At 43.2% G+C, this 72,089-nt stretch overlaps 1 protein-coding gene across 1 annotated transcript; it reads left to right on the plus strand.

Annotated features, from left to right (window-relative positions):
- Positions 1-1,059: 1,059 nt before the first annotated feature.
- Positions 1,060-43,366, plus strand: HSD11B1L (hydroxysteroid 11-beta dehydrogenase 1 like). The gene is made up of 7 exons (XM_075825433.1): positions 1,060-1,457; positions 13,720-13,850; positions 27,304-27,415; positions 37,822-37,913; positions 39,030-39,123; positions 40,967-41,132; positions 42,945-43,366. The coding sequence occupies exons 1-7, from the start codon at positions 1,376-1,378 to the stop codon at positions 43,117-43,119; spliced, it is 852 nt and encodes a 283-aa protein (XP_075681548.1). The 5' UTR covers positions 1,060-1,375; the 3' UTR covers positions 43,120-43,366.
- The last annotated feature ends 28,723 nt before the right edge of the window (positions 43,367-72,089 follow it).

The raw sequence follows: 72,089 nt of genomic DNA on the forward strand, positions 1-72,089 counted from the left end.
GGGGCATTATACTGTATGGGGGCATTATACTGTATGGGACAGCTATGGGGCATTATACTGTATGGGGGGCATTATACTGTATGGGACAGCCATGGGGGCATTATACTGTATGGGGGCATTATACTGTATGTGGCAGCTATGGGGGCTTTTTACTGTATGGGGGCATTATACTGTATGGGTCATTATAGTGTATGGGGCAGCTATGGGGGGCATTATACTGTATGGTGCAGCTATGGGGGGCATTATACTGTATGGGGCAGCTATGGGGGGCATTATACTGTATGGTGCAGCTATGGGGGGCATTATACTGTATGGGGCAGCTATGGATGGCAATATACTGTGGGGCAGCTATGGGGGGCATTATACTGTGTGAGCAGCTATGGGGGGCATTATACTGTGGGGGCAGCTATGGGGGTCATTATACTGTGTGGGCAGATATGGGTGGCATTATACTGTGTGGGCAGGCAGCTATGGGTTGCATTATACTGTGTGGGCAGGCAGCTATGGCTGGCATTATACTGTGTGTGGGCAGATATGGGTGGCATTATACTGTGTGTGGGCAGCATTATACTGTGGAGGCATTTATGGGGTCTGTTGGGCAAGGCGGCTGGGCATAGGCGTGCGCAGGGGTCTGGTGCTGTTGGGGAGGGGTAGGGGGGCCCAAGCTGAATTCTTGCACCAGGGCCCATGAGCCTTTAGCTACGCCCCTGTACAGGGCTATTGGGGCCGAATTTGCTAAATATTATCTGTGCTACTAGGTAGAATGAGATAAATCAGAGCTATGCCAAGGCTACGCAGGGACCTTTGACCAAACATACAATACCAATAAGAAATGATTGACATGCCAGCAGAAGCTGTGGGTAGTACCTTACATATGCCTTGCAGCAGGCATGTAATAGTACATCATATATCAATATGTCAAGCCACTGAGAACTCTTTTTCATGTTCTTCACTAGGATTCCTGAAGGAATTACTGCTGCTCTTTGTAATTCTTTGTAAGCTTTTGGCTCAGAAAGCCTGACAGCACTCAAGTCCATTCTTACATAAAACTTCCAATAATGTTATTTCATGGCTTAGTGTTTATCTAAAGTGTACGTTGTTCTCAATTTCAGGCTATTTTCATGCTACATGGACCTGTGGGAAGGATATTTAAAATGCATGTGCCCGCATAGTCTGTGTTATATAAAGTCTCTGCTAAAACGCTGGCAGGGCCAGGGTTAAAACATTGAGCTGCAGTTTATGGAATGGTAATTTCTACCATGTGATCTTTAAGTACTATATTGCATTGGACAGCTTCCGGCTTATTAGAAGACGCGTCCGCACAGAAAGTACTCAGAAACTGTGATTCCATACTGAAGTATCTCAAGTTACAAACATGGGCTACAAAATAAAGGGATCGTGCTTGGTCGTATTTGTGGCAGCGATGGCATATCTGTACAGAGACACTTTTGATCCAGGTAAATTAAATGAATGGATGACTTTTTTTTCTCTTACAAGGCAAAGCAGAGTGTGTGTAAAATCTAGCATTGCAAGCATGAAGATGTTCCCCATAACTGGAAGTTGGAACACTCGGCAACCGGAGGACCCCAGAAGCCTCTTCAGCATGGGAACTTTGCAAGAGAGGCTTCCGGCACCGTACGGTTGTCCTGGCAATGGTACTTGTCGGCAACGTCTCCTGCGTGGTGCTTTTCTGTTTTCAATCATACTTCTTACTGCTGTTGCGCGAATCACGCGCGTCCCGCGGAAGTGCTTCCGTGTGCTGTGCGTGATTTTCACGCACCCATTGACTTCAATGGGTGCCTGAAGCGCGAACAGCGCACAAATATAGGACATGTCGTGCGTTTCACGCAGCGGACACACGCTGCGTGAAAATCACGGACGGTCTGCACAGCCCCTTAGACTAACATAGGTCCGTGCGACGTGCTTGAAAATCACGCGCGTTGCACGGACGTGTTACACGTTCGTGTAAATCCGCCCTTAGGGTATGTGCACACGTAGTGTTTCCAACGGGCAGTTTTTTTACACCTCATTTTCATTTTTTTTTAGCCGTTTTTCATTGGCTCTATAGAAAAACGGACGAAAAAAACGCAGCGAAAAACGCGAGTTTGATTAAAAAACGGTTGAAAATCAGGAGCTGTTTTCCCTTGTAAACAGCTCCGTATTTTCAGATGCTTTGGATTTTCTGTGTGCACACACCCTTAACAAAAAACGTCTGAAAATACGGAGCTGTTTTCAAGGGAAAACAGCCTCTGATTTTTAAGCCGTTTTTTAATCAACTTGAGTTTTTACCAAAATTATTTACGGCCGTTTTTCATCGAAAAATGGCTCTAAAAACAGCTCAAGATGTGATATGCACTTATTTTTACGGGGAATGAAATGCAGTTTTTCCCATTGAAATCAATGAGCAGATGTTTGGAGGCGTTCACCCCCCCCCCCCCTGTATTTTTAGCCATCTTTCGGGGCGTTTACGGCTGAAAATAGGTTGTGTGAACATACCCTTATGCCTCATGCACACGACCGTGTGTGCCGTCCGATTCACCCGCTCAAGTGAATGGGTCCGTGAAGACTATCGGATGCCATTCGGATGCCGTCAAAAACAGCCCGAGTGGCACAACGGTCGTGTGCAGGAGACCTTACAGTGTCTAGAGGTGATCCTTTGCGTGGCATAAAGCCAAGATCACACATGTACTTTTGGTGCAGTTTTTTGAGCCAAACACAGGAGTGGACAGAAAAGAAAGGAGATGCATCAGTCCAATCTTTAACCAGTTCAGGACCGGGCTATTTTGAGCTTTCAGGACCAGACACTGTTTAGCCATTTTTAGTGTTAGTTAAACGGCTATAACTTTTTTATTTGTTGGGCTAGCGTCGTGATTTTTTTTTTTTTTTTCCGTAGACAACGCAGGTTTCTTCTTTTTAGCATTTTTATACACATACTTTTTGCTATTTTAGAATTTCTAGGCTTAAAGTTTGAAAATGATAGTAAAAAAATATGCTTTTTTTACGTTTTAGCTATTTTTTTCTGGTAATAATATACTTTTACCCTAAAATAGACCTTTTATTTGTGATCATCATTGTCTACCGTCAATTTTGATGTATTGCATGTCTATTTTAGGGTAATTGGCTCAGGGCTAGCGTTACGACAATGATTGGCAGGAGGGAACGTTTTTTTTGGATGGGTGTTTTATGTGTATTATTATTAATTATTTTTGTACTTTATTTAACTTTTATTTTTTTATTATTATGGTCAAAGGTCGGAAAAGACCTTTGGGGGACTTTATTTATTTATTTTTTCTTTTAAACCAGGACTTTCCACTGTAACTGGGGCTGAACAGTAGTACACGGGAAATCAGCCGTCTTATAGTGACTATTGTCACTAATAGGGCTGTGATGGGTCTAGTAAGACCCAGTAGCAGCTTGCCACTAACGGCATCCCGGCGATCATGTGACCTGTCACGTGATCACCGGGACCAATAGAGGCAGCGGCGCTGCCACTACCTCTATTCATATACAAAGGGCTCATTGAGCGCTGTGTATAAGAGATCGGAGAAGACAGAAGCAGATAAAGCTGCTTCTATCTTCTCCTCAGGGTCCCCGGGAGTCACTGACTGCCGGAGACCCGACATTCAGCTGCCAGGCAGCAAGCTAAAACCGCCGTATATACACTATGGCGCGTGTTTTAAGGACCCCGACCGCCGGACATATATACACAGCCAGCGGTCGGTGACCGGTTAAACCTTCCCTTCCTTTCGGATCCACTTCTGGTTTTGACTCAAAAGAAAATGGCACCAATAACTGCACCAAAACTGTGTATGTGTGATTCTGGCCTAACACAGTCAGTTCTGCACTTTATTTTCCCAGCAGGGCTTGAGCTGTGTGTGGTATCAATGAGCGTTCTGACATAACGGTAATTTCTTTGAAGTCAAGTTTTATAACATTTGCTCTGTTGGCTATCTTGAGTTTGGGCATCAGTGTTTGTGACGTTTCAGTAAGTAGGAAACGAATACCAGAAAAATATCATAAAATAATAAAAAAGTATAGAATAAAGCACACGACCGTAGTTTTTATCCGTAATTGCTTATAAAATACTGACACATTAATTTCTATCAGCCACGGACACCTTCCCGTATATTTACAGGTGTGTGCCGGGGCCGCAGAAATGAGCCGCAAAAAATAGGACAACATATTTTTGTGAGCACGGTCCGCATATGCGGGTGACACTCCTCGACCCGTCCGTGCAGTATTTATTGACCATAAATACTGCACGGTTGTGTGCATGGGGCATAAGTGAAATCTGCAATTTGGGCCAATCACTGTCTTTGTAAAATAGAACAAAAAAGGATAAGTAGGGACATTAATAAAGTGCAAGGTCACAAAATAGCTAAAGGCAAGCACACACCAGGAGCAAATCCAGTAAACTGAATATAGTGACCATATATTAGCTGTAGGTACTATATTTATAACTTAATAAAAGCCATAGTGCCTACATAATACTGACTATGCATCCCAAGTAATACGAGACATAGTGCCCAAAGCTATAGTACGCATATACCTGCACACTGCCATAGTGCTGTCATACCAGGCATAGCACCTATGTTATACCAAAATAATGGGGGGAATTTAATATGCACTCTACGCTAGACTGGTGTCGAAAATTTGCTGTTTGAGCAAACACTTAGTTTTTGTGCATAAATATTGTGACCTTTGCATTTTTAAACCACCTCTGTCACTTTTCAGAAAAGTGGGTTGGTCTTAGGCCTTATTCACACGAAACGAACGTGTTATACGTCCGTGCTACGCGCGTAATTTTCACGTGCGTCGCACGGACCTATGTTAGTGAATGGGGCTGTTCAGACTGTCAGTGAATTTCACGCAGCGTATGTGCGCTGTGTAAAACTCACGACATGTCCTATATTTGGCCTATATACTTCCGTGTGCCGCGCGTGATGCGTGCTACAGTAGTAAAATAAATGAATGAAAACAGAAAAGCACCATGCTTGTAAACATAAAACCAGAGTGTCACAATGATGCTGGCTGCGCGAAAATCACGCAGCCACGCACCATATGCTGATGCCACACGGACCATTTGCGCGCGCAAAACGCAGCATTTTTTGCGCGTGCAAAACTGACACGTCTGTGTGAATAAGGCCTTAGCGGGAGGAAGTGTGGCCACCCGCAGCCTGACAAATTCACTATAGCTTATGCCACTGGCAAACTTTAATAGAAACTATAGTACCTAGTGATAAAGCCCACAGAGAAATAATGTCTGCCATAGTGCCCCATAACAACAGCCATAATAACCAAGGCCATGGTACCCACAGCTATAGTACCAACAATACATACATTGTGCCCCTAACCAAGGCCCATATAAAATGGTGCCCGTAATTTTATTACCTGCTTCATACTCCTGCACTGCACTTTTGTATACAACCAATGAACACCTTTCCCTGACTTTAAAGAGGCTCTGTCACCAGATTACAAGTGCCCTATCTCCTATATAATCTGATCAGCGCTGTAATGTAGATAACAACAGTGGTTTTTATTTGGAAAACTCAATTTTGAGCAAGTTAAAAACAATTTTAGATTTATGCTAATTACTTTCTTAATAGACAACTGGGCGTTTTTTACTTTTTTACCAACTGGACGTTGTAAAGAAAAGTGTACGACGCTGACCAATCAGTGACCAATCAGTGACCAATCAGCATCATACACTTCTCTCCATTCATTTTTAGCTGTGCTCGCAGCACAGCGTGATCTCACGAGATCACGCTGTGCTCTCACATGCTCCCACATTAATGTGGGTGTATGTGAGAGCACAGCGTGATCTCGCGAGATCACGCTGTGCTGCGAGCACAGCTAACAATGAATAGAGAGAAGTGTATGATGCTTTTATTCAACTTTAATAATAATGAAAACTTTAATAGAATAAAAAGTGATTAAAAAAATCGCACGTGCCCCAAAACGGTACCAATGAAAACTACAGAGTGTCCCGCAACAAATAAGCCCTCACATAGCTCCTGTGGAGAAAAAATAACAAGGTTATGGCTCTCAGAATATGGCGACGCAAAATGTGCAGAGTGTTCCAAAAGCGGATAAGATTGGGCACCATTTATCAGTGCGACACCAGCCACACATCTGCGGATTATTATTTATTTACAGCATTATTATACCCTCTTATTATGCTATAATGTACTCTGCACAGCATACATATACCCTGATGTACTCCGCACAGCTTACATATGCCCCCACATCATAAACTGAAATATCAGTAAAACCCCAAACAGAACAACTGCCAAGCTAAATCTGCGCTCCAAAAGCCAAATGGTGCTCCCTCCCTTCTGAGCCCTACAGTGTGCCCAAAAAGCAGTTTGCGTCCACATATATGGCATCGCCATACCCGGGAGAACCCGCTTAACAGTTTATGTGGTGTCTGTCTTCGGTGGCACAAACTGGGAACAACATATTGTGCACTAAAATTGCATATCAGCGGAAAATTGCAATTTTCACTTTGCACCATCCGCTGCTCATTAATTACTAATGAAAAATCACCTGTGGGGGCAAAATGCTCACTACACCCCTTAAAATGCCTTAAGGGGTGTAGTTTCCAAAATAAGGGTCACTACTTGGGGGTTTGTTTTACTATTTAACCTCAGAGCCCTGCAATTGTGGGCCAATGCTGCAAAAATCACCAAAATAGACCTCAAATGCTCATGTTGCTCTTCACTTCTGAGCCCTGTCATATGTCCAGGCAAATGATAAATGCCTTGAGGGGTGTAGTTTCCAAAATGGGGTCACTTCTTGACTTCTTGGGAGTTTCCACTGTACTCTAGTAACTTAGGGTTTTGCAAATGCCGACATGGCGCCCAAAAACCAATACAGCAAAATCTGCATGCCAAATAGAGCTCCTACCGTTCTGAGCCCTGCCGTGTGTCCAAACAGTAGTTTATGATCACATGTGGGGTATTGCCGTACTCGGGAGAAATTGCTTTACAAATTTTGGTGTGCTTTTTCTCCTTTATTCCTTGTTAAAATGAAAAAATGCAACTTTTTAGTGGAAAAAATGTTGATATTCATTTTTACGGCCTGATTCCAATAAATTCTCCAAAAGTCCAGTGGGGTCTAAATGCTGACTATACCCCTAGATAGATTCCTTAAGGGGTGTAGTTTCCCAAATGGGGTAACTTTTGGGGGGTTCCTACTGTTTTGGCCCCGCAGGCGCTTTGCAAGTGTGACATGGCACCCGAAAACCATTTCAGCTAAATTTGAGATCCAAATGGAGCTCCTTCCCTTCTGAGCCCTGCAGTGTGTCCAAACAGCAGTTTATTTCCACATATGGGGTATTGGCGTAATCGGGAGAAATTGATTTTCAAATGTTGGGATGCTTTTTCTCCTTTATTCCTTCTAAAAATGTCCACGTTTTAGCTTTTAAATTTCATGGCCTAATTCCACTAAATTGAGCAAAAAACCTGTGGGGTCAAAATGTTCACTATACCCTCAATAAATTCCTTCAGGGGTTTAGTTTCCAAAATGGGGTCACTTTTGAGGGGTTTCCACTGATTTGGTCCTGCAGGAGTTCTGCAAATTTGACATGGCGCCGCAAACCATTCCAGCAAAATTTGAACTCCAAAAGCCAAATGGTGCTCCTTCCCTCCTTAGCCCTGCCGTGGGTCCAAGCAGCAGTTTATTGCCACATATGGGGTATTGATGTGCTCAGAAGAGTTTGCTTTACAAATGTTGGGGTGCTTTTTCTCCTTTATTTATGCTGCCGATCGTTTTACTTTCTTGCACTGTTACTTTTTGTTGGCCTGCGTGCCGATGTTTGTGCTTTCTCATGTTTGCACTTTATTCTTGTATACTTAATATTCAAATTGCAAATAAAAGAATTTATTTTAAAAAAAAAGGAGTTCCAAAAATCCACTAGATGCTACTTTGCTTTTGAGGCCTGCGTTTCAGTCCATTAGCACACTAGGGCCACATGTGGGATATTTCTAAAAACTGCAGAATCCGGGTAATAAATATTGAGTTGCGTTTCTCTGGTAAAACCTTCTGTGTTATAGAAAAAAAACTGGATTAAAAATGAATTTCTTCAAAAAAAATGACATTTGTAAACTTCACCCACACTATTTTAATTCTTGTGAAACGCCTAAAGAGTTAATAAACTTTCTAAATGCTGGTTTGAATACTTTGAGGAGTGCAGTTTTTAAAATGGGGGTGATTTATGGGGGTTTGTATTGTATGATACCCTCAAAACCACTTCACAACAGAACTGGTCCCTGTAAAAATAGCCTTTTGAATTTTTTCTTGAAAATGTGAGAAATTTCTGCTAAAGTTCTAAGCCTTGTAACGTCCTAGAAAAATAAAAGGATGTACAAAAAACAATGCCAATCTGAAGTAGACATATAGGAAATGTTAATTAGCAACTATTTTGTGTGGTATAACTGCCTGTCTTACAAGCAGATACATTTAAATTTAGAAAAAAGCTAATCTTTGCCATTTTTCCCAAAATTTGGGTGTTTTTCACAATTAAATACTGAATGTATCATCCACATTTTACCAGTAACATAAATTCCAATGTGTTACGAGAAAACAATCTCAGTATCGCTTGGATATGTAAAAGCATTCCAAAGTTATTGCAACATAAAAGTGACACATGTTAGATTTGAAAAATGGGGCTGCGTCCTGAACGTGACAACTAGTCCACGTCCTTAAGGGGTTAAATTGAAGATATAATATTTAGAATTGGTAAAGGCAGTCCATGGATTTAGATTTTAATCCAAAAAACGGCCGAAATTGCCTGCAATTGATTTTAATGGGAGGTGGAGGCGTTTTTTTCCCACGAGCGGAAAAAAACGCTCGCGGGAGAAAGAAGCGACCTGCCCTATCTTGAGGCATTTTCCACCTCAAAAACCCCATTGCCATTATGCCATAGCCATCATGGCAAAAAACGCTAGCGTTTTTTTCCTTTGCCTGTTGAAGAGAGAAGTAAATAAAGCCTCAAAAAACGCAACAAAAATTGCAGCAAAAAATGCATCAAAAAAACTAGGCAAAAAATGTTCTGCCTGCAAAAAACACTCAGTGTGAACAGGGTCTTACAGTATGAATATACACAACCAATCACACAGTTAGTGGGAATACATCCTTTGGACTTTGTTAGCACAATCCTCGTGTCTGAATATATAATTAATGCAGCACTCTCCCTGTGTTATGTTAAAGACCTAGCTTAACCTCTTAACGCCGAAGGACGGATATATCCGTCCTCTGCAGCTGCTAGTTCGCGCAGGAGGACGGATATATCCGTCCTGTGATGGCGCGGGTACTGAGACTGTACCCACGCGATCAGCGGCAGGAGCACGTCTGAGACGCTCGTAAATCTTGAGCTGTGTTTCATTGAGTTCAATGAAGAACAGCTCAAATTACGAGGCAGTAAATTACAGGTCGTCTGCACAATACGTCGGCAAACCCATTCAAATGAATGGGCAGATGTTTGCCGACGTATTGTAGCCCTATTTTCAGGCGTAAAACGAGGCATAATACGCCTCGTTTACGCCTGAAAATAGGTCTTGTGAACCCAGCCTAATAGCCACCTGCATTTCTGCCCCTGCATTGTGGAGAAGAAAACTGCAGGTAAAAAAAGTTTTTTTTTTTGTATGCCATTGTAATCCGTCTGTGATTTTCTTTATTAAAGGGTTACCATAATTTACATTTATTTTTCCCATTTCACCTCTACCCATACATTTAAATGGTAGGTTATATATTTAATAATTTAGTCAATTAACAAGTTCTGTCTTGTTACCCACTTTATTCCTCCCTGTTTGTCCTGATGCCATGTGGCCTTCCACTGGTAAACAAATACTCTACTATCCATTGCCAAGAGGAAAACCGTCTATCTAAGCGCTTTGCAGTGAATACGCATTTCATCCAGTCCTTCGCAGCATGCGTGCTCCCGCGGATCTTCCGAAGTACTCTCTGATCTTGCAGACACTACTTCTGCAATTTCCGTCAGTTCTCGTCTCTGCGATGACATCATCTGGTGTGCCAGAGGCTCAGTGCTGGGACATGTTCTGTGCGCGCTCCCGATTCGGACACTTTGGATTATGGGCCGTTAGGGCAAGGGCGTCAGTGCTGCACGTACTGGCAACTGCAGAACAAGGTTGATCATTGTGTAAATAGATAATGGCCCGTGGGGAGGTTGAATTAATCAGAAAACCGTGTAAAAACGTAAAAGAACCGCACAGCATTCCTTTAACCCCTTTAGGACACAGCCTGTTTTGGCCTTGTGGACACAGCAGATTTTGATTAAATTTGACATGTGCTACTTTATGTGGTAATAACTTTGGAATGCTTTTACCTATCCAAGCAATTCTGAGATTGTTTTCTCGTGACATATTGTACTTTATGTTAGTGAAAAAATTTGGTCGATAAATTCAATATTTATTTGGGAAAAAAACCTAAATTTTGAGAAAATTTTAAAAAATGTGCATTTTTCTAAATTTAAATGTATCTACTTGTAAAACAGATAGTAATACCACACAAAATAGTTACTAGTTCCCATTTCCCATATGTGTACTTTATGTTTGCATCGTTTTTCAGGGTTCAGTTCTGAAGTGGCTTTGAGGGCCTTATATATTAGAAAGTCCCCATAAATCACCACATTTTAAAATCTGCACCCCTAAAAGTATTCAAAACAGCATTCAGAAAGTGTCTTAACCCTTTAGGCGTTTCACAGGAATTAAAGCAAAGTAGAGGTGAAATTTACCAATTTCATATTTTTTTTTTGCCAAAATTCATATGTAATAAATTTTTTCTTTAACACAGAAGGTTTTACCAGAGAAACACAACGGAATATTTATTGCCCAGATTCTGCAGTTTTTAGAAATATCCCACATGTGGCCCTAGTGTGCTAATGGACTGAAACACAGGCCTCAGAAGCACCTAGTGGATTTTGGGGCCTCCTTTATTGCAGTATATATTTTAGGCACCATGTCAGGTTTGAAGAGGTCTTGTGGTGCCAAAACAGTGGAAATCCCCCAATTGTGACCCAATTTTGGCAACTTCACCCCTCAAGGAACTTATCTAGTGGTATAGTTAGCATTTTGGCCCCACAGTTTTTTGGCTAAATTTATTATCCAGCAGCAATGCCCTGCTTTCGCCAATTTGTAGGGATTGGCTGATGAGGGTCTTCTGTTTTTTTCGCACCATCCCACACGCCACTGTTTTTTGTCCAGAAGACATTTGAACACCGGTACACTTGTGTACCAGTTGTCCAAGTACAAGTTGTACCCCTGATCAAACAGTGGGTGCAGGAGGTCCCACACTATCTTCCCAGTTGTGTTCAGGACAGGGGGACAGTTTGGGGGCTGCATTGTCCTAAATTCGGAAAGCGTGTGTGTATCCGGTCTCCAATTCACACAGCTTGTAGACGGTGATCCCGTATCTGACGCGCTTATTTGGCAAATATTGGCGAAACATCAGCTTGCCCTTGAAGTGCACCAGAAATTCGTCAATTGAAATTTATTTTTCGGGGGTGTAGAATTCTGAAAAAATTTGTGTAAAAATATTAACGAGGGGCCTAATATTAAAAATCCTGGGGGGGCATTGGGTGTTGTCATTAAAGTGTAGAAATTTATGAAGGTCCTCAAAGCGGGGTCTGGTTATTGTATTTCGGTACAACCGACAATGATATAAAATGTCCGTGGACCAGTAGGATCCCACTTCTGGCTTTTTAGTGAGACCCATTTTGAGGACTAACCCCCAATAAGTCTGCATTTCTGTAAAGTTGGTCGGTTGCCACAGATTGGGCTGGGCATGATTGGAGTTGGGATGTTCTGAAATAAATTGGTGGGCATAAAGGTTTGTTTGGTCCACCATAAGCTGGATCAAATTGTCTGTAAAGAATAATTTGAAAAAAATGATTACAGGCAGCCCTTCCATCTTCACGTTAATTCCTGCCGCAGCAGTAGATTCTGGGATTTGGGGGGTGTAATTGGTTGCGGGTGACCAATCAATGCTGGCAGTACCGGGGGCAGGCAGAACGGCAGTTTCAGGTTCAGGCAGAACCTGGGCACTAACCCTCCTGCAACTTCGAGGAGGTTCCTCACTGTCACTGGAGGAGGATGACGGAAAGAACTCTAGTTCGGCACCACTCGCTGAATCTGTATCAGTTGCGATCATGGCATACGCCTCTTCAGTGGTGTAAAGTCTCGCTGTGTGTGTGTGTATATATATATATATATCTACAGTACATACACACACGTAGCTCAGTGAACTGTAACAAACAGTTGTCTAACAAATAATTTTTTTGTATTTTTCACATAAAACACAAAAAACTCTAACTAACGCTTGCTAACGCTAACACTGACACACTACATTTTTTCACGAAAACGGCTGAAAAATCGGAAGCAGAAAGCCTCCAAACATATGCCCATTTCAATGGGAAAAACGGCATTCTGTTCCAACGGGGCATTTTTTACGCGGCCGTTTTTCAAAACAGGCGCGTAAAAAAACGGCCTCGAAATAGAAGTGCACGTCACTTCAGCCATTTTTGGAGCCGTTTTTCATAGACTATATAGAAAAACAGCTCCATAAACGGCCGTTAAAAACGCTGTGAAAAACGCGACTAATTAAAAATCATCTGAAAATCAGGAGCTGTTTTCCCTTGAAAACAGTTCAGTTTTTTAAGACGTTTTTGATTTTGGGTGTGCACATATCCTAACACTGACAAACACAAATTTGTTGTTATTTTTCTTTATAACACTTAGTAACACTTACTAACTGACACTTACTGACGCTGACTGACAAGTGACACAACTGACAGTGACGGATTGACGCTGACTAACTGACAAGTGACGCCACTGACATTGACGGATTGACGCTGACTAACTGACAAGTGACACAACCGACAGTGACGGATTGACGTAGACGAGCTAGACAACTACCTAACAACTACATCTAATTATTTTTCAGTAAATTATGATGAAAAAAAAAATGTGAAAAAAATCTGGTGGGGTCACACTCTGGGAACAGTGGAACTGAAAATGAGGGTGTATTCTGTTTTGTTTTTTTTACTCTGAGGGGCACACAACTCGATACAGGCTCTGATCTCTCCAACTTCTCTTCACCAACAAAGATCAGAGCCTGGGTCCGGTATTTTTTCTGGGTGCAATCACCGGCAATAAAACGCTGCTATTGGTTCATTGCCGTTCCATGGGGCGGAGAGGGGGCATAGTAACCTTTCCTGCACTTAACTACAAGTCCCGGGAGCAGTTTTTGAAACTTTTAATGCAGATCCATCGATCAGTCGGTCTTCATTGGACTGCTATTCTGGGTCCATTGCTGGTGACTCGGGAGTGTTCGCTGTCGAGCAATCTGTTTTGAAGGAGCTTCCTGTTCATTCCTTACCTGCTCGTACTGTGAATCGCTTACACACTTGTAGCGGCAGTTCACAGTATTTCAGCCTTCTTTCATTCAAAACAGCTGATCGGCGGGGGTGCCAGGAGTCAGATCCTGCGCATAGGCCACCAATTTCTTATGACTGGAAAACCCCTTTAACTTTACTCTACAGGTCTCTACAATTACGCAATACCAAATTTTTTATATATATATTTTTTAATAAATCGTTTATCTAACTTTTTTTGCTCTTTTTAACACAATTTAAGCAATTTAAAAAGACATAAACTTCTGTAAACCAATGTATTTCTCTGTGGGCCTCTTTCTCTTTCACAGCAAGCCTTGCGGATGCTAGGGTTCTGGTTACTGGCGCCAGCACTGGTATTGGAGCAGAGATAGCATATCACTATGCCAGGGCCGGAGCACAACTTGTGCTGACTGCAAGGAGGGAAAATGTTCTGATGCAGGTATTGTATCCATTATATATTATATAACCTGATATCTAAAGTATATGTAATGAAACCTAAAATTATGCTTGCATACATTTGGCTTGAAATGGGTGAAAAACTGGCTATGTTCAGTGGCCTCCTTTAGTTTTTTCGAATATGGATTGCGTTTTATACCCCTTCCCGCTTTGGCCACTTTTGACCTTCCTGTTTCACTTTATGTGGTAATAACTTTGGAATGCTTTTACCTATCCAAGCAATTCTGAGACTGTTTTCTCGTAACACATTGGACTTTATAATACTATTAAAATTTGCTCGGTACATTCAGTATTTAATTGTAAAAATTTAGTGAAAAATTGCAAAAATGTTCTCAATTTAAATGTATCTGCTTGTAAGTCAGGCAGTCATACCACACAAACTTGTTGCTAATTAACATCCTCATATGTCTACTTTAGATTGACATCGTTTTTTGAACATCCTTTTATTTTTCTAGGACGTTACAAGGCTTAGAACTTTAGCAACAATTTCTCACATTTTCAAGAAAATGTCAAAAGGCTATTTTTTCAGGGACCAGTTCAGTTGTGAAGTGGCTTTTAGGGCCTTATATATTAGAAAGCTCCAATAAGTCACCCCATTTTAAAAACTTTACCCCTCGAAGTATTCAAAACAGCATTTAGAAAGCTTCTTGACTCTTTAGACGTTTCACAAGAATTTAAACCAAAGTAGAGGTGAAATTTACAAGTTTCATTTTTTTTATTTGCAGAAATTCATTTTTAATCCAGTTTTTTGTAACACAAAGTTTTACCAGAGAAACGCAACTCAATATTTAATGCCCAGGTTCTGCAGTTTTAGGAAATATCCCACACGTGGCCCTAGTGTGCTACTGGACTGAAGCACAGGCCTCAGAAGCAAAGGAGTACCTAGTGGATTTTGGGCCTCCTTTTTATTAGAATATATTTTAGGCACCATGTCAGGTTTGAAGGGCTCTTGCTGTGCCAAAACAGTGGAAATCCCCTAAAAGTGACCCCATCTGGGAAACTACACCCCTCAAGGTAATTATCTAGGGGTATAGTGAGCATTGTCACCCTACAGATTCATTGCAGAAATTATTGGAAGTAGGCCGTGAAAATGAAAATCTACATTCTTTCAGAGAAAATGTAGGTTTAGCAAATTTTTTCTCATTTCCACAAGCACTTAGGGTATGTTCACACGGCCAAATTTCAGACGTATACGAGGCGTATTATGCCTCGTTTTACGTCTGAAAATAGGGCTACAATACGTCGGCAAACATCTGCCCATTCATTTGAATGGGTTTGCCGACGTACTGTGCAGACGACCTGTTATTTACGCGTCGTCGTTTGACAGCTGTCAAACGACGACGCGTAAAAATACAGCCTCGTCAAAAGAAGTGCAGGACACTTCTTTGGACATTTTTGGAGCTGTTTTCTCATAGACTCCAATGAAAACAGCTCCAAAAACGGACGTAAAAAACGCCGCGAAAACGGCGCGAAAAATGCGAGTTGGTAAAAAAACGTCTGAAAAGCAGGGTCTGTTTTCCCTTGAAAACAGCTCTGGATTTTCAGACGTTTTTGTTGACTACGTGTGAACATACCCTAAAGGAGAAAAAGCACCACAACATTTGTAAACCAATTTCTTCCGAGTAAAACAGTACCCCACATGTGGTCATAAATGGCTGTTTGGACACACGGCAGGGCTTAGGAGGGAAAGAGCTCCATTTGGCTTTTGGAGCTCAAATTTAGCAGGAATGGTTTGCGGAGGCCATGTCGCATTTGCAAAGCCGCTGAGGGGACAAAACAGTGGAAACCCCCCACAAGTGGAGCCATTTTGGAAAATACACCCCTTGAGGAAATTATCTAGGGGTATAGTGAGCAATTGACACCACAGGGTTTATGCAGAAATTATTGGAATAGGCCGTGAAAATGAAAATCGACATTCTTTCAAAGAAAATGTAGATTTAGCTAATTTTTTCTTATTTCCACAGCAGGGCTTAGGAGGGAAAGAGCGCCATTTGGCTTTTGGAGCTCAAATTTAGCAGGAATGGTTTTGTAGAGGCCATGTCGCATTTGCAAAGCCCCTGAGGGACCCAAACAGTGACAACGCCCAAAACGTGGCTCCATTTAGGAAACTACACCCCTTGAAGAATTAATCTAGGGGTGTAGTGAGCATTTTGACCCCACAGGTGTTTCATAGATTTGATTAGAATTGGGCAGTGAAAATAAAGACAATCCTTTCAGCTTTAGCTCCAAATGTTTCATTTTCTCAAGAAATAAAGCAAAAAAAGAACCCCAACATTTGTAAAGCAACTTCTCTGAAGTACGGAAATACCCCATATGTGGTCATAAGCTGCTGTTTGGGCACACAGCAAGGATCAGAAGAGAAGGAGCGCCATTTGGCTTTTGGAGCACAGATTTTGCTGGATTGGTTTCTTGACAACATGTCGCTTTTGCAAAGCCCCTAAGGTACCAGTACAGTAGAAACTACCCAAAAGGTGCTCCATATGGAATACTACACCCCTTGAGGAATTAATCTAGTAGTGTAGTGAGCATTTTGATCCCACAGGGGTTTCATAGATTTTATTTTAATTGGGCAGTATAAATTTAAAAAAAAAGTTTTTTCCAATAAGACATTGTTTTAGCTCAATATTTTTCATTTTCTCAAAAAATAAAGAAGAAAAGCAACCCATCATTTGTACAGCAATTTCTCCCGAGTACGGTAATACACCATATGTGGTCATAAACTGCTATTTGGGCACACATTAGGTCTCAGAAGGGAAGAAGCACCATTTGACTTTTGGAGTGCAGATTTTGCTGGATTGGTTTCTGGGCGCTATGTCGCATTTGCAAGGCCCCTGTGGGACCAAAACAGTGGAAATCCCCTAGAAGTGACCCAATTTTGGAAACTACAACTCACAAGGTATTCACCTAGGTGTGTAGTGAGCATGTTAACCCCGCAGGTGTTTCGCAGAAAATTAGTGAGCACTCGATGTTGCAGAGTGAAAATGTGATTTTTTTTTTCCATAGATATGCCGATATGTGGTGCCCAGCTTGTGCCACCATAACAAGTCAGCTCTCTAATTATTATGCTGTGTTTCCCGGTTTTAGAATCACCCTACATGGGGCACTAATCTTTTGCCTGGACATTCGACATGGCTCAGGAATGAAAGAGTACCATGTTAAATTGACGCCTAATTTGGCGACTTACAAAGTATTAGTTCACAATTGCAGGGCTCTGATGTAAAATAATAAAAGAAACCCATAAGAAGTGACCCCATTTTGGAAACTACAGCCCTCAAGGCATTTATTAAGGGGTGTAGTGAGAATTTTCACCCCACAGGTCTTTTCCATAAATGATTGCGCTGCGGATGGTGCAAAGTAAAAATATGTTTTTTTCCCCAGATATGCCATTTCAGTGGCAAATATGTCATGCCCAGTTTATGCCACTGGAGACACACACCTCAAAAATTATTAAAAGGGTTCTCCCGGGTATGGCGGTGCCATATATGTGGAAGTAAACTACTGTTTGGGCACGCTGTAGGGCTCTTAAGGGAGGGAGCACCATTTGGCTTTTGAAGTGTAGATTTTGCTTGGTAGTAGTTTTGCTTGGAGTTTTATTGGTATTTCAGTTTATAATGTGGGGGTACATGTAAGCTGGGCAGAGTACATCAGGGGCATAGTCAGGTGGTATAATAATGGGGTAAAAAAAACAATAAAATAATCCATAGATGTGTGTTACGCTGTGAAGCAATCCTTTCTGCACAGGCCAGTGTCGCATTGATAAATGGTGTCCTTTCTTATCCCCCTTTTGGTACACACTCGGCACCTTTGCAGTTTGGGGAATTTTGCTGGGAAGTGTTGTCCTGGTTTAATACGGGCACCCTCGCTTCTAGCAGATATGCTTGGGCCCTCCCCTTCCTGGTTCCCTAATTTTAGGGCCTCGATAAATCGCCTCTTACAACAGAAGAAATGTTCCCTTCGGGCCTGCACAACCGCATATTTTTATTTCCTGACTTATTGGAGCCTTAACTAATTAATTTTTTTTATAGACGTAGTGGTATGAGGGCTGTTTTTTTGCGGGATGAGCTGTAGTTATTATTGGTACCATTTTGGGGTACATGCGACTTTTTGATCACTTTTTATCCTATTTTTTCCGTAATGTTAGAGCAGGAAGCCATTGATAGGTCTCCTGTTGCCATAGTATCAGTCGGCAGCCCTGCGATTGCAGGGCAGAGCTGCCGATCTGCTAACAAACACAAAGATGCAGCAATCGCTTTCCATAACTGCATCTAAGGGGTTAATGGCAGGGATCGGAGCTAGCTTCTGTTCCTGCCTTTACAGGTGGATGTCAGCTGTAACATACAGCTGACATCCACCGCTGATGATGCCAGCTCATCTCCTGAGCCGGCGCCATCTTGCCGGCAGCTACGTAAGCCTTTTAGGCCCTGCCTCCGGGCAGGGGCTGGAAGTTTTCTGTACTAGGCAGACCGGCAGAACACTATTAGGCCTCTGGTTGCCATTGCAGCCACCGACCCCCGGCAATTTCATTGCTGGGGTGTCGATGAGCTGCAAACATCTTAAATGCAGCGATCGCTTTTGACCGCTGCATTTAAGGGGTTAATGGCGGGGATCAAAGCTAACTTCAGTCCCTGCCATTACAGCAGGGTGTCAGCTGTAAGATATAGCTGACATCCGGGGATGATGGCACCAACTCAGCTTCTGAGCCGGTGCCATTCATTTGTCATAAGTATACAACATTTTGCGGGAAGCACTGGCTTTCCATGACGTATACTTATGACATATGTCGGGAAGGGGTTAATCTTTTTACATATCAGAATTATTGGAAGTCAATATGCACATATAATATTGTTACTATGCATTTGCAGTAAAATAACACAAATATTACCCATGCAGAGAAGCACCGCATTATAACCCCTTTCACCAATGTTACTTTGTCTAGCTGATAACATTTTGTAGATTTTTGAAAGGAAGGGTGAAGATTAGAAAGATAAACTGTTATATAAGTGTTATAATATGTAAACTACAACAGAAACAATCAATATATTTTCATATTTGCTCTTTAGCTTATCTTATGATCTAACATTTTTCTCCTATTTGAAATATAATGCAGGGCTCATTGTAAATCACACAATATGAAATAGCTTTGTGCCAATCTATGGATGAAGATCTATGTCATGTCTACTGCTGATTTTCACATGATGTATACTGCTGGCTTCTCTCGTTGTGGTAAAAATTCTGTTTTTGCTGCAGAGCACTGCAAAACTGCGCCTTTTTTACCACGACGGCAGAATCCAGCTCTAGGCTAGTTTCACATGAGCATAATATGGGCACATCTCTGCTCCGTATTACAGCCATAAATCCTGGCCCAACGCAGAAATGCGGCTGTATTAAACTTGTGTGAAACTTGCCTTATGCAGGTTTTAAACTTAGAGACTTTTTCTAGGATACATCTGAAAATACAAATCCCTTCGAGTTAATTTTCATTTCATGGTGAACCTTACAGACTACCTAAAGACTTTTTTTGTTCGTATGTAGATAGTATGTAGGCCATTATACATCTGTCCATAAATAGAAAAGTGTATATTTTTGCTAGCAACTGCTAATTTTTTTTTTAACTCAATAAGTATTATATACATATATATATATATATATATATATATATATATATATATATATATATATATATATATATATAGGTCAAAAGTTTTAGAGCACCTAGATTTTTCCAGTTATTTGTAACATTAACTCAGTTATAGTACAGCAAATAACGTGAAATGCTTCAAAGGTTCAAAAGTAAGTTATAAGAATAAAAATAATGAATATGAATTTTTAACCTCAAACGCAACAATAGTCTGAATTTATGATTTTAACCAAACGGCTTTTTTCAGGGAAGACATCAAGGATTTGAAGATTTTGTTCTGTGAAGCACCGATCACGCAAACTGTTGACTCTCAAAAACTTGTCATCTGATTTTGTAGTGGCCTTTAGTCTGCCAGACCTCTTCCTTTAAGTTTCCACCAGTTTCCAAGTGCCTTTTGATGGTATAGGAAACTGTACTGATTGCCACCTTGGCTTTCTTGGCAATTTCTCTGTCGGACAGAACTACACTTCTAACTGTTAGAATTTGCTGTCTGTCTTCTTTAGTTAATTGTCTTTTTCTTGCCGTTATGATAGCAATGTGCTCTGTCCTGAAGAGAAAATCTGTCCAAATCCTGCCCTACAGGGTGTTGCAAGGCAGTTTGTTCCAATACTGGTTATATAAAATCAAAGGGTTTGAAATTAATCTCCAAACTTTGAGACACCTGTAGGAATAGTTTGCATCCATTTTCAAAACGTAATTTGCTTTCTGTGCTGCAGAGCAGCTGTCTTCCCTGAAAAAAGCCCTTTGGTCAAAATCAGAAATTTAGCCTATTGTTGCGTTTGAGGTTAAAAATTCATATTATTTTTACGTTTTTAACTTCCTTTTGAACCTTTGAACCATTTCACGTTATTTGCTGTACTTGAGGTGTTCTAAAGCATTTGACCAGTAGAAATTTGCAGGGTTGAGACATCTATTTTTTCTTGAATTCAGTCCACACTGAGTTGGAAAGCAAAAGACAAGGCTATGGCATAAGAAACTACCAATGATTCCTCAACAATATTTTTTTTAGATTAAAGTGTACCTCCAGGTAACAATAGAAACTTGAAAGCACTCTTGGATTATTATGTGTAGTAACTGCGTGTAGTCTTCATCTTTTAAGCTCAGCTGTTTCTGCTTCAGTTTTCTCATGCCTTCTGCTTCTGGTACAGGAAGTAGATCTCTGACAGATACTTCCTGTTATCCATTATAACTCTCATGGGCCTTATTTCTCTCTAACCTAGTCACCCAGTGAGTCAAATTTCCTTTTTCAGCTTTCCCTGGTAGACAAACCTACCACTCTAAATTCCTCTTACTGTACAAAGTTGAAAAACAAGAAATGCAGGTTAGTGTAGTTCAGGGGTGAAATAAATTATGAAAACTAGTTTACCCTACTTCTTGAGTTTGAATGGAAATTAACAACGTGGGACTAAAGTGGTAACTAAGGGCCCTTTTACACTGGCCAAAATGGGCTGTAAAAACAAACGCGGATCATTGAGGTAACTTGTTTTTTTTTATAATATAATTTTTTATTGTTGACTTATATAACAAAATATTCCATACTAAACAACAAAAAAACCTAAGAAAATGTTCAGAGTTAACATTATATTAAACAAAATATTATTAGGCAAGAAGTCTCACAGGATATGTAAATATCAAGGTGGGAGACAAGTCTCAACCACCCACTCAAGTTTATTAGAGATAAGGACTCTAACAATAGATATTATAAACTAGAGAACAAAAGAGTCCATATATATCAAATGTGAAAAAATTTACAATCTTTATTAATAACATCAAAAACAAAAAACAAAAACAGAGAATCTAAAATAAGTCCTTGTCTGGGTCACCAATATATACATTAATCAAGGTATATACATACATTTTGTATATAGTATAAAAACATTTATTAGATTAATGTAACTCTAACATAGGATGCATCAATGTTAGTGGGCTGAAATAGGGATAGTACAAAAGCAGAGTGTAGGAAGCTCAATGTAAAAGCTTGTGTTTGCTTTAAAATGACTAGTGCATTTAGGTATGTGACATAAATCCTATTCAGCCCTAACCGATGCACTTACCCATGTTTAGGAGACTGTCGGTGTGACCCAGGGTGTGAAAGAGCGCCCCGACGCGCGTTTCGCCTGTAGCTTTATCAAGGGGTCAAAAAGCTGATAAAGCTACAGGCGAAACGCGCGTCGGGGCGGTCATTTTAAAGCAAACACAAGCTTTTACATTGAGCTTCCTACACTCTGCTTTTGTACTATCCCTATTTCAGCCCACTAACATTGATGCATCCTATGTTAGAGTTACATTAATCTAATAAATGTTTTTATACTATTGTAATGACAGGGATAGGGAAACAGACAAGTGAGCCCTAATCTACCCGCCACTCAGTCCCTGCCTACTTGCAACGACCCGCCCTAGGCGACGGGGTACAACTGGGCGACGGTCCCTACACTCAGTAAGTGCACGACAACAACCAGACAAGGAAACAAAGAACAAAGGGAAACGGGGCAGTTGCCCACGGCAACACCGTGAGCAACAAGAGTAGTAAACGAGCCGAGTCAAACCAGGAGAGTACAAGGTGCCAAACGCAGAGCAGGAGAGTAGTGAACAAGCCGAGTCAAACCAGGAGTGTACGAGGTACCAAACGCAGAGCAGAAGAGTAGTCAGTAAGCCAGGGTCAATACGAAGCAGGGACAAGTAGTTCAAGAAGCTGCAGCAGGGCCAGGAAACCAACAGAGAAGAATCACAAACAAGGAGGAACAGGAAAGGCAGGTATAAATAGACAGAGGGCAGGAGCTAGCTCCGTCTTGCCAGGCTGTGATAGGCTCTCCTACTCCTAAGCCTGCCATCCTGAGTGGTGGAAGATGGAGTCACTCTCACAGACATAGAAGCAGGTGCAGACTGATTACCTATGGGCGTGGATACAGAAGCTGTACCTGGCAGATCCTTAACAACTATATACAAAATGTATGTATATACCTTGATTAATGTATGCATTGGTGACCCAGACAAGGACTTATTTTAGATTCTCTGTTTTTGTTTTTTGTTTTTGATGTTATTAATAAAGATTGTCAATTTTTTCACATTTGATATATATGGACTGTTTTGTTCTCTAGTTTATAAAAACAAAATATTATATAGTACATACACTATCCCAAAAATCAATGCTGGAATATCAACAATTACCCCCTAAAACTCTGGAAAATATTGCATGGGGAGTGTAGAGAGAGAAAGAAATAAAAGAGAAAAAAAAAACATTAAAAAAAACCCCAAAAAGAAACATTACTTCTCAAACAGCTACTAACACATTTTAAATCAGCCCTAAGGTATTTTTCTGTTCGGGGGATAATTCCACTATCCATCTGTTCCAGATCTTATAAAAAAAAATCCCCTCCCTCTTTACTTGGCGTCAAGTAATATGATCTTTCTAAAAGCATCACTCTATTCACCTTATGGTGCCATTCTGCCTCCCGTGGGAAATCTATTTATATCCATTTATAAATGATAACCAATCTTGCCAGAAACAAAATCTTTCTAATTAGTTTGCTACAACCACCATTGAGGCAGCTTGTTGATCAGCGCTCATCTGCTCCTTTCACAAGGAGCTATGATTAGTAATGTTTGGGTCGAGCAATTGTTACTGCAATCTCTCGTCCCCATACATTTCGATCATGTTGGCAGCACATCTCTCTGTTTACACATATAAACGCCCACTCATTGGTCTGTGTAAAAGGGCCTTAAAGGCTATGTTAACCTACGAAAGGGATTTATTTTTTAAAAAAAATAAAAAGGTCAATCAGTGTGTTTAGTGAAACTTTATAATTAGTTTTTATTAAAAATAATTTTTACTTTTTGAGATATAGCTGCTCTGTATTCTGGATACAGAGCAGCTGTATCATTGACTAAGACCTGAATCAGTCAGCCCCGCCGGGCTGACGTGTTCAGTGTCAGCAGGTCTTGCGTGTCTCTGACACGCAGGATCCACCTGTAATCTATCACATCTAAGTTATGCAGGACCCGATTTCACTGAATCCGTCAGTCCCGCGGAACTCACGGGAACAGGATTTAGCGAACGATACAGCTTCTCTGTATTAGAGAATTTAGAGCAGCTGTATATCAAAAAGTAAAAATCATTTTTAATAAAAACTAATTATAAAGTTAATCACGCTGATTAAACTTTTGATTAAAAATATAATCCCTTTCAAAGGTTTACATAGCTTTTAAGACTATATAAATTGACTACTTCAGAAGGTGGTGTACATTTTTTTGTTGGTGATAATTGTCTGATCACTGGGGGGCCCCACCGATGGGACTCCCAACAATTGCGAGGACGTGGCACTTGAACCCCCAGGTACTCCTCACTACACCCCGGAGTATGGAGCAACTTGAATGTAGCTGGGGTACTCAGCTGTTTCTGTCATTCCCATAGACTTTAAATAGAGCAGCAGGTCACATGCCTTATTCAATGTCCTCCCCACTGTGGTCGAGCAGTGAGCAGGAATAGGGGGTTCAGCACCCCCATTCTCATGATTAGGGGGGTCCCAGCGGATCACCTATCCTGTAGATAATCCCTTTGAAGAGAAGCTGTCACTTCGAACATGCAGTAGGATCTGCAGGCAGCATGTTATAGAGCAGGAGGCGCTAAACAGATCGATTGATTGATTAATAGATTGATTGCCTTCCCTGTTTGAGTTATTCTGAATCTTTTACCACAAGAATATACAGTGTATATATATATATATATATATATATATATATATATATATATATAAACAAACAAATAATAGGAGCAGCACTGTGCAAAAAAACAAATACAGCTGGTGCTAGGCTTCAGATAACAGGGAGTGACGTTCTCCCAGTGTGGTATATGGAAAAAATCGAGCAAAGAAGCAGCACTCAATAGCAAAAAATGAAGTTTATTCACCCAACACAGCAACGTTTCACTTCCTCCATGGAAGTGAAACGTTGCTGTGTTGGGTGAATAAACTTCATTTTTTGCTATTGAGTGCTGCTTCTTTGCTCGATTTTTTCTATATATATATCAGCCTGCTCAGCTCTTCCTTCTCTATAAGATGCTGCCCACAGATCAGACGGCATATATTTAATATGACAGGTTATCTTTAAATGTACACTGTATTCACTATATTAAATTGTAATCTGTATTAACAAGTACAGTATATTTTGTTATTTTTATTTTAAACTGACATTTAATATGTATGGCATTTGTTATATTAACAGATACAAGAAATACATGGTTATTCAAAATTTCAGCATGATTTATTCCTTTGTGCCTAATGACTGTGCTGTATTCTGGAAGATTAAATCAGTCAATCATCTCAGTGGAAATACAGAGTTTTCCATGGGTGCTTCTACTACCTTACTTCATATTCTTCCTCGTCATTTTATCAGTATATTTTCACAGTTGCTTTGGAAACACTTTTTCTTAAAACAGCTTGTTTTCATTTTTCAGTGAACTCATACTGCAGTTAGGTCTGTTGTCTCAATAAGACAAGCCCTTTCCATATTCCCTAATGGGGCATATTGACCTCATGGAGTTTATTGAGTGGCCACCGCAGAGGAAGTATATGGCAAGCTGCAATTTTGAAAAATTAAAGCTTAAGGCCCCATGCACACGACCGTAGATTTCATCCATCCCTTTGGCCCCATGCACACGACCGTAAAACCGCCCATTCGGTTCTATTGGCCGTGGATACCTTTCCGTAGCGCTACGGATGGGTGTCCATGCCGTAGAACCGTGCTGGGAATTATGGAGCATGTCCGATTTTTTGTATTTTACAGGCCATGCTCCAAAACTTTGCAATCATGGGCTGTGATTACGGGCACAGCCGTGTGCATGGGGCCTAAATACTGTCCATAAATACGGATCTGTAGTCATTTATAGTCATCTGTAAATCATTCGCATATACGGAACGGTGTCCGTAAATATGGTCCGTAGTGCATCCGTATTTACAGATCCGCAAAAAAAATAATTGAGGAATCTTTGGGGAATCCCCCAGCGTCGCATAGCAACGCTTCCGTAATTACGGACAGATACGGATGCACATCAGTTGCCGTCCGTAATTACGGAAGCGCCTATAGACTTCTATGGGAAGTTTGTGCCGTAATTACGGGCATAAAAAAGGACGTGTTCAATCATTTCTACGGCACGGATATCCATCCGTAAAAATACGGAAAGTTGTCCATAGCCCATAGAAATCAATGGGTCTGTAATAATGGTTTACACATAGATGAGATCAAACTGTCTGGAAGGTGAGGTGTGAATAGAAAGGGAGACAGAGATTGAGGTTGCCTGAAAAAGATTGAATCAGTATCTGCATTGACACCATATTGAGCTCATAAATTACATTGGAGCTAAAAGGGAGGTACGTGGTTGGATTAAAGTATTACTCCAGAGTGTCTCTTACACGTATTCGAGCCTTTCTGCTCAAAAATGGTATCCCTATCTCCATCACAAATGTGAGATGGGAAAGAGGAACGGGTACATGACGTGTGAATAGAGGGCAGCGACAAGAGTTTCAGATATGACCTACCCTTCCACCCTTGAATAATTTTGTCACACCCTCTAAACTACACTCGGCCATACCCTCCTGAAAATACTCATAGTAGTACGTGTAATGCAAGCCTCACATTAGTCTGCATAGTGCCAGTCTCATGATAGTGCCTACAGAACCAGAATTACTATAGTGCCCTGAAAAGCCAACATCAAAGTAAGCAATGTTCATACCACGTTTGGCTCGCCATTCAAAATAATTTGTTTTTTGTTGCTTATGAAGAGAAAAAAACGAATGTACTTGAAAAAAGATACAAACAGATAGGCATCCATTTTCAATGAGTCTGTAAGTAACTTCAACTGTACAGAAAATAAAACATTTAGGATACAGGGTTCAATACAAATGGTTATTTTATCTATAATACGACTAACAACACACCCAGAAACGCACACACTAAGGCCTCATGTACACAACCACAAATTTGATCCAAAGTACGGATCCATTCATTTCTATTGCCCACGGCACCTTCCCGTATATTTACATATCCTATTTTTTAGTTTACGGACCGTGCTCCTAAACTTTATAAATGTTACAGTTATTTTACCACAAGACCTTGTATCAAAGGTGTCTCCGAAACAAAGTAGCAACCATCTTTCTACTGGATAATGAAGTATACAGTCTTATTAATTACTAAGTAATTGCTGGAAGTGACCTCGGCCGTGCGCTATAATTGTGGCGCAACAACTGCGGCCGTCTGCCATTCATTCCCATCTATCGGACATAAAATAAAAAAATTATACTCACCTTATGGCCCCTCTTTGCTTCTCCCTTCCAGTTCCCATCTGCATGCTGCAGCTCATACAAGGTCCAGATGCCGAGCAGCGTCAGGGCCTTATTTGCGATGCAGCACTCAATATCAAAAGGAGGGGGAAGATACTGTGTGAAATCTAAACAGCTAGAAGCTGGCATCGATTTCCACTATAATTCATGACCGCTTTCTGCTGTAAACTATAATAAATTTGTTAGGCTGCGATGGCCCCAACCCTTTTGTGAAGCCACGCCCTTCCCACAAAAGTGCCATAGAAACGCCTTTTGCGACATTCCTATGACAGAAAACTGGCATAGAAGAGTTGATAAATTCCCCCTAAGTGAACCAGGTTTAACTCTGCATTGTAGTTATTTTTATTAGCAGAATAGTATAAAATTCTTTTACAACACAAAAAATATGCCTGCCATAAGTGTTTCTTAGCAGCTCATGAGTAATGACCTAAACATATCTGACAGCAACCTCTGCTTGATTATAGGTGAGAAGTAAGTGCCTGGAGCTTGGGGCAAAGAGTGTTTCTCTGGTTGTCGCTGACATGGGATCATCAGAGGCTCGGGAGAGAGTTGTGGAAAAAGCTATCTCTGATATGGGTAAGATAAAAGAGTGAGCTAAAAGTAAAAACAGTCCATCACAAGCTAAATGCAATTTGTTCCATGTTAGGGTAATTACGCCTCGAATTACGCCTGAAAAAATGGCTCCATTACGCCTACAAACATCTGCCCATTGCTTTCAATGGGTTTTACGATGTTCTGTTCCCACGAGGTGTAATTTTACGTGTCGCTGTCAAAAGACGGCGCGTAAAAAGACGCCCGCGTCAAAGAAGTGCATGTCACTTCTTGGTACGTTTTTGGAGGCGTTTTCCATTGACTCCATTGAAAAACAGCTACAATAACGTCCTTAAAATACTCAGTGAAAAACGCGAGTAGTTACAAAAACGTCTTAAAATCAGGAGCTGTTTTCAGGAGAAAACAGCTCCGTAAAATCAGACGTATTTTGCTACTGCGTGAACATACCTAAGGGTATGTTCACACTGCCTATTTTCGGCCGTTTTTCGGGAGTTTACAGACCGAAAAAATCGGAAGCAGAACAGCGTCGTTTTGAAAAATTGCCGCGTAAAAAAACAGCCGCGAAAAAGAAGTGCAGTTCACTTCTTGGGACGTTTTTGGAGCTGTTTTTCATAGACTCTATAGAAAACAGCTCCAAAAACGTCTGTAAAAAACGCAGCGAAAAATGCAGCGAAAATCGCAAGTGGCTCAAGAAACGTCTTTGACGTGCAGGACGTTTTGAAAAACTGCCGCGTAAAAAAACAGCCACGAAAAAGAAGTGCAGGACACTTCTTGGGCCGTTTTTGGAGGCATTTTTAATTGACTCCATAGAAAAACAGCTCCAAAAACGGCCGTTAAAAACGCGAGTTGTTAAAAAAACTTCTGAAAATCAGGAGCTGTTTTCGTCTGAAAACAGCTCCGTATTTTTAGACGTTTTTGCTCACTGCATGTGAACATACCCTAATAAGAACAAATCCACGTCTGGAAAACAGCTCCTGAGTTTCAGATGTTTTTTAAGCCACTCGCGATTTTCGCTGCGTTTTTCATGGCGTTTTTTTACAGCCGTTTTTGGAGCTGTTTTCAATAAAGTCAATGAAAAACGGCTCCAAAAAGTCCCAAGAAGTGACATGCACTTCTTTGACGCGGGCGTCTTTTTACGCGCCGTCTTTTGACAGCGACGCATAAAATTACACCTCGTTCTAGAGATAGGTGCAGGTCCCAGAGGTGTGACCCACATCTATCTGACATTTATGGCAAGACCCTTTTAAATGGCGCGGTCGCTATTGACCGCGGCATTTAACTAGTTAAACGGCTAGGAACAGCACCATCGCTGTTCCTGGCCGTTAGAGCAGCGTGTCAGCTGTAAAATACAGCTGACATCTGCAGTGTATGGAGCGAGCTCAGCGCGTGAGCCCGCTCCAAACATCATCCCCTCCCCGCTCCATAATGTGCCGGCACATCATGGGTCAGGAAGGGGTTAAGTAAGAAGCGGTCTCTTGACTGCCGACTATAAGACTCAGGGACCTTTTAGCAAGATTTATTCTTGCTAAAAACTGCGTTTTATAGTCCGAAAAATACGGTAGTTACCTTTGGTCTGAGGTATACGTCGGTATACGCAATATGACTCAGGCTTTAGATAGAGGGCCCCAGCAGACAGTATTCTTATACTTAACCTCTTTGCTCCTGAGATCGAACCTGGGAATACTGGCAAAACACACGTCTGGTGTCTAGTATCTCCAAATCAAAGGTCTAATCTGAATACTCAAAATAAAGTTATAAAAAAGCGTAACATAAACTCAGTCACTGGTCTCGGCTCCACTCACTCTCTGCTCCGCCCCGCTCAATTAGAGCTGAGCGAGGCGGCACTTCACGCTCTAAAGCCAGACAGCCGGAAGTTTTCATCTCCTCACTTCCGGCACACACATCCGCGGCCAGAATCGGCATCAATGCCCCGCTGCTGAACTCCACTTTCTACTTCTTGGCCTCATGCACACGACCGTAAGGGTTTTTACTGTCCGCAAATACAGATCTGACGCCTAATGTCCTTCCTCTCATGGAGCATTTATTACCATACTCCCTGACAATTCTAGTATTTAAAAATGTTTCTAATGCGGCAGTCCCTATCGAGCATACACTATAGCTCCTGGTGGAATACTTGGCAGTGGCAGATATAGTACTCTGCATAAAAAAGAAGCACTATCAGGGCAGGGCAGTTTGGCCTCAATACAGCAAACTGCTTATTTCTGTCTTTATCCTGCCCATATCTCCAATTTTGTCCAGCCAGAGGGTGTTTAATTAGAGGTCATTCGCATTCGCAATCTGTTTGACTCTGGTACTATAGGAGAATTTTTAATTGTATGTTGCATGCTTAATTGATGAAATAAAAGTTACTTTTTATTTTTCTAATTGTTACTTTACATGACCACACACTTTGGTCCTTCTTTCCCTTACCCTATTCTTCTCAGCTGTTTTAGAAGGCTAAACCATCTACAAGTGTTATGGAAAATTGTATTACAGTACCACATTGTAAAAAAACAAAAAGCCTTAAAGTGTAGCTAAATGTTCGACAAACTTCTGACATGTCATAGTGACATGTCAGAAGTTTTGATTGGTGGGGGTCCAAGCACGGAGACCCCCACCAATCGCTAGAACGAAGCAGCTGAAGGGCTCGTGTGAGCGCTCAGCTGCTTCGTTTCTGTTCGGCTTTTTCCGGAAAGCCGATGTATCAGAGTACGGGCTCATAGACTTTCTATTGAGTCCATACGCTGATACATTTATTTCCGGAAAAAGCCGAACAGACAAGAAGCAGCTGAGCACTCACACGAGCACTTCAGCTGCTTCGTTCTAGCGATTGATGGGGGTCTCCGTGCTCGGACCCCCACCAATACAAACTTCTGACATGTCACTATGACATGACAGAAGTTTGTCGAACGTTTAGCTACACTTTAAGGATCAGAGTGTTATGGTCCTAAATGACAGGACAATTTTTTAACAATTTTGTGCATGTGCATTTTGTGCAGGTTTAATAGATCTAACTTTTTTATTTGCTTTGCTATCAAAATTACTTTTGCCTCTTTTTTTTTTTTTTTGGTATATACAGCATTTTGTGTATATATAATTAGAAATGTAATAATAATTAGAACTAAATTGTGCAAAAAGTTAAAATACAAAAAGTTTTTATTTATATTTCTTTGTTATTTTTGTCAATTCACGCTAGTAAAAACTGTTTAAATGGGTTCATTCTAAATAATATTTTTTACTATATTTGTATATATATATCTTTAATTTCTTTATATTCACTTTATAATCACATTCAGACTTTATACTTAATTTTTACAGTACAGGTTTCCACTGTAACTGGAACATCCATAAGAACCCTTTTTAAATAGAGGAAAGGCACCTGTGATAGCAGAGCTCATCTGGGCCTGCTGAGAGCCAGCAGCTCTGCCGGCTCTGCTGATGCCCCTATTTTCTACACAGCGCTCATGAGGGCTGGGTATTTTGTAAAAGAGAAGACAAATGTCAGGATGTCCAGCTGTCTCTTACATCTGGGTACCCGACCTGCTCCTGCTGGATTGCAGAAGCGTGGGCTTCAAACTTGTGCTGCAGATTTTTGATGGTGCAGGTTTAGATCAGGACTGTGCGCTGTAGTCCTTAACAAGTTAGTTTTTAATGTGCAATTTTTCCACATTGAAAATGCTGCAAAACAGCGGTTTTCAGCTGCAGTGTGTGAATGGAATTTCATAAAATCCTATTGGCAACAGTAACACCTGGCTGCTTAAGTGAAAAGAGACCTGTGCAAAGGCTTCTTATTGTCCCTCTACGAATGAAGCTGTAGGAGCAGCTCCTGTTCTGGCGGACTCTAGCCATTTATGTATTACATGGGCGTCCATTCATCTGAATGGCAATCATGTAATACTGCATTTCCCATGCAGCAGCCCCATATCTGCCAAGGGTGCTGGTCTCTAATGACAAAACCCCTTTAATACTGGCCGATTTGAGCATGTTTGTTTATTGAGTTGAGCAGGAAAGGTGTTGACCAGCTAAACTTTCAGTTGACAGTTATATATATATATATATATATATATATATATATATATATATATATATATATATATATATATATAGCCAGCTGTAGGACAAAATTTGCCGTTATATTCACAGAAAGGAAAAACTAGATAGAGCTTGTAAATGTTTTATATCTGTCTTTAGTATCAGATTTATGTGTCATGAACCATGCTACGCCTTAATAAATATTTATGTACCTTTTCACTGACTGCACCGTCCAAGGTCCTACACATGCAATGTTTACATGTTTGAGATGCATGTTATCTCAGTAATAAACCCCATATTAGTCATTTATTTAGGTTCAAAGTGGTTCAATAAAAGCTGTAGCTGATACATTTTAGCTTCAGAGTTTATGATTTAATGACAGATTATTTCCCATCATTCACACTATTATTCAATGTTTACACTTGTTTCTTCTGAGGAAGCAATTACTTCATATAGCAATCCCTTTCCATTTGGTAGAAAAGTTATCATTCAAGGGGTTTTCCCACCATAGTAATTAATAACATATCTGTGGGGGTTCGACTATTGGGACCCCAATAGATCCTTAGAATCCTTCACAGTGTTTTTCTGCACAGCGTGTGACCAGGAGTGACGATGTGCAGGAGAAAAGCTGGATGGACCGCAGTTCCTCTATTTTTGGGATTAGCGAGGGTTCCAGAGTTGCTGTTCCATTTAAATATCTGGTTCTATTCTATTAAGCATATGAAAAGGAAGAAACCATCAATTCAAAATGTTGCCTCAAGACAACCACTTTCCATATTCCCTATTGGGTTTAGATGAGATCGCCATGGGTTTTAGTAGCCTGACTCACAGTGTTCATCTGATCAGTTTAATTTTAGAAGGGGATTGTCCTGTTCAGAAAACCACTTTATTTTTATTTTTTTGCAACATAATTGTCTTCACAAATGTATAATAAATGCAAATATTTAAATCTTTAAAGCGTTGTCCCAGAATTAATTAACAAAAGATCAGACATAATTTAGTGCATGGCAATCTTACTAACCAAGCTAGAACCAGGCCTGTATCTTGTATAGATCCAGGGATCTCTCTATTCATTGCTCCTATTGCTCTGCTAGATTTTCTTCAGGCTGCCAGCTCAGGGGGCGTGTCCTTTCTGCTGCAGCTCCTCCCCCTCCCTGTCATAGCTTGCTTAGGCAGATCCTTCTGTTTCACTGCCTCTACCTCCTTTCTAGGAAAATAAATGCCCCATTACATGTCTTCTTAGAGGGAGAGCCCAGTCCTATATAACTGAAGAAGAGGGGGAGCCTGTAGCTTGCACACAGTCAGAGGATGAGCAGGAGAGGGGAGAGCTTGACACTGTATGTAAGTAGTGCTGCATGCAGGCTCTCTCTTCATCTAAGCAAACTGCTAGCTCCTCTGTGTGTTTCTTACTGTGTGAGTCCCCATCCACACCACAAGTTGTGTTTCTGAATAAAAGATGCTTCTCTACTTCTTTACTAACAAGCAGAGAAGGAATTTTCTATTGGCTGGTGGCAGTTGGAGAGTGGAACTGATCGTGCGCATCCTCCCTTAGTAGATGGACCGTAATTACGGACCCATTCATTTCTATTGGCCATGGACACCTTTCCGTATTTTCACGGATGGGTGTCCGTGCTGAAAAAATGTAAGAACCTCTCCTATTCTTGCCCGTAATTACGGGACGGACCCTCCCTTAGAAGCCTATGGGCGCTTCCGTAAAAACGGACGGCTACGGATGTGCATCTGTAAACCGTTGCTATGCAACATCTTTGTGACATAATTTCCCTTTTTTTTATAAGTCCGTATATATGTATCAAATACGGATGCATTACGGGCCGTATTTGCAGATACTGTTCCTTATATACAGATAACTTACAGTTGACTACGGATCCTTATTTATGGACAGTATTTACGGATAGATGAAAATACGGTCGTGTGCATGGGGCCTAAACATAAGGGGGTGTCATTATAATGAAGTAAGTAAGACTATCTCACATGTAAAACCCCCTCAAAAGACAAGGGGGCACTCCCTCCATCTGGAGAAAAAAAGCTTCAATCTCCATAGGCAGCAAGACTTCTTGAGGCCGGATTCACACGAGCGTGTGCGTTTTGCGCGCGCAAAAAACGCGCCTTTTTGTACGCGCAAAAGGCACTTGACAGCTCCGTGTGTCAGCCCAGTATGATGCGCGGCTGCGTGCTTTTCGCGCAGCCGCCATCATTATGACACTCCGTTTGGATGTTTGTAAACAGAAAAGCACGTGGTGCTTTTCTGTTTTTATTCATCCTTTTGACAGCTGTTGCGCGAATCACGCGCGTCCCACGGAAGTGCTTCCGTGTGGCATGCGTGATGGGACCACGGTGCTAGCGACAGCCACCCTCTCTTGCAGTAATTGTACCTGCGTCAATAGCACGCAGGTACAAATACATGCATTAGCACTGAATGGCAGGGCACGTTCCGTGCCCGAACATTCAGCGCTTTACAATGACGCTGATTTGCGGGGCAAAATGACTTTCTCTGTCAATCAGCTCCTTTCAACTACGCTAGCGGGCGATGTCATAGCGCGGCTTCCATGCTTGAAAGGAGCTGATTGACGGGGCAAGTCATTCTCCCCTGCAAATCAGTGCCTTTCAACAACGCACCGCTTGCGTCGTTCAGTTCCAGCAGACCTGCTCAGAAGAGAGCAGATCTGCATTGCCCACGGACGGCATGGAAACGGTCTCAGGGTGAGTATGTAAAGTTTTGTTTTTTTTCTACTAAAACTGTGAGTGGCATTATCTACAATGGGGGCCTCTATCTACAGAGGGCTATATGTGGGGCACTATCTACAGGGGCTTCTATGTAGGACACTATCTACAGAGGCTCTATGGGGTCACTATCTACAGGGGGCTATGGGGCACTATCTACAGGGGGCATGATGTGTGTGTGGGACACAGTGTAAGGTACTATTATAATCAGGGACACAGTGTATGGTGCTATTATAGTTAGAGGTGCAGTGTATGGCGCTATTATATTTAGAGGTTTTGAGAATTTTATCTTCGTTTATATGTGCAGAAATGTTTTAAAAGTGAGAAGCTGAAGACATCTGAACGAAAAACTGCAGAAATGGGTCGTAGAGGTCTGGCCGGGAGGGAGAAGAAAAGAGAAAAAGAACTAGAGTCGTCACCGATGATTCACTTAATGTAAATGTTTATTCTGCCTCTAATCAGTACTTTAGCCACTGTATGATCTGCAGCGAGATGATGGGTGGTATTTTTTTTTTTTTGTGAAACAGCATCTCCCAGCATATCCTTACCATTGTTCAGGCCATGCTGGGAGCTGTAGTTTTATGCCGTACAAACCAATACGGCAGGGGTTGCACTAAATTGAGCTGTATTTGTTCTGGTGTTGTATATATTTACTGAGCTTGGTTCTGGGGCTGTATATATATGTACTGATCTTGGTTCTGATGCTTTATTTAAGTACTGAGCTTTGTTCTGGTCCTGTATATATGTATGATATTGGTTCTGGTTGTAACGGCAGGGGGTAGGGAGACGGACAAGTGAGCCCTAATCTACCCGCCACTCTGTCCCTGCCTACTTGCAACGACCCGCCCTAGGCGACGGGGTACAACTGGGCGGCGGTCCCTGCGCTCAGTAAGTGCACGACAAACACGACAAACATACAAGGAACACAAGCAAGGAAAAGGGGCCGTTGCCCACGGCAACACCGTGAGCAACCAGAGTGGTGAACGAGCCGAGTCAAGCCAGGAGTGTGCGAGGTACAAAACGAAAAGCAGAAGAGTAGTCGGTAAGCCAGGGTCGGTATGGAGCAGGATCAAAAATAGCAGGAGCTGTAGCTGGGCCAGGAACCACAAGGAAGGAAACAAAAGCAATAACAAGCACCGAGGGACAGGAAGTGCAGGCTTAAATAGACCGAGGGCGGGAGCTAGCTGAGTCTGGCCAGGTTACGATAGGCTCTCCCACTCCTAAGCCTGCCAGCCTGAATGGTGGAAGCAGGAGTCAGTCTCAGGGATGTATTCTCAGGTGCTGACTGATTAGTTCTGGGAGTTAACCCCGCAGTGCCTGGCAGATCCTTTACACTGGTACTGTATTTATATACTGAGCTTGATCTGGGGATGTATATATGTATTGAGCTTTGTTCTGGTACTGTATGTACACAACTTCCCTAGGTACTGAAGGTCAGCCAGAGGGTCACAGGCCCACAGAGCACAAGGTCCTGAGGCTGACCAACATCAGGACCTTGTCTGCACTGCTGTCCTGAGGTAGAGAGAAGCCAGGTATACCCTTACAGCTGCCTATGCATTTTATATGCAGAAGTAATGCATTGAAATACGAAGGTATTCAAATGCATTATAAGGAAAAAATTGTTTTTAAAAGTAAATGTGTCCCCTTATATATGGTTTATTAATATAGTTTGTAAAAATACAGTGCACGATATTTATTAAAAACAGTTTTTATTAAATAAAAGTTTTCAAACATAAAAAATACATAAACTATAGATTTCCTTAAGGCTGCCTTCACATGTGCGTTAGGGCTCCATTCAGGCGTTCTGTCTGAGCTTACCGTCAGGGGAACCCATGAACGCAACCCTGACTGAAACAAACGGAAACCATAGGTTTCCGTTTGCATCACTATTGATTCCAATGGTAACGGAACGGGTGCAAATGGTTTCCGTTTGCCTCCGTTGCTTAAGGGTTCAGTCATTTTGAAAGAAGAAATAGCGTAGAAGACTTGCACAACGGAGACAAACGGAAACCATTTGAAATCAATGGTGATGCAAACGGAAACCTATGGTTTCCATTTGTTTCAGTCAGGGTTCCCCTGACGGAAAGCCTTGATGCAGATGTGAACGCAGCCTAATCATTACAACCCATACAATAAATGTTAAACATAATTTAAGATGTTTGTAAAATGACGATAAAATAAACCATAAAAATCAATGGCAGAGATTAATTTTTTGCAAAGTGAGTTTAAGAATTAATTTATATAAACGAAATGCACATTTTTATGTAACAAATAATTATACATAAAAAATACACCCATATATCCCCCCCCCCAAAAAAAACAAGACTTCACACAGCAATTTTTTTTAAAAAAAAAAAAAAAGAAAAAGCTATGCCTCTCAGGAATGCAGTGAGGAAAAACTGAAAAAATTATCTGTGTCCTGTAGGCCAAAACAGCACGTATCCTTAAGTGCTTAAAGAGGCTCTGTCACCACATTATAAGTGCCCTATCTCTTACATAAGGAGATCGGCGCTATAATGTAGGTGACAGCAGTGCTTTTTATTTTAAAAAAAACTATCTGTTTTCACCACTTTATTAGCGATTTTAGATTTATGCTAATGAGTTGCTTAATGCCCAAGTGGGCGTATTTTTACTTTAGACCAAGTGGGCGTTGTACAGAGGAGTGTATGACGCTGACCAATCAGCGTCATGCACTCCTCTCCATTCATTTCCTCAGCACATAGGGATCCTGCTAGATCCCTATGTGCTGTCTTATACTTACACATTAACGATACTGAAGTGTTTAGACAGTGAATAGACATTCCACGGGATGTCTATTTACAATCTCTGCACTTTGTTACTGTTTCTGTGGTAGTTACAGCAGAGGAAGCGTAATCTCGTTGTAACTTGTCATCTACAGCGTAATCTCACGAGATTACGCTTCCTCTGCTGTAACTATCACAGAAACAGTAACGAAGTGCAGAGATTGTGAATAGACATCCTGTGGAATGTCTATTCACTGTCTAAACACTTCAGTAATGTTAATGTGTTAGTATAAGACAGCACATAGCGATCTAAAAGGATCCCTATGTGCTGAGGAAATGAATGGAGAGGAGTGCATGACGCTGATTGGTCAGCGTCATACACTTCTCTGTACAACGCCCACTTGGTCTAAAGTAACTCATTAGCATAAATCCAAAATCGCTAATAAAGTGGTGAAAATAGCACTGCTGTCACCTACATTATAGCGCCCATCGCCTTATGTAGGAGATAGGGCACTTATAATGTGGTGACAGATCCTCTTTAAGTAAATTCTACTACATTGTAGTGTTGCATTGGTATTCCAAATTCAGCTACTGTATATATTTTCCAATTAACATTAAAAATCTTGTAGTTAAGGCTATGTTCACATCTGTGCTAAGAATACAATTTTTCTGTTCCGTCATAAAAGCAGAAAAATGGAATTCAAGGCTGTGATGGAAAACAACAGCGCCAGATGAACCCCATTAACTTTAATGGGTTCCGTTTAATTTTTGTCAATAGCTTTTTTTTCCAGCATTTTTGAGGAAATCTGCGAAGGAGGCGCCTAACAGGGACTATTTCACTCTGTTTCTAATTTTTATTTTCAAAAATAAAATATAACAAAAATGAACAACTAATTTTGTATAATCCTGCAGGAGGCTTGGATTATCTTGTGTTAAATCACATTGGCTCTACCCTGTTTCAGATGTGGGATGGAGATGTAAATCACACAAGATGGCTAATGGAGGTACTTATATATGTTGAAAATACATTCATTGTATTTATTTATTTATTTCCTGTTGCTTATATAGTGCTAACATATTCCACAGCACTGTATAGAGACTGTCATCATTCACATCAGTCCCTGTCCCCAATGGTGCTCCCAATCTGATATCTCATATTTTAGGCACACACATACTAGTGCCAATTTCTTAGAATTGAATTAACCTATCAGTATGTTTTTGAAGTGTGGGAGGAAACCACAGAACCCAATAAAGGGTCAGATTTAGGCCCCATGCACACGAATGTGCTTTTGCGGCCCCATTAATTTCTATGGGCCTATGCACACGACCGTGGTTTCCACGGTCCGTGCATGGTCTAGCAGCCTGGACCGCAGAAAGAATGGACATGTCTTATTATGGCCGTGTTTTGCGGTCCAGGCTCATAGAAAATGATGGACGCGGCCATGTGCACGGCCCGCGATTTGCGGGCGGCTCGCGGGTGACACTCGGTGGCCGGCCGACCCGAAAATCACGGCCGTGCACATGGCTATGGTCGTGTGCATGAGGCCTTAAACCCAGAACCTCAGCTCTGCAAGGCAACAGGTCTGACCACTGTGCCACCGTGCTGCCTACATCCTTTAATCCATGGGCGAGATCAATGGGCTAAGTTTAAAAAGTAAAAGAAGCTTTCAAAACATTTCTAAGATAAAATGAGCGCATGCACATTAGCTGTGACTTATAATAACTGCAAACCTATTCGCTTTGGCAGCAGTTTGTCTCATAGAAGTTAACTGGATCCATCATCCAATCCTGATTGTAACACTCCATATTAGACTATATGCCCAAAAGCATACCTGGATGTCGGTGTAGTTGGAACAATGAATGACTGAGACCGTTATTAAATTGGCGCAGGCTAACCTGGGGTGCAGAGTCTAGGAAATCCCCCGTTTTTCACCCTTAACCCCCACAAAGAGGTATGGACGTTGCTGGTAAGATTCCCAAGTCACAGTCCCCAGGATTGTCCCCAATAGATACTCGGGCTGCCTCTTGTTTTTGGCATCCTCTTGGTTTGTGTCTTGTCATCAGCTTGGTTTATGCCTATTGTCATTGTCTTAACGCAAAATGATTGGAATGTCTTCCAGGTGAACTTCCTCAGTTATATTCATCTTGCTACCAAGTCTCTCCCTCACCTTACAGAGTCAAGAGGCTCTATTATTGTACTGTCTTCTCTTACAGGTAATTCTTAGATAAAAATGTTTAAAAGTCGCAAAATGAGGAAAAAAAAGTTGCATCTCTGCACAGGCTCTAATTTGAGAGGGAGCATGCGGGCTCTCCTCTCCACAGCTCTTACACTGTCCGTAGCAGTGACACACCCCCTTGCCAGTTTGGCAGAAGACTAATCTTGAAAGCTGAAGAGTGAGAGTGAGAGCGTGTGCGCGCGCACTCTCTTTCCTCTATCCTCGCTCTTGCTGTAACACTGTCCATATCTGATTGGACAGTGTCACAGTCATAGTAACACGCCCCCTTGCCAGTACACGCCCCGTTGACTGTTCAGGGGGTTATTTAAATATCGGGTGCCAAATTTAACGGCTCCGATATCTAAATAACGGAGGGAGGTAGAAAAAAAATGTAAAGTGCCCCAGGGTTTGTGCAGCCCTCCACATTACAAGCTGGACTCAGCTGCACATGTATGGGGAGGTGAAAGGTTCTCTTTAAGCTCATGCTTATTGTACTTGTCGTTTTTATTGTCTCATGTACTCTTATCTTTTTTCATGTACAGTACTCTGGAATTAACCCTTTTCCAAGTAAGTATGGAGTGGGCTCACAGGCTAAGTCCGCTCCATAAAATGTGCGTGTCGACTGTATGTTACAGCCGACACTTCAGTGCAACAATTGGAATTGTAAATTACTACGGTCCCACTCGTTTAACCCCTTAGATGCTGCGGCCAATAGCGGTCAATCTAAGCCGTTAGAAAAGAGAGGGACTTCCCCCTCTGGCCAATTGGCATCTCCACAAGGCGATTGCGGGGTGCCGATGGTTGTCATGGCAGCCTGGGGCCCAATGAAGGCCCCCAGGTCTGCCATATTTGTGCTCCTATTAATCGCTGGTTCAAGTCCCATAGGGGAAGTAATTAAAAATGTAAAATAGAGTTAAATTAAGTTTTATTTTTATAAATGCAAAAAAAATTATTATTAAAAGTTTAAAAAACCCCACCTTTTACCATTTCCCCCCAAAAGCAATGTAAAAAAAATAAACATAACTGGTATCGCCGTGTCCATAAAAGTCTGAACTATTACAATATAACAGCAATTAATTCGCAACAAAAAAAACAAATTTAAAACGCCAGTTTATATTTTTTGGTCACGTCATCTCCCACAAAAAAATTGAATAAAACGTGATCAAAATGTCCTATCTACCCAATAAAAACTACAGCTCACCCGGCAAAAAACAAGCCCTCACACCGCTCTATCAACAGCAAAATAAAGGAGTTATGGCTCCCAAATTATGGCGACACAAAACAAATTACATTTTTAAACAATGAAGTAGAAAAACACAAAAAATCTGTTTACATTTGGAATCGCTGTAATTGTATTGACCCGCAGAATAGAGTTAACATGTTGTTTTTATTGCACAGTGGATTGCGTAAAAACAAAAAAACTATTTTGGAATCACTTTTTTTCCCCATTCCACCCCACAAAGAATTTTTTTCCAGTTCCCCAGTACATTATATGGTGCAATAAATGGTGCTGTGAAAAAACTACAATTTGTCCCGCCAAAAACAAACCCTCATATGGCTATGTTAATGGAAAAATAAAAATGTTATGGCATGGAAAGTGGGGAGGAAAAAATTAAAACGGAAAAACGGCGCTTTAAACCCTATGTCTCTACAGTCATTTTTAATTTCCTTATTTAATTTTTTTTCTCTCCGTCTTCCAAAAACAATAACTTATTATTTTATAGGCAACATAGCCATAGCTATTGCTGATTGCTGTGGGTTAGACTAATGAGTCAGTTTTTTCTGTGCTTAAAATATGAAAATGTTTTTCATTAATTGTGTGAACCTATGTATTCCTGTAGGCAAAATTGCCACCCCATACACCACATCTTATGGTGCATCAAAGTTTGCACTCGAAGGTTTCTTTGGTTCACTGCAACATGAGCTAGCCATGAAAAGGATCCCTGTCTCCATCACATTGTGTATCTTGGGGCTCATCGATACTCAGTCAGCCATGGAGAAAGTAAAGTAAGTGTAAAACACAGTAAATGGGAGTTGTATCCAATTTTGCATGCAATCTGATTAAATCTGGCCAAAATGATTGTAGTTAAAGGAGTTGTCTAATACCGGACTACTGATGACATAACCACCGGATATGCCATCAGTATATCATCGGTTCGGGTCCGCCACCCGGACCCCACACCGATCAGCCTCTCCGGTGGCATACGGGCACCGGATGTTATTGCCCATTAAGTGATGTACGGAGCTGGAAGCAGTTTGCTCTGTACATAGCATAGCAGCCATGCTGTGCAGTACTGTAGCTCGGCCGCTATTCCGTGGCCGGAGCCAACTGCTTCTCGCATGTACATCCGGTGCCCGGAGGCAGCTGCAGTGGCTTAATGGTGTGGGGTCCGGGTATCAGACCCCCACAGATCATGTACTGATGACCTATCATCAGTTGTCCGGTAGTGGACAACCCCTTTAATGAATGACACATACTGCTACTGTAATACAAATTAATGACATGCTAAATATGTCTCTATTTAGGCAGGATTGTGATCACTCCATGTAAACAGAACTCTTATTTTCAATCCGTAATATCGGAAATACTAGACTTGCAATATCAAGCTCTAATCAGTTTTATAAGGATACATTTCTACCAATAGAAAAATCACTCTATGTAAGGCTATATTCACGCCTGCTTTGGGGCTTTCTGTTGTTCTGCTCTGTCAGAGGAGCAGAACAAGAGAAAACCAGAAGCAACGGTTCCGTTGCACCAGGGACGCCACCAGTGCTGACCGAACACATTTACTTTAATGGGTTCCGTCGGCTTTACGTCGGGGTGTCGGTGGTTTTACTAGAAACCATAGCACATCTCTGCCAGATGTGCGACCCAGAGGTGAACAAAGCCAATCATCATCATTGTCAAGTAGAATATCTTTGCAAAATTGTACAATATAAACACAGACCCAACCATAATGCTACTATAATAACCTAATAATTTAAGCCATTTACAACTACACTACATATGGGTCATATTTTCTTTTTATTTTCTCTGTAAGCTACCATTTCTTATTTTCCTTTAGAACACTTTTCCTCACCATTAAATTTAAACATCAAAATTGAATCTCTTGACTTGTCTTCATTCTTTCATGCATTAAGCTACTGACATTTATTTAGACGATTATAAGCACCTGAAGGCCATCGTACAGGTATAACTAATACTACGTCACTACTGAGAGTTTGAAATTTATTTTTGGTTGAAATTCAGCTTTCTTGTCTTTAAGCCATTATCATCTGACCCAGCCACCAAAACCTTAAGTCATAATATAGAAGTCCTTAGCTAGTTGATACTCGAGGAACATGGGGTGTTGGAGGGTCCAGGAGCCACATCACAGGAAAGCAGATAACGGCATGCACAGCGTGCCGCCGCCTAAATGCACTGATGACACTTGGCTTAAGGGGGAAACAGAGTTACACTGGGCCACTAACCATATGCATTTCAGGGGCAAATAAAGGAATGTTAAAGAAGTGTTTCCAGAATTTTCCTTTTAAAAGGAAAAAATAATACATATAGTCTAGTGCCCAGATAAATAGTGCCATACAGTGGCCAGACAGAGCTTGTACAATCTGATCCTATTCCATTCGCAGGGCAGCAATAAATGGCTCCCCTATGCCAAACAAATGTTTAACAAGAAACACGGTCTGATGACCCTTCCACATGTAGGTGCACCACCACCTTGGATCATTGCAATTGTAATTTTTTATTTTTTTTTAAATGCATGCAATATAATTGTGGGCGGTTTTATGGACATATTCTTGTTATGTTACTTTTAACAGAGATAAGATTAGCATGCCTGCATATCCTGCTAATGATGCAGCCCTAGCAGTGGTGTCAGCTGGAACAAGCCGCGTACAAGAGATGTACTACCCCTGGTATGTAAGACCACTTTGCTTCATCAGAGACTGGTTTCCACAAGGGAGAGCCTGGTTGATGCAGAAGTCATACCAATAAAAACCAGAAGAGACAACGGTATCGTCCTGATAGCAACATTTTAATAAACAATACGCAGATCTTTTATGTTGCATATTTGTAGTCGTATGTATTTTTTTTTCTGCAGTGTATAAGTACAACCATTGCAATGCAATTACAGTCTTGATGCTTGGATTAATTGTAGTACTGCTGAAATAATGACAGGGATGTCAAAACGGTGCTTGTACAGAGTTTCCAGCACTTGTATTAAAATGACCCAACACTCCCATTCCTTCTCCAATTGAGACACCGATGTTACCATGACAACGGCTGCTTTCCGCCTACAGCATAACACAACTTCTGTGTCTGTAATTTTGTACAGATGTCTTCATTCCTGCATTTGACATAAGGAGGATCCAATACGCTTTTTGCCTGTAATGACAAGCAAATATATTTTCATTCATGTACAGTCATTTATGACATGCAATTTTTCCTTTTTTTTTTCTTTATCAAAGATTTTTTATTTTGAAAATATAAAAAAAACATAACAGCATACATATTGTTTCATAAATTTGCAAACTTCGCACGCATTGCAATATAACCACTTCAATATCGCATAAAGGTTACAGAGACATAGAAACAGCAGTAGGAGGTAGCCTCCCAATCAGTAAGTATAAGCTAAATAAGAAATGCAATGAGAATAACAATATCATAAGTGCAGCAGAATTAGTGCAATATTTAGGGAAACCAGTCCCCACAAATGTCGTCGCATATAAGTGCACATTATACTTTAGACTAACACAAACACAAGACAACAAAGGGAAACACATACGGACTTAGCATGCAAAAGTTGGCTATATAGGTGTTCAAAAGAGGCCATCCAGCCAGAGAGATAGATCAGTACCACCCCGGAATCCAGACCACACTGCCCAAGTGCGGACAAAGAGCTCGGATTTACCCTGATCAGCAGACATCAACTCCTCCATCCTCATAATTCCGTTCACCTCCGTTACCCATTCCTTCAAGGAAGGCACAGTGCTGGACTTCCAATGACGAGGGATCACTGTTCTCGCTGCAGTCAAAAAATGCCGAAAGACACCCTTTTTGAGGTGTGGGAGTGATCCAGGAACCATGGAAAGTAAGCCAAGTATGAAAAAGTTTGTTACCAAGATCAAAAATTTTTCCCCAAAAGGGACGAAGCTTGGGACAATCCCACCAAATGTGCAGCATGGTTCCAGGAGCCTCCCCACACCTCCAGCACTCATCAGATACATTAGGAAATATCCTATGCAGCAAAGAAGGACAGCGGTACCATCTGGTGAGAATCTTATAATTTTTTTGCTGGGTGAAACACGAGGTCGGTAACTTGTGCGCCAGGAAGAAAGATGTACCCCACTCCTCAGCAGAATGTCGAGTCCCCAGTTCCTCGTCCCATGCGGTAGTGAATGTCAACTGAGAATAATCGTATTTAGGTAGAAGGATCCCGTGTAAATAGGACAACACATGAGAGGGGGCAGTAGTCAACAACAAATAGTGCTCCAGAGGAGTCTTATCCTGCAGCAATACAAGACAGTCGCCCATGGAAGAAAGATAGGAGCGCAACTGAAAATAGGACCACCATATTGAACGTCTCCCCGGGCAGGCCTCAGAGACAACAGTCTGTGACAAAATTTCACCCTCAGGTGTAAGAGTCTTAGCCAAATAACCACCGTCCTGTCTCTCCCAACAAAGGAATGTGTCCACACCCACCGCCGGAGGGAAGGAAGGATCATCAAAAAGAGGAGTCAGAGGACCTGGACGGTGAACAAGGTCCATCGTGGCAATGATCTGCTCCCAGACTACAAGAAACTGACGTGTGAGGGAAGGCAGAGAAGATGAAGTTCGCTGGAGAGCAGACAACCAAGGCAGAGACGACAGTGCTAGGGGAGACATAGCCTTCTCAATGCGCACCCATTGCTTACCCGCACCTGAGCGGAACCAGTCTACCAATCGCATGAGGACCGCAGCTTGGTGGTAGCGTTTAAAGTCCGGCAAGCCTGCACCCCCCTCCACTTTCGGCCGACTAAGGACAGCAAAACTAATACGAGGCTTAGAGGAGCCCCATACAAATTTGTTTATGGCCCTATGCAAGGTTTGGAAGAAGCTCGTTGGTATTATGATAGGGACGGTCTGGAATATGTATAGGAATTTGGGCAGAATGTCCATTTTAACCGCGTTAATGCGCCCAAACCACGATATGCGGTTCCCGCCATACGACATTAGATCCCTCAAGGTACGCTGCAGAATGGTTGTATAATTCAAAGCGAACAAATCCGACTGTTGTGTGGGGATATGCACCCCCAAATATTTCAGAGATTTAGATTGCCATTTAAACAGGAAGACCCGAGCGAGATGAGTGGCCAGAGTAGTATCAAGAGATATATTCAATGCCTCCGATTTAGAATAATTAACTTTAAAATTACTCAAATGACCAAATCGCTCAAATTCCCCGGTCAAAGATGGCAAGGAAATCATGGGAGTCGTAATGTACACAAGGAGATCATCAGCATAAAGCGCCAGTTTGTGATGGTGTGCGCCTACACAAACGCCATTGATATTAGGGTTGCTCCGCAGTGCCACGGCCAGGTGTTCCATGATCAAAACATAGAGTAAAGGTGAGAGTGGGCACCCCTGCCTCGTGCCATTAGTAATGGACAAAGAGTCAGATAACAGACCATTAACTCGAACCCGGGCCGTAGGCCCATGATATAATGCCATAATCCTATCGACCAGTGGCGCCAAGGCCAACCTGTGTCAGGACACTGCGGAGAAACACCCAATGTACCCTGTCAAAAGCTTTTTCAGCATCGACCGAGAGTAGACACATCGGTATCTTACGGGTTTGGCAGTATGATTTTAAAAGAAGGGTCTTGTTAGTGTTATCCCGCGCTTCCCTACCACATACAAACCCAACCTGGTCATCTGTGACCAGGTCAGGTAAGAAAGGCGAGAGTTGAGAGGCAAGCAACTTCGCAAAAATCTTAACGTCTACATTTATCAACGATATTGGCCGGAAATTTGCGCACGACGTCGGATCCTTGCCCGGTTTTGGTAGAAGGGTAATATGGGCCTCAACGGACTGAGGTGCAAAGGGACACGAGGAAGACACGGAATTAAAAACTTTCGGCAAGAATGGAGCCAGTTGATCCTTGAATGTCTTGTAGAATTTATTATTAAACCCATCGGGTCCTGGACTTTTGCCCAAGGGAGAGTCTCCAATAGCACGCTCCACTTCCGTTTCCAAAAAATCTTCCTCGAGTCCCAAGGCCTCCCCGTCCCCCAATGACGGCAACGCAGTGTCATGTACATAATGGTCTATTTTATCCCGCAACGCATCCGCCTGCATATCCTGAAAATGGCCTTTAAGATTATATAATGCCGAGTAATACTGTCTGAAGCATTCAGTGATGCCCACTGGATCATGAACCTCACCGCCCGAGGGAGATGTAATTTTAGGGATATACGACGCCTGGGTGCGAGGATGCAGTAACCGTGCTAGAGACCTACCACATTTGTCAGCAAATTCGTACGAATGTTTTCACATCCGGTCCCTGAACCGAGCGTGTGACTGATCTATTAGAGAACGCAAGGATTCTCTCGCATGCAATTTTTCTTTGATGATGTCATTTTCTTACACTTGCATACCTCCCAACTGTCCCGGATTCAGGGACAGTCCCTGATACTGTCTTGGGCGGCCGGTGGTATGTCCCGGTTTCAACTGCATCAAAACGCAGATACAGTTGAATTCAATGCTGAGGCAGGTAACAGTCAGCTCCCTGCTCAAGCATTCAACTATAGAGTCCCGGGCAAGAGTAGCACAAGCTCTCTGGCTGGGGACTCCTGTCTTGGGAAAGCCCTTGAAGTCACTGTTTATATATGGTCAGTGACGTCAGTGGCTCCTCCAGGAGTGGAATCTCCTGCCAGAGTGTTGCCGACGCTCTGGCCAGGGATTCCACTCTTGCAGAAGCCCCTGGCATCACTATCTATATATGGACAGTGAAGTCAGGGACTCCTCCTGTAGCGGAATCCCCGGCGACAGCGTAGCCGATGCTCTGGCTGGGGGTTCCACTCCTAGAGGGAGCCCCAATGGAGCTATCTACAGGGGGTGTTAGCGCTATCTACAGGCAGGGTGTACAGGGGGTTAGCGCTTTCTGCAGGCAAGGTGGTGCTATCTTTAAGGGGGTGTGACAGTATCTACATAGGCACTGTGGCACTATATAGGCACCATCTACATGGGCACTAGCACTTTATATGTGGGCACTGGCTCTTTGGCAATATGTGGGCACTGTGGCCCTATCTAAATGGGCACTGTGGCACTATATGAGCACCATCTACATGGGCACAGTGGCAATGTTGCCACTGGTACTTTATATGTGTTCACTGGCACTTTATATGTGGGCACTGTGGCACTATGTGGGCACTGTGGTGGTATGTGGGCACTGGCACCATCTATGTGGGCACTATCTATAGTGGGCATTGTGGCACTATCTACAGGGCATTGTGGCACTATGGAGCATTATACTGTATTGGGACATCTGTGTATGCTTTTTACTGTGTGGAGGGCAGCTATAGTGGCATTATACTGTGTGGAGGGCAGCTATAGTGGCATTATATTGTGTGGGGGTTCTATGGGGGCATTATATTGTGGGGATTATCGATTGTCCCTCTTTACGATACTTGTAAGTTGGGAGGTATGCACTTGTACAATAGCGCCACAATTTGCTGTGCACCTAGTTTGAAAAGAAGGAAAAAACATTTTTAATTTAGCAAGGTGTCATCAAATACATGACTTTATGATGCTGTATAAATGATCAAACCTTTACTAACAACAGTGTCTGCAACATATACAAATACCCACACACTTGTGTAATATTACTTATCATTAAATAGGTTATATGAAAATGGTAAAATATGGCTGCTTTTTTTTTTTTCAGAAGCAGCGTCACTTTTGTTTGTGGGCCGTGTTTGGTACTGTAGCTCAGTTCCATTCATTTAAATAGGGCTAAGCGGCAATACCAGATACAGCTGATGATCAAGAGTGGTTGTTATGCCTGCAGTCGCTGACCGCCGGCATGTCCTACTCACTGGCAGCCGCAACCGCAGGACACTCAGAGCTTGCCGGCGTTTTCCTCCCCACGCAACTGCAGCTCTCCTCTGCCTCCCCGACAAAGCAGCTGTATCTCAAAAAGTTAAAATTATTTTTAATAAAAGGTATTTAGGAATTTGCACCAAACACACTGATAGACATTTTTATTAAAAAAAACAAAAACTATTTCAAAGGAGTGTATAGCCTTTAAATGAGCAATTCAAGTACATATCTAAATTACATAAGTTGTTATTATGTGTATTTACTTGTGTTATTAGTGTTATATTTTAAACTATTTAATGTCAATCAGCTGCTTCTAAGGCCAGCGGACCTCAACTAGAATATGCAGTTCAGTCCTGGGCTCCAGTTCATTGATAGGATGCTCTGGAGTTAAAGAAAATACAAAGAAGAGCAACTAAACAAATAAGTTCTTGAGCTACTATCACACGGCCCGACATGGCCCGTGTAAATGAGCGCTGATCAATGAGTCAGCTCGTTGATTGGCACTTGTTTGCGCCTATCACATTGCTCCGATCACTTGTCCCTATGCATTTTCATCATGTCGGCAGCGCATCTCCCTCATTACACAGGGAGATGTGCTGCCGATAACGATGATTTTGAATGCTGCATAAAAGAGCAGTTCATCTGCAGATCGTTGCCCTGATAACACAGGGCAGTGATAGGGAACGAGCGTTCATATGAACACTCGTTTGCCCAATCATTTACCTGTTTAATAGGGCCTTTAGACCTAGGGCCTAGCGCCAGGTCCTCTTTATTTAAAAAATAAATAAATAATATTTCAAAGAAGTACATGGCCTTTAAATGAGCAATTCAAGTACATATCTAAATTACGTAAGTTGTCATTATGTGTACTTACTTGTGTTATTTGTGTTGTATTTTAAACTGCTACAAATTTATATTTTACCTCTACTTTGCTTTAATTTCTGTGAATCACCTGAAGGGTTAAAACACTTTCTGAATTCTGTTTTGAATACTTTGGGGGGTGCAGTTTTTAAAATGGGGTGTTTTATAAGAGTTTCAAATATATGGGCTCCTCAAAGCCACTTCACAACTGAACTGGTCCCTGAAAAATAGCATTTTGAAATTTTCTTGAAAATGTGAGAAATTGCTGCTAAAGTTCTAAGCCTTGTAACGTCCAAGAAAAATAAATGGATGTTCAAAAAACGATGCAAACATAAAGTAGATATATGGGAAATGTTAAATAGTAACTATTTTTCGTAGAATTACCATCTGTTTTACAAGCAGATACATTTAAAATGAGAAAAATCATAATTTTTGCAAATTTTCCCTAAATTTTGGTGTTTTTCACAAATGAGCAAGGAATTTATCGACCACATTTTTCCACTAACATAAAGTCCAATATGCCATGAGAAAAGAATCTCAGAATCGCTTCGATAGGTAAAAGCATTCCAGAGTTATTACCACATAAAGTGACACGTCAGATTTGAAAAAAATGGGGCTGGTCCTGAAGGCCAAGATGAGCTTGGTCCTGAAGGGGTTAAAAGACAAGGAGACACTACCTCCATCTGGAGAAACAAAAGGTTAAATCTCCAGAAGTGACAAACTTTACTGTGAATCTGTGGAATAGACTACCTCAAGAGCTGACCACAGTAGTGACAGGGAACAGATTTTTTATTACCTTCTCTGACTCAATAGGGGAAAACAAAATTCTAGAGTTATCCTTTTTCCCATCCCCTGGTTGAACTTCATGGAGATGTGTCTTTTTTTAAACCATACGTACTATGTAACTATATGAAGCTAACTCTTGTCCCAGAAACTGAAGGCAGGAGAATTATAGAGACAGATTGCTCACAAGGTTTCAGAAACAAGTCACATTTTTATATTCTTATTTTTTTTAAATCTGTTTTCATTTTCTGATTGTAGATTTTTATTTATTTTTTTCTTATTTTGGAGGCAACCATCTTGCCTTAGCTGCTGCTTTGAGTTGTGAATAGCAGTTTCAGAGATTTAGGGCTAGTCCACACGCTGTGGAATTGCCGTGTTTTATTTCGGCCGCAATTTCGGCCGGAAAAACCATAGCAGAATACAGTAGCAGCATAGTGGATGAGATGTAACAAATCTCATCCACATGCTGCGTAAAATTTCCATGCCGAAATTGACCTGTGGTGCGTATTTTTCGGACCGCAGCATGTCAATTCCTGCTACGGAAAGTGTGCAGAATTGATGCGTTTTTCAGACATGTCTCCATCTCCTAATACTGGGAAAAACGCAGCAATTTACGCACCATTTTCTGCCATAAAAAACCCAGGAAATGGTGTGTTTTTGCTACAGCGGAAAGCCTTTGACTTTTAACGGAATTGCTGCAGAAATTTTCTGCAGCAATTCCGTTGTGTGTGGACAAGCCCTTACTGTTCTGCTGGCACCTGGTCATAAGAAAACTAACATCTAAATTTACTTAATAACTTCTATAGGGGAGTGTTGTGGGCATGCTCTGTGTCACATGCAGAGATCACTGTGTCAGGAGGGGAAGGAGCTGAGCTGTCTACATCACCTATTGTCATTGGTGTGACCCTGTGTTATCTGCCTCCAGCTTTATAATGTTATCTTACTTTGTAATCTGCTCTAATAAAATGACTGCTGATCTTGCCCCTTGTGTACACAGCATAAGCTAGGATGATGTATACAACACAAGAAGTCTTAACCTATTGTGAGAGCACAATATGAAAATTATATGTAAACATCTGTGAAGAATAAAAAAAAACGACAAATAATGAAAACATTTAGGCTTAATATAAAGATTTGACTTAAAGAGGAACTGACGCTAGGTCCTGCAAAGCGAACTAGTAGTCTTACCTGACACCCACTGTCTCTGGGACTCAAGCTGAGTTTTTCTTGTATTTCTAGCCCCCCCATTTCTGAGATATGTCCCCCTGTTCTTTTGGCGCCAATTTATACACAGAAAAAATAATTGATTTTGAGGTGGTACAAAGAAGTCAGTGCGGTTCTTCAGTTGAAATGGAAAAATTTGGTTTTCAAATAGTAATGGATAGAGTACTGGAGGAAGGTTTTGACATTTGCGTTTTTGCATCTGATTGTCATGTCGGCATACAAAGGTCGATGCGGCAGAAGTATTACGACATTGACCATCAGTATGACATCTGGCAATATGCATTATGGCATTATTCGGCAGAAGTTACTGAAGTCAAGCAATGGAGTCCCTGGTCAATCGGTCAAACCCTGGATCGACAAAATGTATAATAATTTCAGGTGGAGTGTTAAAACATGTGAGCAGAATGAGGATTTGAGGACTACTTAAAAGAAAGGTGGACCTCTGTCCTAAATCACGTAATTAACATTCATGAATGGGAAGATGGCCAGCACTATAAAAAAATGTGCTCATGCTGATTTGGTTTGATCTGTCCAAAATTCTGTACTGTGTCTTCAAAATTAAACTACTGCCTATCGTAGAGTAGAAGAAATAGTTAGTAATCCTCAGCTGTTGCACGTCATGCAGGACTGTTAGAGGCATTTTAACAGTTTAGTGTTGAATTATCGAACTAAACAAATTCACTTTGGCATTAATGGCATTGAGGCTAGAACAAAATTGGCTATCCTGGCGCATAATAAAAACATAGGAAGAAAGCATTCGGTTGTTCAAGTTGAGCATGCTAAGTCTGCCCCTATTACTACAAAAAAAACTAAATATGAATTAAAAGGGGAAGAAGAGTTGGTTAGTAAAAAAATTAAAATATTGAAAATGTATGATTATTGAACATACTGAGCAAATACTATGTGTCTGTCTCCAAATTTCACAGGGTGATGTAAGTCATAACTGGAAAAGTAGAGTTCCGATGCTTCCACCCAACATAGCCTATGTTAGAAAGACCTAATAAGAGTCAAATTGTGGAACAGCATTGGCCTCATTTTGCTAATAAATAGATTACAGTGATATTTTGAAAATCGTTTAAAAATCTTATTGATGTCTAACCATTTATTTCTTAAGATATTGGTCACTTTTTTTAATTTTTTCTTTTGTAGATTTCAAGCTTTAGGAATATGATTGAAAGAAAGCGTTATGTTGAATTGTAGAATTAAAACGTTCCTTAACAAGAGATGTCTTCCATGTGCAAGGGTAAGGGCCCTTTTACACCGGCCAAATATCCTGAAAACGAGCGTTGACAGAAAACAGTGCGACGCACTGCCGACATGATGATAATGTATGGGGACGAGCGATCAGAGTAACGAGCGCTTGTCCCCATACTAGCTTCTTGTGAACGGAGCAAACAAGCGCTAATCAACGAGCTATCTTGTTGAACGGCGCTCATTTACACGCCCCACGTCGTGCCATATGAAATTACCTTAAAGTTTTGCCTAATATTTGACCAGTGGGACTACTTCTTTGCTTGACAAGGTTACAAGATGTTTTTTCTCTCCACAGGTCCCTGTCTGACTGACTGCTGTGTAGTGTGTGCTTCCTTGTCTCCCTTAAAAAAAAACTTTCACCTGCCCATACATGTGCAGCTGAGTGCACTATGTAATAGGCAGGGCTGCACAAAGCTTGTCTCACTCTGAAAAAAAATTCTATCCTCTGTTATTTAGATTTTGGTGCCATTAAATTTGGCACCCGATATGTAAATAACCCCCTAAAGCTCAATAGGGCCTTTCTTTATTTCTAAATGGCATGGGAAAGTGTTACTTATGGCTGTGACAATGTCCAATCAACTATGGACAGTGTCACAGTGGCTTGTCCTGTGTGATCTCTCTCGCGAGATCACACAGTCTTGTCTGCCGAGAGCTGAAAAGAATGGGAGCGAGCGCGTGCGCGCACACAGCTCCAACGTCGCCGCTGCTGACGATACTCCCGCCGCCATGGAACAGAAGAGGAGAAGAATTCACATTCTTCTTCTCCTACTCTTCTGCTCAGTAGTGGCGGCGGAGCTGTGTGTGTGTGTGCGTGTGCGCACGCTCTCCTCTCCAGTTCTTGTCAGGCAGTGAAGGAAAGACTGTATGATCTCGCGAGAGGGATCACACAGCATAAGCCGTTCTCACACTGTCCGTAGTTGATTGGGTAGTGTCAGAGCGATAAGTAACATGCCCCCATGGCATTTAGAAATAAAGAAACACCCCATTGACAGTTCAGGGGGTTACTTACATATCAGGCACCAAATATAACAGCACCGATATCTAAATAACGGAGGATAGACATTTTTTTTAACGTGACACAAGGTGTGTGCAGCCCTGCCTATTACATGGTGCACTCAGCTGTACATGTATGGGCAGGTGAAAGGTTCTCTTTAACAAGAGATGTATTCCGTGTGCAAGGGTAAGCCAGTTTTGTCTAATATTTTACCAGTGGGACTACTTTTTGCTTGACGAGGTTACAAGATGTTTTTTCTCTGCACAGGTCCCTGTCTGACTGCTATGTAGTGTGTGCTTCCCTGGATCCCTTAACAAGAGATGTCATTGTCAGGTCCGTATATCAGGGAAGCTCCTTTCTCCCTGTCATTTCACACCGAATAACCACCTCTGTAAATTGAAAGCTGAAGGCATGCCTGGAAAGAAGTAAACCAGTCAGAGATGTTTGGTACACAACTTTCCCTCAAATCAGAAAAGAGGAGAACTAAACTTTATTCAGAACAAAGAAACACGCAGAGAAGACACATGCCCCTCCCTAGAGACGTGGAACTTGCTTAAGTCCCATTGGCTCCTCAGCTGTAAGTTTTCCTGTACATTCTTCTGCACACTCCTCTTTGCATTCCAGGGGGCGGTGTCTTCCATAGGCGTGTTATGCAGGCTCTTTGTGCTCCATGAATCCAATCTCTTTGTGTAATATACTGAATATATATATATATATATATATATGTGTGTGTGTAAGGATAATATTTTTACATATACATAGTATTACAATATACATAGTAATGATCCCTGACAGTCCCCCCTAAAAATATTATTATTCTATCCCTGAGTCTTGCCTATCAACCTACCACTGACCACTCGAACCAGGCGGGTAGGGGTTTTGGATTTCTTCACCAGCTTGAGACGAGCTACTCCTGATGAGTAACCCCCCTTTGTACCTGGACTTCCAAGGTTTCTGAGTGGTCCTAACTTTCCCTATTCTCATCAGGATACAGGATGGTTGTCTTGGTATAATCTACAAACCGCTGCTGGTTGTAATATATATATAATTCATCCAGTCTACATTTTTATTAATGGTAATAATTGTCGCACTGTCACTTACTGTCCTAATAGGACTTTACACCTGTAGATATAACAGGTCATGGGCAGCACGGTGACCTTCACCTCACACCTTCACATAAAACTCCTCAGATTGTAATTTGCAGCACCGTGGCATATTTACACACATTATAATTATAAACCTCAGACATTATAAACAATAGGGCCTCAACTAATAACATAATGCTATCACCAATCTCATGCTATCACCCTCAGGTTTCGGGTCCCATCAGTTCATTGCCAGTCCTATACACCATCGTCCCCTTCTTCTCCTGTCTTCTGCTCTTCACTGACTGTCACCCTCAGGGTAACCCACACAATTGTGGAGTCAGACTACGTTGGTGTCCAGTGGGGGAGTTATTATTACCCCCTCCTAGCCACTTACTTATCAAAACGCTTGATCCTGCTGACGGATTCACTCAGGTGTTTGGTCTTTACTTTGATCTTTGCTGATGTCATCAGGACTTGGTTTGGTCCTTCTCATCTGTCCGACACCGTCTCCTTTAGTTTACATCACCAGGCTGTACATAGCACCTCATGCTGTGAGCCTGGGGTGAGATCCCACGTAGGCGGATTAGTGGAGTTGTATTGTGACTATCACAAACCCTCCGCATCTGTACACTTCCTCTGGCAAGTTACTTGTCTGGGCGGCTGCTTAGAATTGTGACACTGCCGTCAGTTCATGATAAACGCGTTGTACTGGCTCAGGCTGTGCCTGCCGCATCTCAGTGATGGAGTTCATTGTGTTAAAAGTCTTTTAGTTCATATTTACTGGCACTTGCTGGGGACCCCAACCCTTGTCAGTTGTAAAAATAAATACTAATCTGGTGATAACATCATCCGCATACATTATAAACGTTGTTCTAAGAACATACAATAATGTCAGGCCCTCAAATGACATCAAACACCTTTATATATATAGGAAAAAAACTTCTTTGTTACAATGGACAGGGCACCTAGAAGATGTGTGATTACTGGGTACATTTCATTTGCACTTGGTGATACTCTTTCAGCAGGATTTGTACCTTGATCTCAGCTGATTGCCTAGAACATCTCCACCTCACAGAAACATACACAGATTCCACATGTTTATCTGACAAGTGTCTCAAACCAATTTTTTCTTACTCTAATCTGGTTCGTTCTACCTGGGAAGGCCTCTCAAGGTCGGTTCTCTTTGTGGGAGGCGGGTATGATAAGGTTGGCACCGGTCTGCCAGGACTGTTCTGTAGGCAAATCAAACAGCTCTAACAGAATTTAGCAGCAACAGCTGTAAAGCCTGGGACATACCAAGTAGATCTTACATCATCGATCCTTGCAGTCTTGGGGCATATGTGAGGTCATACACCATCAATACAAGTCCTATCAAGAATGCATTGGGCGCTACCGGTTCACCTTCCTTTATCCGTCCACATTCTGTTAGAATCTGGTTCTCACGCCTTCCGCTCCCAGTTGGACTCTTCCTGTGAAGAACAAGCTCTTCATAGCCTAATCAGTAATTGATCTTAATCAGATAATTAACTTGAAGAAAAACATTAACAATGACAGATTTATGTTAAACGTTCACACTGGTCAGTAACTAAAACTGATACCTACAAACTGATTCTTCTTCTTTATATATATATGTATACATATATATATACACTGCACAGAATTCTCTGCTCTAAAATTTCCCTTTCACAATAACAACAAAAATAAACAAATAAAAATGTTTTCGAATGGGAATATTCCGCTTCTATACCTTTTATCTGACACATCCAATAGTCCAATGCTGAGGCTGGTCTAGAACTTTACATAAAACTTAACCTCAGTATTTAATATTCCCACAACCCTTCTTAAATACATTTATTAAACAAACTAACCTTGGGACAATGTCTAGAGAACTTCTGACATCTTATCTTTGTACAAACACCAGGTCAATACTTGGGATAACACTGTTCCCCTGTCACTACACACAACGTCTGCAGTGGGGAAGATACCGGCCGGGCTTCAGGCCCCCCTGAGAACAGGTCTACACACACAAGCACATTGTCATACACTTCTACTTCGGGTAGTTGTATGTTCTGCAGTCGCTGGGACGGGTAATCTGGCCGGGCTGCACTTTTCACAGGTACCTTTGCGGTTTTACCTATGTCATGCCATGCGCACATCATGCCGGCTGCTACACTCCTAGTGGTGGCATTATTGTATCCAGGGACAAGCCAATTTACTGACACCTGGCTGCACATACCCTTGTCAGTTCTGTCTTCTCTCGCTCTCTCAATTGGCTTACCCGATGATCCAATAAAGTTCCTACAACCAATGGGCCCATAATTGTGGGCGATGCCAAAAGCGTACCTAGAGTCAGTGTAAATGTCGGCCGTCTTACCTTCTGCCAGGTTACAAGTCTCAGCGAGCACCTCCAGCTCCGCTCCTTGAGATGAACAAGAAGGTGAGAGTGGTTTTTGGGTATTTTACCTGGTGCCTCGTATCCTGTCTTGTACATACTGTATGAAGTATTTCTACATTAGAAATTTACATTAAAAACCCATGTCACATATAGATAGAACATTTCAAAGGGGTGGCGTCTTCATCCTCTAAAATAAAACCAAATGTTATACACTTCTCCACACTCATCAGATAATCCAGAATACTTTGAGAATCTCACTTTTATCAGGTTCTGCAAATACTTGATTAATACAAAAACAAATAAAAATAAAAAAATTCCTAAAAACTTTACATCAAATTAACAATGTCCAGACAATTTTTTTTTTGTTTTGCCTTCTCCCCCATCTAAATCTGTAAAGACTCATCTGTGAGTGACGTCACCTCGCCTCCTGTGTAACTTTGCTGGAGGGGGATGGTCTTTTACACAATACCTCATATTGGGTGGAGACTACAGCACAGCTTACCCAGTGCCATATTTACTGTTCTGGAAAGATCTGGAACCATCTACACAGAAAAACCTCAAAATGTAGGTTACTCTCATACACATTTAATCTGGATTACTCATTGGGGTCTCATACACATTTTGTAGATCTCCTGAAACCAAATTAATTAATTCAAAACAAACCAAAATTGTACCTGATCAGTTCCTTCACCATTCTCCCCCTTTGTGGACTCTGCGAAAGTAATGTAGCAGAGTTCAAAACTACATCTCAACATAACAAAGTCGGGCACTAGTTTAACCCCCTGTAATGTACAACAGCCTGAAACAAAAATGACTTTTTCTTGACGAAAATACATTTTATCTTTACAATGACATAACTCATGTGTGAAATCAAAAACAAAACAATTGTAGTTAGTTATTCAATAAAACAGAAAATATTATATCTGATAACATTAATTACTGCAAACCAATAAACTGTATATAAAAATAGGGAACGGTGGGGGGCACATACATTTTCAAAACCCCGTGTCTCACAGTATCTATAGTTTAATACATCTGAATTAAAATCAAAACACATGAAATCTGATCACATCATAACACATAAATATCGTAACTTTTATAAACAACAGCGCATGCGCAAAGAGAAGAATTTTTTTTTAGGTTTGTAGACATTACTGATATATATATATCTAAAAGCAGTGCATATTAAAATCCTTGTCTTCAGACTGCACCCAGTCAGCCCCCCCTCCTCCTCCCAAACACAGCATACTACAGGGGGGAGGGGGGGTCACACACTCACAGCTTCTAGTCTCACAATCTTAACCCTTTCAATGCCGGCAAAACAACATACGTATCTGCAATCATTCATCACACCATTGTATAGGAATTATCTAAATTCAAATCATCAAACACATAATCTGTAACAGTCCAATCTGTCGGCCACCATCCCTATATAATGATGGCGTGTCCCGCACACTAGAATGAAACCTAAAATAAAAAAAAGACACTGCAGCATGAGTTAAAAATGACAAAATTAACAAGGCGATTATTTCATACTGATTTGGTTGGGCCGGGCTTGGCCACATCAGGGGCAGGGGGGTTTCCTGCCCACAATGAGGACACACTCAACATGAGGGATGGCGGCCATTATAAGGTGGGGGCTGCTCCTTTGTTGTATAATACATATAACATAATGTAATGCCTTTCTTATTCCTAACTTCTGCTTCTTCAAATCCCTCTTTGCTGACCGCTATGGCTGTTCGCTGCCATGCTAAAGCACTTTCCATCAACTTACTATCTTCTAACTTCCCTTTGTTCTCACGAATACCTTTTGCCCAATCTGCGGCTTGGAGCCTACCTCCTCTATGGATCCCACACACATCCATCAATTTCTTCATTTTACTCAAATACTGCTTCCCTTCAATTCGCTTCACTAAATCATACGAATAGGACTGTCCGGAAACGGACGATCCTGGAGATTTGAATATGGACCGCAAACTATCCATTCTAACAGTCTATATTATACACGTATTATACAAGTAATTTATATAACAATTTTCGATCTGCAACTCTTGGTCTGGCCGGAAATATTACAATTTCACAGTCTGCAACGCTAAGTCTCGCCGAAATAGTATAATCTCTAGTCTGCAATGTATTTATTACATCTCGCTAGGATATAACAATCTTTATTTAGACTCTCTGGCCTCGCTGGAAGTATTAAAATTTGCAGTCTGCAGCTCTCCGGTCTGTTATATAATCTTTATCTAGTCCCTAATTACCCAGAGGATGGTTAGTTGGGCGCGACTAAGGTCTCACAGGTTTTCGACCTCACAGCGGAAAATATCACCTCTGTCGCCTGAGATAATCCAGGAAATCAACAAAAGGGTTCTACAGATCGCCACAAGACCGTCCAGAAACACAGATAAGACGAAGATTCATAAAATCAACTCGCTTACCGTGTTGCGGAGGTGATCAAATTCTTTATCAGTGGGCAATCTCGGGTCCTCTGTTTCACCCTGTGATTGTCGGTTATCCGGATTTCGATATTTCCTCAAGTGAGGTCCCCGTCGGGCGCCAAAAATGTCAGGTCCGTATATCAGGGAAGCTCCTTTCTCCCTGTCATTTCACACAGAATAACCACCTCTGTAAATTGAAAGATGAAGGCATGCCTGGAAAGAAGTAAACCAGTCAGAGATGTTTGGTACACAACTTTCCCTCAAATCAGAAAAGAGGAGAACTAAACTTTATTCAGAACAAAGAAACACACAGAGAAGACACATGCCCCTCCCTAGAGACGTGGGACTTGCTTAAGTCCCATTGGCTCCTCAGCTGTAAGTTTTCCTGTACATTCTTCTGCACACTCCTCTTTGCATTCCAGGGGGCGGTGTCTTCCATAGGCGTGTTATGCAGGCTCTTTGTGCTCCATGAATCCAATCTCTTTGTGTAATATACTGAATATATATATATATATATATATATATATATATATATATATATGTGTAAGGATAATATTTTTCAAACAATATACATAGTAATGATCCCTGACAGTCCCCCCTAAAAATATTACTATTCTATCCCTGAGTCTTGCCTATCAACCTACCACTGACCACTCGAACCAGGCGGGTAGGGGTTTTGGATTTCTTCACCAGCTTGAGACGAGCTACTCCTGATGAGTAACCCCCCTTTGTACCTGGACTTCCAAGGTTTCTGAGTGGTCCTAACTTTCCCTATTCTCATCAGGATACAGGATGGTTGTCTTGGTATAATCTACAAACCGCAGCTCACCAATGTTGTGTCCAAATCCAAACTGTGCTCGGATTCACGTGACAGCACAAGGTAGGAATCATAAAAGAAGGAAAAAAGCTTTGATCCAGCGCTGGTATGTTTAAAAGGATGATGTCATATGCCATGGGTAAGGACAGAAGCACTATCCGAAACGCGTAGGCACCCAATCAATGCAACCACCCCTTCATATACTGGATCATTTAAATCGTTTGCAATACAGTTTGAACATTGTTTCCTTTTAAACATACCAGCACTTGATCAAAGTTTTTTCCCTTCTTCTATAAGCCAGTTTTGTCTAATATTTGACCAGTGAGGCTACATCTTGGCTTGACGAGGTTACAAGATATTTTGTTCTCTCCAAAGGTCCCTGTCTGACTGCTGTGTAGTGTGGGCTTCCATGGATGCAATGAATGTTGATGGAAACACATTTCATGTATTGGTTGAATTTACTGAAATGAAATCATTCAATGAAGGGACGTTGTGAGTTAATAGACTGACATGACAACCCAGCCTTGCATTGAATGATCCTATATAGACCAATAAATCAATGTTGTAATTAGTGGCGTAGCTATAGGGGTCGCACCCGTCACACTTGCGACCGGGCCCCTATGTCTGGGAGGCCCACATGGCCCCCGTTGCCACACAGCGCGCTAATACTAATTCTTTATGTGCCATGACGCCGCCACTTCCAGGTTACGGGCAGGGCTCCTGTAGACGTCACAGTCACATGGTGCACTCAGGGTTCCAGCCACTGTGGAAGAGCCGCTGCAGGGGGCCCGTAATGTATGTGTGTTGTATTGTACTGTCTGTCTTTGCAGTGAAGAGAGGAGAGGGGGGGCTTTAAATTACAGACCCCCCTCTCCTCTCCCCACCGCAAACTGCACGATACAATACATTACAAACTGTGGGTCAAGACCCCCTGGGGGCTCGTGTGAAGACCTCTTGGGGGTTGTGAACCACTCACCGAGGTCCTGGTTCCAACTGTATTTGCGTCCTTAGGACGCAGATCTAGTTGAATTTAATGCTGGACCAAGAAGCTGATGGCTCCTTCATCCAGCATTCACTGTGCCGTGAGCCATTAGCGGCTCGGTGCAGACAGGCGTGATTTAGTGACGTCATTGCGCCTGTCTGCGCTGAGTCACTCATAACACTGGGCAAAGGAGGAGAAGGATCTCCTCCTCCACCCGTCGTGGGAACGGGGATAGGTAAGTAATTGTATTATTTTTCTATTATGCACATATGGGGGCATTATACTGTATAGGAGAGGGCTGATATGGTGCCAGCTATGAGGGGCATTATACTGTGTGGGACTGCTATGGGGGCATTATACTGTATGGGGGCATTTATGGGGTGCATTACACTGTGTTGGTCAGCTATGAGGGGCATTATACTGTATGGAGTCTGCTATGGGGGCATTATACTGTATAGGGGGGATTACACTGTGGGCCGACAGGTATGGGGGCATTATACTGTATGTGGTGCTGATATGGTGGCAGCTATGCGGGCATTACACTGTGGGGTGACAGCTATGGGGGCATTATACTGTATGGGGGCTGATACGGTGGCAGCTATGGAGGCATTAAACTGTGGTGAGACAACTATGGGGCATTATACTCTGTGAGGCAGCTTAGGGGGGCATTATACTGCGTGGGGGCAGCATTATACTGTATAGGGGGGATTACACTGTGGGGCGACAAGTATGGGGGCATTATACTGTATGGGGGGCTGATATGGTGGCATTTATGGGGGCATTACACTGTGGAGGGACAGCTATAGGGGCATTACACTGTATGGGAGGCTAATATGGTGGCAGCTATGGGGGCATTACACTGTGGGGAGACAGCAATGGGGAAATTATTTAGTGTGGGGAAGCTATTGGGGCATTACACTGTGGGGAGACGCCTATGGGGGCATTATACTGTGTGGGGGGCAACTATGAGGGGCATTAGAACTGCCCACACAGTATAATGCCTATATAGCAGACCCCATATAGTATAATGCCCCCCATAGCTGCCCAACACAGTATAATGCCCCCATAAAGGCCCCCATAGCCGCACCATACAGTATAATGCCCCATAGCAGCCCCATAAAGTTTAATGCCCCCTTAGCAGACCCCATACCGTATAATGCCCCTCATAGCTGTCCCACACAGTATAATGCCCCCAATAAATGCCCCTATACAGTATAATGCCCTCATAGCAGCCCCATACAGTATAATTCCCCCATAGCAGCCCCCACACAGTATAATGCCCCCCTTAGCTGCCCCACAGTGTAATGGCCCCATAGCTGCCCCACATAGTATAAAGCCCCCATAGCAGACCCCATACAGTATAATTCTCCTCACAGCTGCCCAACACAGTATAATGCCCCCATACCGTATAATGCCCCCATAGATGCACCCATACAGTATAAAGCCAACACAGATACCCCCATACAGTATAATGCCCACACAGATTCTCCCATGCAGTATAATGCCCACACAGTATAATCCCCACACAGATGCCCCCATGCAGTATAATGCCCAAACAAATTCCCCTATACAGCATAATGCCCCCATAGCTACCCCATACAGTATAATGCCCCCATAGCTTCCCCATACAGTATAATGCCCCCATAGCTGCCCCATACAGTATAATGCCCCATAGCTGCCCCATAAAGCTTAATGTCCCCATACAGTATAATGCCCCCAGCTGCCCTTATACAGTATAATGCCCCCAAAGCTGCCCCTAGTGCGAGTGCCCATATATAAAGTGCCAGTGCCCATGTAGAAATTGCCCTTGTAGATAGTGCCCCTATAAAGTGTCACAGTGTCCATGTTGATAGTACCACACCCCCTTGAAGATAGCGCCAACCCCCTGTAGACAGTGCTACCCACCCTGTAGATAGCACCATTGGGACTTCCTCTAAGAGCGGAATCCCCAGCCAGAGCATAGGTCAGGGAGTCCGCTCATAGAGAGAAGCCCAGATGTCACTGTCCATATATGGACAGTGACGTCAGTGGATGCTCCTTGAGCATGATCCCCATTGCCGAATTTGGCCGGGGATTCCATTGCAGGAGAAGCCCCTGATGTCAACGTCCATATATGCATTAGGTTAAACTGTATCTGCGTCCTGAGCAGTGGCGGATTAAGTAGACTATAGGCCCTGGGCTGTTACCCAAACTTGGGCCCCCCTTCTCCCCCGCTGCGCCGTAACACTACCTTTTTGTGCAAGCATTAACAAATGGGTGTTATGATTCCCCTTGTCAAAGGGCAGTGTCCCTACATACTGACAGTCTCCAACCATCGCTGACAGTATCACACTGTGCAGGGACACATCCTCCTGACAAGGGGAATGGTAACACGAATTTGTCTATCAGTCCTGGACTGCACAAAGACTTTTTGTGAAACACAAGGATTTCCTATAATAAACATGTCAGGAGAGGTGACAGATTCTCTATAAATCTAGTGACTCACAGGTGACGACTTCTCAGATTCTGTTACTTTTTTCCTCTTTTCTTCTCCATCTGGTCCAGACTTCATGACGACTTCTCCCGGCCATGACCCATTTCTGCAGAATTTGCCACTTAGATGTCTTCTGTTTCTCACTTTTCCAACATTTCTACACCTATAAAATGATCATGGTGCCACAGACTGTGCCTCTAAATATAATAGCACCATACACTGCGCCACTAAATATAAATGTGTCAAACACTGTATAGTAAAGCACCACGTGCACAAAGGCCCCTGTAAATAGCGTCACACACACAGCCCCTGTAGCTAGCGTCACACACAGCCCTTGTAGATAGCGCCACACACACAGACCCCTGTAGATAGCGTCACACAGAGAGCCCCTGTAGATAGCATCACACACACAGCCCCTGAAGATAGCATCTCACACACACACATCTCCCTGTAGATAGCGTCACACACACAGCCCCTGTAGATAGCGCCACACACACATCCCCCTGTAGATAGCATCACACACACATCTCCCTGTAAATAGCGCCACACACACAGCCCCTGTAGATAGCATCACACACACATCCCCCTGTAGATAGCGTCACACACATCTCCCTGTAGATAGCGTCACACACATCCCCCTGTAGATAGCGTCACACACATCCCCCTGTAGATAGCATCACACACACAGCCCCTATAGATAGCGTCACACACACAGCCTCTGTAGATAGCGTCACACACACACAGCCTCTGTAGATAGCGTCACACACACAGCCCCTGTAGATAGCGTCACACACACATCCCCCTGTAGATAGCGTCACACACACATCCCCTTGTAGGTAGCGTCACACACAGCCCCTGTAGATAGCGTCACACACACAGTACCTGTAGATAGCGTCACACACACAGCACTTGTAGATAGCGTCACACACACAGCCCCTGTAGATAGGGTCACACACACATCCCCCAGTAGATAGCGTCACACACACATCCCCCTGTAGATAGCGTCACACACACAGCCCTTGTAGATAGCGTCACACACACAGCCCCTGTAGATAGGGTCACACACACATCCCCCAGTAGATAGCGTCACACACACATCCCCCTGTAGATAGCGTCACACACAGCCCCTGTAGATAGCGTCACACACACAGCCCCCGTAGATAGCGTCACACACAGCCCCTGTAGATAGCGTCACACACACATGCCTCTGTAGATAGCGTCACACACACATCCCCCTGTAGATAGCGTCACACACACAGCCCCTGTAGATAGCGTCACACACACAGTCCCTGTAGATAGCGTCACACACACAGACCCTGTAGATAGCGTCACACACACATCACCCTGTAGATAGCGTCACACACACAGCCCCTGTAGATAGCGTCACACACACACAAGATAGCGTCACACACACAGCCCCGGTAGCTAGCGTCACACACACAGCCCCCGTAGATAGTGTCACTCACACAGCCCCCGTAGATAGCGTCACACACACATCCCCCTGTAGATAGCGTCACACACACAGCCCCTGTAGATAGCATCACACACACAGCCCCCTGTAGATAGCGTCACACAAACAGCCCCTGTAGATAGTGCCACACACACATCCCCCTGTAGATAGCGTCACACACACAGCCCCTATAGATAGCGTCACACACACAGCCTCTGTAGATAGCGTCACACACACACAGCCTCTGTAGATAGCGTCACACACACACAGCCCCTGTAGATAGCGTCACACACACAGCCCCTGTATATAGCGTCACACACACATCCCCCTGTAGATAGCATCACACACACATCCCCTTGCAGGTAGCATCACACACAGCCCCTGTAGATAGCGTCACACACAGTCCCTGTAGATAGCGTCACACACACAGCCCTTGTAGATAGCGTCACACACACAGCCCCTGTAGATAGGGTCACACACACCTCCCCCTGTAGATAGCGTCACACACACATCCCCCTGTAGATAGCGTCACACACACAGCCCCTGTAGATAGCATCACACACACAGCCCCCGTAGATAGCGTCACACACAGCCCCTGTAGATAGCGTCACACACACATGCCTCTGTAGATAGCGTCACACACACATCCCCCTGTAGATAGCGTCACACACACAGCCCCTGTAGATAGCGTCACACACACAGTCCCTGTAGATAGCGTCACACACACAGACCCTGTAGATAGCGTCACACACACATCACCCTGTAGATAGCGTCACACACACAGCCCCTGTAGATAGCGTCACACACACAAGATAGCGTCACAGACACAGCCCCGGTAGCTAGCGTCACACACACAGCCCCCGTAGATAGCGTCACTCACACAGCCCCCGTAGATAGCGTCACACACACATCCCCCTTTAGATAGCATCACACACACAGCCCCTGTAGATAGCGTCACACACACACAGCACCTGTAGATAGCATCACACACACAGCCCCCTGTAGATAGCGTCACACAAACAGCCCCTGTAGATAGTGCCACACACACATCCCCCTGTAGATAGCATCACACACACAGCCCCTATAGATAGCGTCACACACGCAGCCTCTGTAGATAGCGTCACACACACACAGCCTCTGTAGATAGCGTCACACACACACAGCCCCTGTAGATAGCGTCACACACACAGCCCCTGTAGATAGCGTCACACACACATCCCCCTGTAGATAGCGTCACACACACATCCCCTTGTAGGTAGCATCACACACACAGCCCCCGTAGATAGCGTCACACACAGCCCCTGTAGATAGCGTCACACACACATGCCTCTGTAGATAGCGTCACACACACATCCCCCTGTAGATAGCGTCACACACACAGCCCCTGTAGATAGCGTCACACACACAGTCCCTGTAGATAGCGTCACACACACAGACCCTGTAGATAGCGTCACACACACATCACCCTGTAGATAGCGTCACACACACAGCCCCTGTAGATAGCGTCACACACACAAGATAGCGTCACACACACAGCCCCGGTAGCTAGCGTCACACACACAGCCCCCGTAGATAGCGTCACTCACACAGCCCCCGTAGATAGCGTCACACACACATCCCCCTGTAGATAGCGTCACACACACAGCCCCTGTAGATAGCATCACACACAGCCCCCTGTAGATAGCGTCACACAAACAGCCCCTGTAGATAGTGCCACACACACATCCCCCTGTAGATAGCGTCACACACACAGCCCCTATAGATAGCGTCACACACACAGCCTCTGTAGATAGCGTCACACACACACAGCCTCTGTAGATAGCGTCACACACACACAGCCCCTGTAGATAGCGTCACACACACAGCCCCTGTAGATAGCGTCACACACACATGCCCCTGTAGATAGCATCACACACATCCCCTTGTAGGTAGCGTCACACACAGCCCCTGTAGATAGCGTCACACACAGTCCCTGTAGATAGCGTCACACACACAGCCCTTGTAGATAGCGTCACACACACAGCCCCTGTAGATAGGGTCACACACACCTCCCCCTGTAGATAGCGTCACACACACATCCCCCTGTAGATAGCGTCACACACACAGCCCCTGTAGATAGCATCACACACACAGCCCCCGTAGATAGCGTCACACACAGCCCCTGTAGATAGCGTCACACACACATGCCTCTGTAGATAGCGTCACACACACATCCCCCTGTAGATAGCGTCACACACACAGCCCCTGTAGATAGCGTCACACACACAGTCCCTGTAGATAGCGTCACACACACAGACCCTGTAGATAGCGTCACACACACATCACCCTGTAGATAGCGTCACACACACAGCCCCTGTAGATAGCGTCACACACACAAGATAGCGTCACACACACAGCCCCGGTAGCTAGCGTCACACACACAGCCCCCGTAGATAGCGTCACTCACACAGCCCCCGTAGATAGCGTCACACACACATCCCCCTGTAGATAGCATCACACACAGCCCCTGTAGATAGCGTCACACACACACAGCCCCTGTAGATAGCATCACACACACAGCCCCCTGTAGATAGCGTCACACAAACAGCCCCTGTAGATAGTGCCACACACACATCCCCCTGTAGATAGCATCACACACACAGCCCCTATAGATAGCGTCACACACGCAGCCTCTGTAGATAGCGTCACACACACACAGCCCCTGTAGATAGCGTCACACACACAGCCCCTGTAGATAGCGTCACACACACATCCCCCTGTAGATAGCGTCACACACACATCCCCTTGTAGGTAGCGTCACACACAGCCCCTGTAGATAGCGTCACACACACAGTCCCTGTAGATAGCGTCACACACACAGCCCTTGTAGATAGCGTCACACACACAGCCCCTGTAGATAGGGTCACACACACATCCCCCTGTAGATAGCGTCACACACACAGCCCCTGTAGATAGCGTCACACACACAGCCCCCGTAGATAGCGTCACACACAGCCCCTGTAGATAGCGTCACACACACATGTCTCTGTAGATAGCGTCACACACACGTCCCCCTGTAGATAGCGTCACACACACAGCCCCTGTAGATAGCGTCACACACACAGTCCCTGTAGATAGCGTCACACACACAGCCCCTATAGATAGCGTCACACATACAGCCTCTGTAGATAGCGTCACACACACACAGCCTCTGTAGATAGCGTCACACACACACAGCCCCTGTAGATAGCGTCACACACACAGCCCCTGTAGATAGCGTCACACACACATGCCCCTGTAGATAGGGTCACACACACATCCCCCTGTATATAGCGTCACACACACAGCCCCTGTAGATAGCGTCACACACACAGCCCCCGTAGATAGCGTCACACACAGCCCCTGTAGATAGCGTCACACACACATGTCTCTGTAGATAGCGTCACACACACATCCCCCTGTAGATAGCGTCACACACACAGCCCCTGTAGATAGCGTCACACACACAGTCCCTGTAGATAGCGTCACACACACAGACCCTGTAGATAGCGTCACACACACATCACCCTGTAGATAGCGTCTCACGCACACAGCCCCTGTAGATAGCGTCACACACACAAGATAGCGTCACACACACACAGCCCCGGTAGCTAGCATCACACACACAGCCCCCGTAGATAGCGTCACTCACACAGCCCCCGTAGATAGCGTCACACACACAGCCCCTGTAGATAGCATCACACACATCCCCTTGTAGGTAGCGTCACACACAGCCCCTGTAGATAGCGTCACACACAGTCCCTGTAGATAGCGTCACACACACAGCCCTTGTAGATAGCGTCACACACACAGCCCCTGTAGATAGGGTCACACACACCTCCCCCTGTAGATAGCGTCACACACACATCCCCCTGTAGATAGCGTCACACACACAGCCCCTGTAGATAGCATCACACACACAGCCCCCGTAGATAGCGTCACACACAGCCCCTGTAGATAGCGTCACACACACATGCCTCTGTAGATAGCGTCACACACACATCCCCCTGTAGATAGCGTCACACACACAGCCCCTGTAGATAGCGTCACACACACAGTCCCTGTAGATAGCGTCACACACACAGACCCTGTAGATAGCGTCACACACACATCACCCTGTAGATAGCGTCACACACACAGCCCCTGTAGATAGCGTCACACACACAAGATAGCGTCACACACACAGCCCCGGTAGCTAGCGTCACACACACAGCCCCCGTAGATAGCGTCACTCACACAGCCCCCGTAGATAGCGTCACACACACATCCCCCTGTAGATAGCATCACACACAGCCCCTGTAGATAGCGTCACACACACACAGCCCCTGTAGATAGCATCACACACACAGCCCCCTGTAGATAGCGTCACACAAACAGCCCCTGTAGATAGTGCCACACACACATCCCCCTGTAGATAGCATCACACACACAGCCCCTATAGATAGCGTCACACACGCAGCCTCTGTAGATAGCGTCACACACACACAGCCCCTGTAGATAGCGTCACACACACAGCCCCTGTAGATAGCGTCACACACACATCCCCCTGTAGATAGCGTCACACACACATCCCCTTGTAGGTAGCGTCACACACAGCCCCTGTAGATAGCGTCACACACACAGTCCCTGTAGATAGCGTCACACACACAGCCCTTGTAGATAGCGTCACACACACAGCCCCTGTAGATAGGGTCACACACACATCCCCCTGTAGATAGCGTCACACACACAGCCCCTGTAGATAGCGTCACACACACAGCCCCCGTAGATAGCGTCACACACAGCCCCTGTAGATAGCGTCACACACACATGTCTCTGTAGATAGCGTCACACACACGTCCCCCTGTAGATAGCGTCACACACACAGCCCCTGTAGATAGCGTCACACACACAGTCCCTGTAGATAGCGTCACACACACAGCCCCTATAGATAGCGTCACACATACAGCCTCTGTAGATAGCGTCACACACACACAGCCTCTGTAGATAGCGTCACACACACACAGCCCCTGTAGATAGCGTCACACACACAGCCCCTGTAGATAGCGTCACACACACATGCCCCTGTAGATAGGGTCACACACACATCCCCCTGTATATAGCGTCACACACACAGCCCCTGTAGATAGCGTCACACACACAGCCCCCGTAGATAGCGTCACACACAGCCCCTGTAGATAGCGTCACACACACATGTCTCTGTAGATAGCGTCACACACACATCCCCCTGTAGATAGCGTCACACACACAGCCCCTGTAGATAGCGTCACACACACAGTCCCTGTAGATAGCGTCACACACACAGACCCTGTAGATAGCGTCACACACACATCACCCTGTAGATAGCGTCTCACGCACACAGCCCCTGTAGATAGCGTCACACACACAAGATAGCGTCACACACACACAGCCCCGGTAGCTAGCATCACACACACAGCCCCCGTAGATAGCGTCACTCACACAGCCCCCGTAGATAGCGTCACACACACATCCCCCTGTAGATAGCATCACACACACAGCCCCTGTAGATAGCATCACACACACAGCCCCTGTAGATAGCGTCACACACACAGCCCCCGTAGATAGCGTCACACACACATCCCCCTGTAGATAGCATCACACACACAGCCCCTGTAGAGAGCGTCACACACACAGCCCCTGTAGATAGCGTCACACACACATATCCTCTGTAGATAGCATCACACACACATCCCCCTATAGATAGCGTCACACACACAGACCCTGTAGACAGCGTCACACGCACATCCCCTTGTAGATAGCGTCACACACACATCCCCCTGTAAATAGTGCCACACACAGCAGTGATGAAGGGAGGGAGTGAGTGATGAAGGGATGATGGGAGGGAGGGTGTGAGTGATGGAGGGATGAAGAGAGGGAGGGAGTGAGTGAGTGATGGAGGGAGTGAGTGATGAAGGGAGGGGGTAATGGAGGGATGAATTGATGAAGAGCTGGAGGAAGGGATGGGAGTTTGGAAAAGCACTCACAAGCCTGGAGCTCTGTGTAAAGACCTGACTGGTGGGCGGGCCTTCTCCCCTGCAGATATTCTGCTCCTTCACTGTGGTAGACGGACCTGATTGGTGGGCGGGGTCACATGGGCATGACGTCATTAAAGGTATTTTAGCCTACTATTTGGAGCACATTTATGTAGAGAGGTGTAACTTTCACTATCCCGGCTAAGCCCGCCCCGAATTGCTCTCCCTGCACCTTCTCCCCATCTCTGCAGTGACAGTTAGCAGCGCAAGTGCACTGCATCGTTTTTAAGATTATGTGCAGTTCGGGCAGCCAAGGGCCCCCTGGGTGCCTCGGGCCCCGGGCGGCTGTCTGAACCGCCCATATGATGATCCGCCATTGGTCCTGAGGACGCAGATACAGTTGACAGCGGGACATAACCCCGGCTGTCTGGGACAGCGGGACACCACCCGGAATCCGGGACTGTCTCGCTGAATCCGGGACGGTTGGGAGGTATGATTATAGGCCGGTATGACACATGAAAGGCCTTATAAGATGTCCATGATTTCCATCAGTGATTGAGTTCCAAAACAAGGAGTGGACCAAAGACAATGAATATATGCAAAGCTTTACATTATACCTTATCTCAGAAGTCTCCAAACCTGGTTTGGGATCAAACACACTGATGCTAAACAGGGACCTAATCACTGAGGTGTAAAGAAGACCTAAATGATTAATTTGACAATTATCATTGTAGTAGTAAAGATGTGTTTCTATTGTACTCATTTAGGCGTCGTTCACATCTGTGTCAGGGCTTTGTTCTGGCGTTTCGTCGGAGCTTCCCGTCAGAATGGAACCCTGACTGAAACATACGGAAACCATAGGTTACCGTTTGCATCATCATTGATTTCAATAGTGATGGAACCGGTGCAAATGGTTTCCGTTTGTCTCTGTTGTACAATGGTTCCATAGTTTTGACAGAAGCAATACCGTAGTCGAGGGAACCCTTGCACAACGGAGACAAACGGAAAACATTTGCACCGGATCAGTCACCATTGAAATCAACGTTTGTTTCAGTCAGGGTTCTGTTCTGACGGGAAGCTCCGACGGAATGCCAGAGCGGAACCCTGATGCAGATGT

The sequence above is a fragment of the Rhinoderma darwinii genome, chromosome 1 (genome assembly GCF_050947455.1).
Source record: "Rhinoderma darwinii isolate aRhiDar2 chromosome 1, aRhiDar2.hap1, whole genome shotgun sequence".
NCBI lineage: Eukaryota > Metazoa > Chordata > Amphibia > Anura > Rhinodermatidae > Rhinoderma > Rhinoderma darwinii.

Bases quoted from the DNA above. Each gene is read 5' to 3' on its own strand.
- HSD11B1L (XM_075825433.1), top strand. From the start codon at position 1,376: ATGGGCTACAAAATAAAGGGATCGTGCTTGGTCGTATTTGTGGCAGCG. The intron at 37,914-39,029 runs GTACTTATATAT...AATGTCTTCCAG, and splicing joins ACACAAGATGGCTAATGGAG to GTGAACTTCCTCAGTTATAT. The intron at 39,124-40,966 runs GTAATTCTTAGA...GTATTCCTGTAG, and splicing joins TGTACTGTCTTCTCTTACAG to GCAAAATTGCCACCCCATAC.